The sequence below is a fragment of the Diadema antillarum genome, unplaced genomic scaffold (genome assembly GCF_040938485.1).
Source record: "Diadema antillarum isolate AM-2024a unplaced genomic scaffold, OU_Dant_1.0 scf00000170, whole genome shotgun sequence".
Classification (NCBI taxonomy): domain Eukaryota; kingdom Metazoa; phylum Echinodermata; class Echinoidea; order Diadematoida; family Diadematidae; genus Diadema; species Diadema antillarum.
Window position 1 is genome coordinate 3,050,527 of NW_027271059.1, and position 72,089 is coordinate 3,122,615.

Genomic DNA, 72,089 nt, shown 5'->3' on the forward strand with positions numbered 1-72,089 from the left:
CTCGCTCCAGCCGTATTCGTTTACGCGCGATTTATTCTTTAACTCGCTTTCATGCTACAGCAACCAGCACAGCATCGAGCGCTTGGAGAAAATCGCGTTAATCACATAAAACAACCCCTGCGACAAGACGGTGAATTTCTTGCTTTCAATAAGTGAGGAAAATAGAGGGAGAAAGAGAACTGGTGAATTTAAGATCGCGACAGTTTCGTATTGTATTGTCTATTTGGTGTACCCATCTGCGGCAATCTTAGAAGTCGCAATGGGAAACGGGGCCTCTTACAGCAAAGCTCGTACCATCTACCTCGACATAGACGGCAACATCGAGAAGGTAAGAAGGAAAAGGATACAAGCTGTGTGACTCTCAGACTAATTAAATGATTTGAATTTACTAGCAGTCACTCTCCATCTGCTCATTCACAAGGAAAATTAATTGTAGCCAAATAAGTTACATGATATTTTCATTGGCAAGCATTTGACGGGAAAGATCTACACAACGAAAACATTTTACCTGTATTCTGTGTGAGTACCCAATGATTGCAAAGTTTACCAACACTGCATATAACTTATGATTTTGAAATTGTGTATGAGAATGTTCTAATCGTTTATTGGTTGTAAGTGATTGGTTCATGTCGTTACCGATATAAATGTCTTATGAGCACTAATTACAACAGTATATTGCTCAAGACTGTCATGATTTTGCACCAGAAGGGAAAAACTCCTGCTTATTTCTAATCAGATATAGAGTTTGGATAAATTCGATATTTCAATGCGACGCATACAACGTGTGGTGAAAGCATACCGGAAGATATTTGGAAATTGGCAAGATTACTTTATGTCTTTTTGTCAAGATCTTTTTGATGACTTGACTATTTGTAATGTCAAGATTTTTTTTTTATGTGTTTTTTGTGCGATAGATGTAAAAAAAAAAAATGCAAATAATAATGCATTATCTTCCACATGATAAAAGGGCATGGTATGTAAGAGCAATACAATTATCTAAAGAAATGGAGTACAATTTCCACGGCAGGATAATCGCTCTCTACCACTTTAAACCTACGCACTTTCATAAGTTCTTCGTCTACAAAACAGGTGCATGCGTCTTCTTCTACTGCTGCAAACATCAAATGTGACCGTGCATCACAAAACCAACAAAAATTCGCACACACTATTGTGTGTAAGGACTGAAAATAGGTGAAATTGGTCAACCTAGCCGATGTTGACTTTTTTATATTTTCTGAAAGAGCAAGTCTTCTACATTATGCGTAATTTTGGGATCATGAAACGGGCAGAAAAGTGTGTGTTTTTTTTTAGCCGTTTATCTCGAACATTTTTTTGGTAGAATAGTGTGATTAGGGGTGTCTTTAGAGTCCCCTTTCCATTTCTTATAAACCTTGTACATGTACACACTTTTCACTTTCAACTCTAATAACTTTTGATGGGATGATGCTACTCATTAGAAAGTTGGCATTAATCATGGACAGAATGTGTTAATATAAGGTATGCTCAATTTCAATTTAATCCGATAATCCCTTCATCGTTGATGCTCCGGCGGTCTACATCCTGTTTTTTGTCCCATTCATCGCACAGCCAGCAGGGTTTGGTAACGATTAAGCGCTTGATTAGACACTGTACTTCAGAGCCTCTTTTCTCATTTCACACTTTTCCTGAGTTTGTGCTTTCTTTCCAATATTAAGATAGGTTAGGAGAGTCCATTTGATTTGAGTTATACATCATTTTAAAGCGCAAGGTTAGCTCTTTCAGAAAATCCTCTTAACGAAAATTTCATGTCTGGCGACTTTTTGTTTGTTTTGTGATGCAGGGTCAGAAATAAAAGCATAAAAAACACTACTTACTGTATCGAACTAAAGTTCTCTTGACAACTGGCATTGTGGACAAGACAATGCATCAAAATATGATAATGTTATTTCACGACTTCTAGTTATAAACATTTTCGTTGCATTTTGCTAACTTACACTTGAACACTTGACTGTAACGTTGAACATGGAGTATCTTTGTGGTTCATTACAATACATTAATCCGTAAGATTTACAGTGAATATCATTGATTGACCAAAAAAAAAAAGTTATATGTCATGTAGAATATGTAGGTCCCCGATCATTAGGGTTTTTTTTTTTTTTGTAGTGAAATGCATTTTCTCTATATTGGGTTTTTTTTTTTCACTCAGGATTGTGTTTTTATACAAGATAGTTATGTTAATGTAAATATCTCTGTTTGGGTCACTGTATGTTCGGAGCTGAAAGAATCCCGAGAATGCTGCACTACATAAGAGTTATGTTGTAAAAAATTAAGTGCGGGGTTGTGTTAAATTACATTTGTGTTTAGTTACACTTTTTTATCCTTAAAGTCTTTGTAGCAGTAAAGTCCATTATAATCATGGGATCATAGATATAACCATCTTGATAGTACAACTGTTTCTAATGCCCCTCGCACTCTCTTTCCAATCGTCGCTAATTAAGTCATAGGATTCGCTATTGATGATAGTATAATTTATCATCAAACCATCCCATTACAATGCCTTTTAAAGAAATTTGGTTTGGTATTTTCAGAATATTTTTGATTTGTTCATTGTATCATTTTAAGTAATATCGACAGATTCATTAAACAAATCAACAAAGGACTCAAAGTGTCTAGAATTAACAAGATATCGTAATAGGAAGTGAAGAAGATGAAGCTGGTGCCTGGTGCTATTAGGTTATTATTTGATGTTTCCATTATATTCTACAGAATAATATCGAGAAAATTCATTATATATATTTATTTCATAAATTTGCAAATTCTCATTAAAAAAAACAAAGAACAAAGTGAGAATAAAACATTATATTAGGGAACAGTAAACATGTACAAAAACAAAAGCACACAATACAGAGAAAGAGAAATAAAAATGAAAAAGGAAATTGTAAGACAGAAAATGGAGGAGCCAGTAGAGGCCGTTGGTCTTTCTACGGCTGGACTCCCCTTTGAGATCTTAAGTATATTATAAGATACGCTGAAAAAGAGGGAATGAAAAGAGTGAATAAAAAGAGGGGAAAATGACATAGATAGCCAAGCCATCCAATAAGGAGGTATTGAATACAAACTGGATCTTGACTTTTAGGATTCTGTTTAATCTACTTATGCATTCATGCGACACAAGACGTTAATGCTTGCATACGGTCTCTTATAGTGTTCTCTGCTTCTTTTTCCTCCTCCTCCTCCTCCTCCTCTTCCTTCTTCTTCCCCTCCTCCTTCTTCTTTTTCTTCTTCTTCTCATCCTTCTTCTTTTTCTTCTTCGTCTTTACCTGGTCGGAGAGGTTTAGAAGGTTTTATTTTTATCTTTTGTTTTTGTTTTTGCTGTGTAATTTGCCTCAGGCGATATATGATCATACAACAACAAAACGTGGAAAAAAAAACAGCTTCAAATTTCACATCGCCTCTACCTCTGTTATCTTCATGCCGTGCGCGCTTTTTTTTTTTTTTTTTTAGCTGCTTTACAGTTGAACAAGTCTACGTGAGTAGATAAGGTTGCATAGCCACCTTGTATTGAGTGGCATAATGCTTACCCCATGGGCTTCCTTCGGACTGGTAATCAAGACATATCTGCTCCCACAATCCTCTTTTCTCTGTAAAAATAAAAGAACAATAGCCAAACACATACACACATACACATACATACACACACACACACACACACACACACACACACACACACACACACCACATACTCGGACAATTGGAACATATATCACGCATTCAAAGAAGGGCAACTGTAGCCGAAACTCATTAAAGCAACGGTAGGAACGAGAGGTAAATAATGACCTTTTTTTTTTCCATCACGTAACTCATTAACCAGAAGCAGACAAAGATCAAGACGTCAAAACGATTTCCCCTTGCCTCTACTTGTGATTGCAGAGCTCGATTCACAATTTTATTTTTAAAGAAATAAGGACAAAAAGAATATCTGAAAAGTTTAAGCAGTATGAAAAGAGAAATCATAATTCAAACCAAAAAAAATGGATAGCATAATCTTTTTATGCCCTTTCTTCTCATGGGTTTTCACGACAGAGAAAACAGTCTAAATATTACAAAAAGGGCATTCGTCCAAAATCAGAAAACACGTCTTTCAAAGGGAGGGGGATTAGTGGTGAATGTACACGAATACAAACGGAACGAAACCACACGAACGGCATGTGAAGACACACCGAAATCTTCATACTGTTTTTCTCTTCCGTTCAAAGCCACTGGAGGATTCCGAATGGCGGATGTCTCTTTATAGCTCAATTGCCTAGGGGAGGGTATTTTTTTGTGTGAAAGATTATATATTCTAAAAGGGACGCTCGTATGGAAAGGCAAATGAAGCGTGGGTATTCTGTGCCACATCACTGTGAGTTTGTACAGTTCAATATGGCGTTTTCCAATGCCTCGTTCCGTTGTTGTTTCCAATATTGCAAATGCAAGTTTTCTGTTTACAAGGGGAGTTTCACATCTTGATAAGATGGAAGTGTTTGGTGTGTGAGATTGTTGTACATGTAAGCATGACTTTAGTTTTACGAGAGGCGTATTAGCGCCATGTCCTTCAGAGTGAATCTTTTCAATTAAGATTTTGATGAAAGCACTGACGGATAATGATAGATTTTATATCTTATGTCGGTGTATTCTTGTGGTAACACAAGCGTAAAAGGCGTAGAATGATAAAGGCAAATAGACATACATCGACAGAATGCACGCCATAGAAAATAACTTTGCGTTTACAGAATAAGTTATAAAATGAAAATGCATAATATTCTGTTTTACTAGCACCAATCTATAATCATGTGTCAATAAAGTAGAATAAAGCGGAAAATGTAAGTATCACATAATAGACGACAGTTTGCCCAGTGAAGTATAGGGGAATAGAGATGTCTGAAATCACCAAATGCCCATTCCGAAGATAGAAGGTTGATAATATATAAAGATTAAAGTGTTTTACAAAATAATGACAGCACCATACATAACAAATGTCTAAGAGTTAAATGGTGGGAATATTAATTGTTTTCAACTAGTGAAGCTTCATTACAGTTTATGTGAATTTAAGGAGGCATTCATTTTGTAATTCCTTAATTTTTACAGTCAGTATAATAACCAGATAATATTGCACTATCAAGAAATATTGGTCTTTCAAGATACCGAGTTTATCATTCTTTATTATCATCAACGCAAGTTTCTACACAATTTCGCAAACAAAGGGTACAAAATACTGTGTGTGTTTGTGTGTGTGTGTGTGTGTGTGGTCGTGTGTTGGAGGGTGTGTCTGTTTGTGTGTTTGCATGTTTATAAAGTGTACTTGATGGCTTTTCAGTAAAATTTTATATCAGAACACGCTTTTTCATTTCACGTGATTGCTATAGAAATATTAGATTTCGAACCCTTTAATTTCTCATTATGTGCTCGTATACTTTGCCTCCCCGTTTCGAGACTCAGTATTCTCAAAATGAATGATTGTCACTACCAAGAGCTAAATTACATTTTTTTTTTATTATCATTCATGTTTTCATATTGAAATCAAAATATGATAATCTAAATGAAATCCACATACTTCTTCAACCACAAGATGAAATTCAAAACGTACAAGTCATGAATAAAACATGCCGATGACAATTCAAGTTGTATAAGAAAACACCCTAAATGTGATATCACCGGATTCTATATTTAATATTTTTTGGTATTGATAATAAACATATCTCAAACAGGGACACTTTGGTATGGCACATATAACTTCCGCTACTTCGATTAGAAATTAAAAGCGTTGTAGACACTATTTAGACATTTTGAACATGAGAAAAAAAAATCACACACGCTGAAATGTATAAAGTAGTTTCGCCGAATGCATCTCTGTGTGTGCGTCTGTCTATATGATCAGTAAACATTACATCAAGCGCATTTTGGCAACAATAGCTGGCAATTACAATCTATAATGGCCATCATTGTTATTGTGGTTTAAGGTTGATCGTCAGTTAATGGTGTGGAATCTGCTATTTTTTTTTCTTATTCTGGTATATAAAGCACAAGTATTGCAAACGTCGATGTCCTAAATGTCGTACATAATCCGATAATGAATGATAAGCCTTACATCACCTGTTGTACCTGCAATAAAAGAAAAAAAAAACGAAAAAATCCATAAAATATTGAAAGTTCTCTTGTGCTTGGTGTGTATGATCTTCGCTTTTGATTCTTCTTTACTTGAGCTTGAAAGTAAACAACCTTTCTGGGATGGTGATATCTGGCATTTATCAGCTGCAATAGGGTTGTTTTTTTATGTGTAATGTACGTTGCTTCTTCAAAAAAATTTGGTATATAACAAGGGAGAAGATAAACATTGTGGGAAATGTAGAGTGGGCATTTTTTTTTTTTGATGTTTTAATTAACGATATGTACATCATTCACGGTTAAGCCTTCGGTGTGGTTCCAGTACCCTGGGTTGCTCTTATCAATATCAAAAAGTCAATGAAACTTTGAGTAGAAATACTGTATGCATGTGTGCATAATATATGTGTGCAGTGTCCGTGTGTGTAGGCGTCCGTGTTTGGGTGTAGGCCTTTACTGTTTGCGTGTGTGTGTGTAGAGGAATGGATAAAAATATGCGCACAAAATTCATTACCTTTTTTTATATATACACTATAACTGCAATCCCAGTCAGGGCAGCTGATGTAAGAGAGTGAATGGCCGCCATTATAATGTAAACAAATGAGGTGCAGCTGACCATTGTTTGATACAATGGAGAAAGATAAGAGGACTGTGACGACATAATGTGACGCTCCGACGTCATTAATGAAGTTAATAATATTACGCAACTTACCGTGTTTGTGTGTGTGTTGTTGTGCTCTTTTTTGTGTGTGAAAAGAATAGGCGTAACAAGAACGTCATTCAAGAATATTTGTAAACATCCTTGCGTAACCAATTACTGTCTCGACGTGCACAATGCACCATGTGATTCGGCGCAGTGTGGTAAAGACAAAACGACTGGCTAGATGTTTGTGTTGCATTTCCCAACATAAACAAGTATCAAAGCAATAAATCTAAGTCATGTGATTTATCTCTGATGATGGTGGTGGTAACGATAACAATAAAGATGAAAATTTTCATTACAGTGTACTTCGGGTGATTGTACGGACATTATGGTCTCCATGCCGAAACCTCTCCTCAATCAGACATGTACTAATATCAAAGTTCGTGCGCCCATTTTGAAGCCCTGATAATCATATTCATTCAATAAGCTGAAATTATTGTTAAGGTCGTTAAGGTTGTTATTGCCTAAGGCCTTTCATCAAAATGATGAATCAGAAACATGTCAATGAGGAAGAAACAATATCAGGTTTTCAGCGGCATATTCGGATCAAAAAAAAAAAATCTACTTGTTACTCTAGGTACAAAAAAGCAGAGTACATTCACGTGACATGGTGTAAGTTCTGCATTCCCTTTTCAATATGTATTTGGGGTATTTCCGCGAGATATGACATAATGATAATAGGAGAAACCATGTTTTAATCATGCAAAATTTCGTGACTTTTACAAAAGGGATATACGACCTTTAAAGGCCTATTCTTCCGGAGTGCGCGGCCATCATCACCCCACCGTCGGCCCAGTCTCCCGTTCCAATGATGCGGACAGATGAAGCGGAACATGCCCGAGGAAAACAAAATTCTGATGCGCGCTCCCCATTATAGGAGTACAGCATTGGATAAGCTCTCTCAGAATCAAGATCACTGTCAATCCTGTTCCGGCAGCAACTCCCGCTCGATGTTTTAATCGCGGTTATAAAGAAGAATTTTCGCCTCATTTAAACGCTGATCTGTATGGAAAGTATGATTTGGATCGCGTTTCGGATCCAAACATTATTCCTTTCGTCGGAACGAGCCTACTCTAGGTCCATTTGATTTGTAATCTCGACTTCTGATTGGGTTCTTCGTGTATATAAAATCAGCAAAATTTTCTTCGTTCAAAAAAAAAAGAAAGAAATGAACAAAAATACGTTGTCATACCAAACGTCATATCGGTTGCTTTATTATTAAATGTGAACGACTTCTGAGAGAATCTCTTTGCTATCTGATGACATGAGTACATCGTTTCGTTGAAATGCTGTTGATGGCGTGAATATTGTACGAAAAAAAGAAATTATGTTTTGCTTCAGCTTTTTAAAGTTTCTTTCCGTTTTAACATCACACAAGTTGCTTCCTTCTGCAGTTGCTGTGAACATCATAATAATTATAGTTGTGGCCATGCGTGTTTTGCATGCTTTTTTTTTTCTCTCTCTCTTTCAGTTCAACCATATTCGTTAGTTTGATTATGATCATGACAACGGTTATTCGGAGTCTGATTCCCTGCTTCCACTACTCATTTGTCCTTCACATTAATCAATCATCGCTCAATCGGATGTTCAAGGTTGCTGGGATGCGCCCATCTCAGGGATGTGCTCAATAAAACAGAGTACCTGACAACAGTAATGTGGTTTAACTCTTATAGTACGGTTTGCAGATTATTTGTGACTGTGCATCACAAAACGAACAAAAAGTCGCACCCCTTGATTTTACGTGAGGACTCAAAAAAGGTGAAATGGGTCAACCGTGTCAATCTTGACTTTTTCATATTTTCTGAAAGAGCTATCCTTCTTCTACATTATTGTTTAGTTTGAGATCATAACATGTGTGGGAAAGTGTGTTTTCAGCAGTTTTTCTAGAACTCTTTTTTTTTTGGGGGGGGGGGAATAGAATGATCAGGTGTGTCTCAGAGTCCCCTTTTCATTTCTTGAAATCCTTTAAACACTCTTCACTTTCAATTCTAATAACTTTTGAAAGAATACCTCTACGGTTTTGAAAGTTTGCATTAACCATGGACAGAATGTGTTAATAATAAAACATGCTCAATTTCAGCTTAATCTGATAATCCCTTCATTGCTGTTGTTCCTGTGGTTAACATCCTGTTTTTTGTCCCATTCATCGCACAGCCAGCACGGCACGGTAAAGATGAAGCGCTTGAATAGACACTGTACTTCAAAGCCTTTTTTCTCAGTTCACATTTTTCCAGAGCGTGTGCTTTCTTTCTGGTATTTATATTTAGAGTCCATTTGAATTCAGTTATACGTCGTTTTAAAGCTTAGAGTCTACTCTTTAAGAATCTGCCCTCAACTAAAAATCCATGTTTGGCGACTTTGTGTTGGTTTTGTGATGCAGGGTCACATTTGTGTACAATATCAAAAGTTTTCGGAGGTTTTGGACTCGAAACTATTTGTGAAAGCTACAGCAAAGCAAGATTTCACAAATCGTTGGTTTGCTTTTATAATGTCTTTTTTTTCTGGAACATTTGTCTTGGTTTCTTTATCGTTTTGTTTCTTTTTGCATTCTTTTTAGTGGTTGTTGTTATAGGCTCGAAATTTGCAACGAGTTTTCTTTCCTTTAGTTTAACATCATTCTTTGCCCATCTTCTCCAAAGAATCATTTCGGATGTAGCAAAGATACTCGAGGTCATTTGATTTAGAAAACAACAAAAGAAACCAAACACGAAACATGAGATAGGCTAACAGGAAAATTAGCCGAAACCAAGGAGACAACCCTCGGATCTCTCTACGGATGAAAGTGTGTTAAGTGCCGAGAGGAAGAGCTCTCAAGCGTCTGAATAAAGTATATCTAACACAACCAAGTGGAAATACGAGTGATTGGCAGTGTCCATGCTGAGGTCTCGGAAGTAAACCAGAGACCATAGATGTCTTTCTCTTTGTCAATTTGGTGTTCCTTTCTCCCATGTCGTACGAGTCCCTCGAAAGGTAACATCAAGGGAATTCTCTCCGATGAAATAGCTTACTCGCTCACCTGGCGAAAAAAAAAGACAATTTTTGAATTGATAGCATCAAAAGACGTCACGCAGGAATCAGCCTCCGGCTCGCGTGGAATTTCCGGCGTTGCTACCTGCACATCTTGCTTTGTATATACACAAGGGTATTTTATGCTAAGGTAAAGCTCGCCTGGCGGCGCATGGATCACGTGTGGACGCGTAAAAGCTTCTCATTTTAACGTCTATTCCAAAGAATAGAAAAAAAAAGGAAAAAGCGCAGATAATAGAGTAACAAGTATGAGCTGTAACCACGAACGGAGTTAAATGAGTTGTATTTCCTGTATTTTCCTCTCTAGGTCTTTCGACTGTGAACACGTCTTTATTCAGTCAGATGAAAATTAATGCTTTTGTCGCGTGTTGTTTCTTTTTATCATCGAAGGTCTACGCAGAATGTGGCACGTGGCCTTTAATAAAAGTGCAGAATTTGCATGAGCTGACTTCTCTTTCGACGTGTTCTACAACAGCGTGTTCTTTCCTCCCCCTCCCTCCCTCTTTATTTTTTTTTTTAATATGTGCATTAGTATGTTCCAAGCTGCATGTAATTGTTAACCGTCAATTACCGCTAGCGCAAATCCAATTACCAAATATTGATCGATGATAATCGCTCCGAACCGCATTCTGGCACGCAGAAATGATTGCAACAAGGCACAGAAAGAATAAAAACGATTATTAGCAGAATGACAAAGCAGATGATGATTATTGGTGTTGGAATGAGGAGATGGACAAGGTGAAGTGGTTATATATTACCATGGTAGCACAATGGTGGTTTTATCTCTTTAACCCTCACAGCACTGGAGGGTTGCAGTCCCCATCCACCCACTCTCTCCCTCCCCATCCCCTTCTTTTCTGGTTTCTTTTTCTCGACCTCTTGAGGAAACACGCGTTTTTTTTTTCTGAAAGCACACTTGGAAATGAGAAGAGCATTACGAAGGATCATTGCTATGGCAACCGATCCCTTATCTGCTCATATCAGCTGCGCTCTTATTTTTTTTCATTTATTTTTCCCCCTGAATATCTTGATATTCGATCTGTTTATAATATATTAAACATTAGAATGAGTGGTCTCCATTAATCCAGGTTTTTGTCAAGGCAATCTCGCTGTAACGGGCGAGCGAAGCACCATGCAGCGAGAGGGCCTCCGCAAAAAGCTTCCATAAATACTGCACCTAATCCACAATGTCAGTACAGATTGTATAACATAAACGTTATACGATGAGTCTGAAATGGACTATCGGGGTATTTCCTGCTATTCTTTCTTGATCAGTGGTACGTTTACAGAGGCTTCTTGTTTTCTGGCAGTTTCTCTCTCTCTCTCTCTCTCTCTCCCTCTCTCTTTCTCTCCTTCCTCACCTTTTTCTGCAGGTGTATATCTCTCTCTTTCTATCGTTCTTCCGTTCTACTCTTTCTTTCTTTCTCCCTTTTATCCGCCTTTTCTTCCCCCTCCACTTTCTCCCGCTGTGTGTTTGACATTACCCATGTCTGTTTGTTTCCTCCTCTGTACGTACTGAATGCAAGAACAAATGACATCAGTTATGAAGACAGTTGATCCTTGACTTATGACGAAAGGCTAAGGAACATATGAAAAAACAAACAAACATGACTGCCATGTTGAATTTAATATGCACATATCTTCTGACCCTATGTATATACTATGATACCATAAATGTGTGTATTCACGTGTACAATGTGCATGTGCAATAATTACAATAATTAAAATCAAGTCAAATCAGAGGCAAAAGTAACATACTAAACAGGATTAAATCTATTTCAAATAATGTTGTTATTCTCTTTTTCCACCTTAACTGTGAGTTTTATCGTAATCTGAACTGTAACCCTAAGTTTTCTAATCTCCTGACGGTTCTTCCTATGTGTGTATGATGTTATTTCTCATTATCCTATTTTCTTTGTTTCTTTACAGATTGTATTCAGTCCCCACTGTGGGTCACGTGACATACACGATCTTTTAACGTCAGCAGCCGGTAAAAGCAGGTGGGAAATTTGAACTATCATCTGTTCGCGTTAAATATCTAAACTTTTTGGCTGTTTGATGTTCGTTTGGTGATGTCATTTATTATCTAAATCCATACGACTCGTGTCATTTTCATTCATTTTTTCACGACGTACGCAGAGAAATTATATTCTATGAAATTTCAAATAAAGAATAAATAAGGACACAAATGAGATATTTATCAATACCCCTAAAGCGTAAATACAAAATTCACTATTTTAATGTTTGCGACACAGTTAATGTTGGTATACCTCAATGATAGGAGCAACATGAAGACAGGCTTGCTTCTTTACAGGTTTCATTAAGTTGTGTCTTGAAATTAAGCATCTTGAAAAGAGAAGGAACGACCAAAATGAAATATTACATTTCTTATAGTTTTGACACAACTCTTTTTAAATATCAGATGATCAATCAGATGTTAAACAATTATACCGATGCAAGAAAATAGGTACAATAGGCTCTATACGTCATAATGATAATTAATGTATGAATTTCAAATACATACCTTAACTCATATTTAGCTATTTTGATGTATATTTTTGAGTGTGTGTTTGTAATGGTTGATGTATCTGTGCATGTGTGTGTGATTAATTAATGTACTTTGATAATATCAAAAGGTATAAGAAAATCCAACAGCTTATGTTATGTGACAGAACCTTCGACACACTTCGTAAAAAATTCTGTCAACAACACCGCCATTGTTACAAAAACAAGTAAATAGATAAATCACTGGAGTATTGAACGAATGAATAATTGATGAAAGAGTTATTTTTCAAATATATAAGATGAGACGTAATACTATTGTAATAAATAACACATATTGATGTAATGTTGTCAGACTTTTTTTTTTGTGTGTGTGAACAGATCAAGGGAACGGTTCGCTTTTTAGCAGCCCCTCAATTTTCATTTTTCATCACGTCCTTTATGAAACAAGATGTATTATATGTTACAAGGACATGACATCATTTTGACGTTTGTATTACTTATGTAATTGTTTGGAAATGAAAATAAAACATGAATGAATGAATGGACAGTTGTGATGAAATATCAACATTGCTACATCCTTCAAACAAGCACACAAACAAACAGACAGACAGGATAGTTTTGTTCTGGCCGTATTAAGAGGCGAAGAGAGAAGACGAAAATGACTCATAATAACGTATTTTTACTTGCGAATATTTGACAGGCCTCCGTCAATTTGTTTTGCATTCTATTCTTAGAAATTGTTTGTTGCTGTTTTCGTCTATTTTGATAGGGGGATGCCAGAGGTATTTGACTGGCTATAATTCACTCTCGTATGTAACAAAGATTTGAGGTAGACTTTGAAGATATGCAAAGTCGCTATAGTATAGTTATAACAGATTGAACGTCAAGATATTAATTACTAATTCTTACTCCCTGGTAAATATAAAAAAAGAAAAATATATGACTGTTGCAATATTTCGGAAAGATAAAGTTTATAGATGATAAATGATACTCGCCGGATCCAAGCACGGTCATGATATATCGCAATAAGGTTTCCAATAGTTGTCGGGGAAACATAATTTGAAGCTTCCAGATGAAGAGTTTATTTGCAAAAACCGATAAGTCCATTTTTGACGATTTTGAAGTACGATTTCTGTCATAACGTACAAAATAATACCTTTTAAATGATATATTGGTCACTTCATATAAAGGTATATTTTCTAAGTTATGGTCAAAAGAAGCAAAAAATTTCTAATTATTCTCTTTATTTTTCTTGACCTTTAATCGCATATATCTCCATTTGGTAAATATGGACTTATCGGGTTTTGCAAACAAACTCTTCAGATTTCCATCGTACTTGTTTTCAGTTGTTGTTGTTACTCAATTTATCTTCTTTTGAAAAAAAAAGACTTTTTCTATTGAACAAACTAAATGGTTGTAATCGTGTGTCTAAATCAAACTATGCATGGATGGCATAACTTGAAAATCTTGTTTCATAGAAACAAGTACATAGCAGTCTTTCTTTCTTCTTCTTTTTGTTTTGTCCCTGCTCTTGAAAAAGCGTATTTTTAAGTCGACTGATCACGTATAGCATACAAATGTAATAAAATTCCTGTATCCTTGGTGTATGGTATAGACATTCTAAGAGACAAGAGCAGAATCTCATTCAAAATCCTCCTACTTTATATAAACAAAGTGAGCTAAAACAGGACTTCAAATAACATCGCCGAGTGTCCCATGAGATCTATTCAACGTGCATTTTCCTATCAACGTCAGTGACTAATGAATGAGCTATGTCTTAAAGCAATGCATTCTTCTTCTTTTTTTTATCTTCTCCAAAAGGTATGGAAATGGAAACGCATTCGTCATGTGAAATGATAATCCACCTAAGCTTAGAGCTTATTGTACAATCCCAACGCAATTTGAAAACGTATAAATACTGAAAAAAAAAGAAACGTGTATCCAAATTGCACTTTCCCTTCCAAATATACATTATAAACAATAAGGCTGTACATACGTATTTTGACTCCAAAGCTGACATATACAAGAAAGAAATCTCAAAGCATTTTTATCCACTGTAAAAGGCTACTTTCGAAAATAAATTATCATTGAAATAATATCCAGCTTTTCTGCGTCGTCTATATATCATTCTCATTGCTAATATCTTCTTTCCCATCTTCAAATGAATAAATCATCTTCCATTCCCCTGTGACTCACGTTGCCTTATACAGTAAGATCTAATTGTTCAACGACGTTCATTTTACTACTGGCCTCCACCTCAGTCTGTTTGCCATTTTTTTTTAATGATACTTTTCATTTAACTCTTTATGTGCCACGTTCGCACGTCCGGCTCAGTCGACGGCGTGCCAACTTCGCATATTCTGCTCAACAAACAAAGCCGCCAAAACCGATCGATAAAACCCTAATCACTGCTAATCCCGCGGCACAATGAAAACGTTTTTCGTGCTTTTGTTCCTCTCATATACGGCTTGCATTCTATGTGGAGATTGACTATCAAGCGGTGTTCCCTACTAGATTTGCTCGTACATTCGAAGTTTAGTCATGCCTTTACAGTAATGTAGCAACTGGTCATTCGAAAGAGAAATTGGAAATAGATTTATAAGTTTATATCGAAACAAAGTTGGGTATTCCTCTTTAACTTTGCCTACTATTGTGCCCACCTTACTAGAAATTTGTAGACGTCATACAAATTAGACAAACAGAATTCTTTCTCAAAGTATGACTACCTTCGTGTCTCGGAATAACGTGGCACACAGGGGGTTTTCACCATGGCACATAAAGAGTTAAAAAGTATTTTGTATCACGGCACATGTCTCCACTGGGTATTTAGCTGAGAGCACAACAGTGACATGACGTCACGCCCATCAAAATAATCCAACAACAATGATACTAATTCCACAACTGCTGGATTTCTCTCTATTATTTTGCAGATAATGAATAATGCTCCCACCTGTATACTAGCTTAGATAAAAAAGGAAATCACCCAGTTCATTCTAACTGTTATGTGGGGTGCAAATACAATTTGTGGAGTGCAATCAGGGAAACATATCAGTGCTTACATAAAACTTACTGCTTTGCGCTTTCGAAGAGTATTGTTATCATTATCATTTTTTGGCCGTACAATTGCGATATACAGTAGAATGTCACCTAACATACATACAGGGTACATATGCATTAAATATGATGGAGTGATAAATGAGCCAGGGCTCACAAAAGTAAAATTCTTTACTATTACCCGGGGGCATGTAAGCCCTCATATGTCACCCCATATCATATAATAAAGATCAATGTAATGTCAAATTTGATTTATCGTAATTAAAAAAAAATAAAATAAAAGATAAGACATCGTTTAATTACATCAATCGTGCCATGATATTTACTATAAACATAATAATAAGTATTAAAAAATCAATAAGAATAAATAGGTAAAAGCTTTGAGAAGCTGTCAGAATCTGATCATATATGGTATACACTACATGGAGTCCCCGATACATAACAGTCTCGACGACTTCAAAAAGACTACGTCTGTCTTGAATAAATTCATATTGAGAGTCAGAAGCAAGGACGAATGGTTCGCTGCGGATGAGAATCATCGTGCTACAAATTAAATTGGGAATATGTGGAATTCTCTCTCTCCATTTAATCACGTGTTTTGCTTATGAAATAAACACGTGATCTCTGCCGCTATTGGCAGTTGATGGGATAGCGGAAGAAAATTAAGGACCGGTTTTAGGAAATAACAAAATTCCTGTTCAATTCCAATATGGTTTGGTCTTAATGAATCTTTTCTTTTTGTTCTTGTTCCTGGCGACATTGTGTGTGGAACAGCTGGTTATTGTCATCCTTTTTTCTCTTTCTTATTCTCGACGGAATTGAAGTTTAGAGTCTTGTTGCGGCTGTGAAGCCATGTTGAGCTACGTTACCCTTAAGGTATGGTGCTATGTAGCGAGGGAGTGGTTTCCACAGTCTCTTCTAAAGAAAACCTCAGCTGATTGGTTACGGATTATGTTTGTTTCCCGCCTTCAAGCCAACGCAATCTGATACAATTTACGCTTCTCTTTTACGTGCAATCAGTATACCAGTAGACGATATCGCGCCTTACATCATTCCCTTAGATTTCGCAACAATATGATGTTAGATATTTCGTTGTCGTTCTTCTGGGGAGGAGTATCAGATTTATTTTATTTATCTGCTAGGACACGCTAGATTTAAGGGTGTTATATTTTGTGAAGCGTTTGTTCTTGGACAACTCAAGTTGTCTCTCCTTTTGAATATCACCCGAAGGGCTTTCGAATATGGGTGGCTGGATGAAAGACAATCCATGTCTCTCTTTTTTAATAATGCTCGAACAAGAAAGAGGAGTGGTGGAGCCCCCAGAATTGAAGAGTTCCATAGCAAAATAAACTAAGCGCCATTTTTAAACATTTCAAAGTATGTTCATCGTCAGATAGAGCAACATAAAGCATTTCCCACGGTTACAAAATAACAAGGAATATTCTAGATGTTATGATTAAGAATGTCTCATTTTTTCTTATCATTTTCTTTGTGTTTAGCAGCTTTGGTCACACAAATCGCAACTTAACAAGAATGGAGTTAGGTCGTTTTGTGATAAAACTCGTCGATTGGCTCCAAGCATATCAAAAGGATGTCTGTTTATGCCTATTTATCCTATCCATCCCACTCCCATTCCTTCGTCTCCTCATCATCATTCCTGTTCTCTCTTCCTCTCTATCACCGAGTATGTCTCCACTACCAAATAGGCCTACTAACAAGTTACGCGGTCATTGCTAGGAAGGGTTATTGGTTTTATACTTCAAATACCTCCCTAAGACATGAAGCTGACCGTGGCAAAACCGATAGAAAATAATGCTAGACTATCTGAAGCTTCCAAATAATAAGCTTTAAAAAAAACACGAAACCAATGTGTTGACATGTAGTCATTACACATTAATTTTCTGGAATATTAAGGGATGTATAGTACTTCATTTTGTTCAATTAACCATGTTCTCTTCAACTGTAGAGCGTTCTTTGGGCACTGATTCATTTAGCTTGAACCTGAAACTTTTCCCACATGCATTTCCACACACTGATATGGGGATTGTTGGTGTACAACTTGTAGTCGCACAGTGCATTCCACTGAGAGACCAAGAAGGAAACTGCACACGGTCACAAGTCCTGTCTTCTAGCAGACTACGATTGCATGACTTTTCCGCCGGGAGGATCGCTCAGTCCATTGGCTCAGTCCATTAGCCCATAACTTTTGAGCTGGTTTTCTCGGACGCAGCTTTTTTTTAAGTGTTGATTTCTTGATTTCAACCATTCAAAAAGGAGGGAAGAAATGACTGTTATCTAGCGAAATTCTGTTTTGTTATTCAGGGCTACTGTCACGACCAATGGAAGAGGGCTATGACGTAGCCAGTTAAATTATTACAAAATTACATTTATTATAACTAAATTGTGTACTACACTTGAATGGTTGCCATTGCAACTGAATTATTATCAATATTATTGCCATCAATTTTCGGAAATTAAATTGTCTCATGCGTTTTAAAGAATATAAGTGCTCTTTCCTGTATTAATCGACGACTGAAGTCCAGTCCATTCAGCGATTATAGTTGACCACGTTATGACATCATTGAAGCGGCGTAACCGCGATGGCGACTCGTGCGATGACGGCTCGTGCGATGACGGCTCGTGCGAGGGCAGCTCGTGCGATGACGGCGGCCCAGAAGAAACATTCGACCTTCATGAGGCAGCGTGCATACTGCAGCCCCAGTGTGGGTAGATACTGTGGTGCTGTTCTTATCAATGCTGCGTTGACGGCACCATGGCATTAAAACAAGTTGACCCCTCTTTCTGTGCGATGTGGAGTACGAACTCAATAGTGCGACTCGAAGTGAAGCACGAACTCGGCTCGGAGTAGGTGCAGCACAGAAACTCGGGGTAGGAGTATGAACTCAGGATAAAACCCTTAAGAAATTGGAACAAAATTCCACTACCTGAAAATGTTACACAAATTTTGTACATATAATAACTCCACATTTTCAACCCATGCTTCATACATCTCATATACATTTGCCATAAATTAACCCATAACTAATTCAATTTACCGCTGGATCAGTTATCACTTACCCTGCCACAAATCCCTATTTCAATTATCCGTTCCACATCAACATACATATATCATGAATATCAAATATCTCTATAGAATAACATTTACTGATAAACCTCCTTCGGATTCTATCACAACCATAATTATCTAAAATTAAATTCTGTTATTCTACAATTCCTGACACACATCTATCTCAGCTTCCTCAGATTTTGTGACATTCAGATAATATTCTCAAAGTACAAAATAATGCTGTAACTTTCTCAAGCGCTGACTGCAAAACTGATACAAAACTATTCAACATACCACAATTGTGGGCACACAACTCCTCCCAAAATTAACAGTACTCGAACTCGAGGGCCACAGCCTGTTGGCTCCTCAGAACTCAAACTAAAGGGCCATAGCCTGTTGGCTCCTCAGAACTCAAACTCGAGGGCCATAGCCTGTTGGCTCCTCAGAACTCAAACTCGAGGGCCATAGCCTGTTGGCTCCTCAGAACTCAAACTCGAGGGCCATAGCCTGTTGGCTCCTCAGAACTCAAACTCGAGGGCCATAGCCTGTTGGCTCCTCAGAACTCAAACTCCAGGGCCACAGCCTGTTGGCTCCTCAGAACTCAAACTCGAGGGCCATAGCCTGTTGGCTCCTCAGAACTCAAACTCGAGGGCCATAGCCTGTCGGCTCCTCATAACTCAAACTCGAGGGCAACAGCCTGTTAGTTCCTCAGAACTCAAACTCGAGGGCCATAGCCTGTTGGCTCCTCAGAACTCAAACTCGAGGGCCATAGCCTGTTGGCTCCTCAGAACTCAAACTCGAGGGCCATAGCCTGTTGGCTCCTCAGAACTCAAACTCGAGGGCCATAGCCTGTTGGCTCCTCAGAACTCAAACTCGAGGGCCATAGCCTGTTGGCTCCTCAGAACACAACTTGACTCTTCATTTTTAAATGTAATTTTGTAATAATTTAACTGGCTACGTCATAGCTCTCTTCCATTGGTCGTGACAGTTACCTCAGACATATGCGTGAAATATATCCTCTAAGTATAATGCGATAAAGTAAAATTCATCACGCGGACTTACGTCACCATAACCATGACGCAAATCTCTCGTTTGAAGAGGCTACACCCCAGTAAATAATGCCAGTGCATATCTTGGCAATCAATGACTTAAAGTCAAAGATATAAAACACCTGTTTCTTGACCCTGGCCTAATCTAAGCATCAGTCATCGCCACAGCGCCACAGGAGGGGGGGGGGGGGCACCGCGAGAGGAGGAGATTGTTTTGGTTTTGGCATGGGCCATGTAGCTCCATGGTGCGTGTGTGTGTGTACGTGTGTGTGTGTGAGTGTAGACATTCAGCGTATGCAGACAGAGCATGCCTGTACTGTAGTGACCGGAACTATTGTCATTCCATTTTGCTCTCCCCTTCTCCCTTCCCCATCTCTCCCCCCTCTCCCTCCCTCTCTCCCCCTCGCTCCCCCCCCCCCCTCTCTCTCTCTCTCTCCCTCTCTCTCTCTTTCTCAATGATCCAGTCAGCAGGCTGATTGTAACCAGGGAGGTAGTCTCACCTCCCCGTTGTAACTCACTGCCAAATAGCACATTGTCAGCACCGGCAAACTGGCAATGCTCTCCTTCTTATTCCTGTATTTTCGTTATTTACGGGTCGATTTTTTTCGTTCGAAATGTAAAATGGATGACCATAGAATTTCTCAATAGAATATAAAATTGAAAACTTTAGAAAGGATAGAGAAAATTGAGTTCACTTTGAATGGTCTGCCACAGGCAGATATCCTTATCATGCTCTTACGTAATACGACAGCTGCTTTCTCAAGATCCAGTCAGCAGGCTGATTGTAACCAGGGAGGTAGTCTCACCTCCCCGTTGTAACTCACTGCCAAATAGCACATTGTCAGCACCGGCAAACTAGCAATGCTCTCCTTCTTATTCCTGTATTTTCGTTATTTACGGGTCAATTTTTTTCGTTCGAAATGTAAAATGGATGACCATAGAATTTCTCAATAGAATATAAAATTGAAAACTTTAGAAAGGATAGAGAAAATTGAGTTCACTTTGAATGGTCTGCCACAGGCAGATATCCTTATCATGCTCTTACAATACGACAGCTGCTGGAGTCATCAAACCCTGGCTTGGCCTCCAGGTTTGTCACGCCTGAGCAGAAAGTTTATTTGCAATGGACAAGTCCTTCGACTCCCAACTCCCAAACGACAAATATACGCACCCCACTTTGGGTATGCCCCAGTTGGGGACTCGCCTCAAACGAGGGATTGACGGCATGACTATACAGACATTCGTGTAACATTTAAGCAGGGGAAGGAAAAAATAACTCAGAGTTACAACTATCAGATTACGGATTACCTTAACCATACTAATTTTTTTTTTAACTTCTAGGCAGACGTAATGGCAACCTGTCTTTTTTAAAGCTTCATTCACAATCATCGGACATGCCTTTTTTTCTTCTTTTGACATACTCGAAAATGCAGGAAAATTTATTTGTTTGCACACAGTTTAATTGATTTAGGCTTGTCTTTTAAAATGATTAGACAATAAATAATTGGTTATCATTTCATTTCCTTTCTTTTATTAGGTTTCCACACAAATCATACAGTGGTGTGTTTACAACAGCCATCAATGGAAATCTAAAGTGACACATAAAATTATAAGTTATAAGTGAAAATCAAGTTTTTTCATTATCATTAATGTCATTATTAATATTATCATTATTTTCACACAAACACCCAGACACACAGACACTCACACATACACACACACCACCCCACCCCCTCCCCACACAAACACTGTTTGATTGGTAAGGTACCGGTGAACGTCCCCAATCTGGGACACCAACGTGACAGGTGGTGAGAATAAGGTTTTCGCTCGCCCGAGCCGTGAAAAGCCACCAAACTGGTTTACTTTGTGTTTATCTGGTTGTTATTGATTGTGGCCGTAATAATATCCTTGGTGATCTTGTATCTTTTTCTCTTTCTCTCTCTCTCTCTCTCTCTCTCTCTCTCTCTCTGTATTTTGGTAGATGGTCAACAATAAACCTAAAGGATCAGGAAGGTGCATTGGTATCGATCGCCCCCACAATGCCGATCAATACAGCCAGGTAAGTACAACAGATTTCTTCCCTTTTTATAACCCCAGAGGAGCGAAAGAAATATCTTATAGATTGCGATAAAGGCGGTAAAAATCTCGATTACGTCTGTCGGTCTCCATAGAAACCATGCTTTCTTCAACTAGCCACTAATCATTTCAAATGCTTTGTGAAAGATGTGCCGCTTTACATTGTAATTTATTGTTTGAATGTGTGATGGAACACTGTTAAATACGTCACAATTTAGAGTGATTTTTTTTTTTTTTTAAGATGATGGCTTTAGGATAAAGTACCATGAAATAAAGCAAAATAATGTGTTGTGGTTGGAATAGGCCTTTATGTCTATGTTTATTATGTACAGTATAATTGTTGTACTTTCTTGTGGTAACACAATGATGAGGTAAATACCACGACTTTGTATGGGAAGTTAATTTTATCAAAAACGGTGTGAGATAAATAAAGGACTTACTGTTTTAATTGTGAGAACGGTTTCACGTCCGATCCTTTCATCAGTTCGTCTGATTTGATGGCGGGAAGGCGTCGTTGCCTATCGGCGCAGACGCACTACCGACGTTATTGTTTAACCGACGTTAAGTGTTCAGGATCGGACGTGAAACCACTCTCGGTTAAAACAGTATAATAGTCCAGATGAATTGATTTAATATTGTACCTTTATTGATCGTTACCTTGATGAATCAGATTTTACATCATTTCGTGTTAAAACAACATAAAACAACTATGACAATAATTACTGTCCAGCAGAAGCATTCCTTTTCTTGTGTGTGTGTGTGTGTGTGTGTGTGTGTGTGTGTGAGCGGGGAGTTGGGAAGAAGGGGTGAGGGTGGGGGAATCGATATAACACAATGTGATACATTGGAATTTACTCCGACAAGGACACTATACTGGCAGTTTTGTCGGGCAAATCAGGGAGGTTTTCATTTCACCTCCATGGGCAAATTGAATCTACTCTGTATACTGTAGATATCTGAAAAGCTTTCCATTTTTAGAGGGGAAAAAAAAAATGTCGAACATGAGTGAAACTGCATGTCATTGTCCAGGCTATATTGACGGGTTGGATAAGGCTAGAAAATTCGCCTGAATATGATAAAAAATAAAAATAAAAACGAAGCAGCAGGATCCGTGTCGAGTGCTTTATAAAACGTGGCGCCTGTCACTGTCTTTCAATATTGATTGCGTAAAATGAGATAGCAAGGCTGTGCATGACACCGAAGGCCACATTATGTGGATTATATTTACCTCCCTTGGCGATTGTTGCCGATGATTACAATTCTCTCCTTCTTTTGTTTTAGTTACTTTATTGCACCTATCTGGTTGTAGCAGCTATACGGTGATCGGTGGAGCGTGTTTGGAACAAACAAGTCTTCGTTACGGGTCACCTCACTGACGCACGACGAACGCTTTCACGCAACACTCATTACCTCAATTATCAGCTCCAGTGAAACCCATGGCTTTTCTTCTTATTATTATTGTTTAAATCATGTAGTCTCTTGATTAGATACATAAAACCAAAGAAACAGGGCATGTCGTCACATATGCAATAGCTAGAACCCGAAGCCACGAGAGTAAAAATGAAACATAATGACAAAATGAAAAGTATTTTCATTTCATTTATCAGCGATTCTCCACAACTTGCACAACTAGTAAAAAAGAATAAACAATACACGACAACATGTCAATCATATGCAATACAGAGTGTGGAGGAAGAAGCAAAGGCCATTGACCTCTCAAGGCTTCTCCCTAGTAAACAGTAACAATCATGACACAATACAAAAAGAACAAAACAAATCAAAACAAAACGAAAACTATTGATATAATTAACATCAATGATAAGGGGATATTGCACGTATATGATTTTACAATGTGTTCTTTATGTTTTCCCTTGAATGAAGACATAGAAACACACTGCTTAATATCATTTGGAATACTATTCCACATCTTAGGGCCAATATATCTTATAGTGGATAGTGAAAACTCATACTTAAAATTGGGCAATCTATAATCTTCCGCCTGTCTTGTACGATATCTACTTACTTCATTGTTCTTTACAAAATCACAAAAAAAAAAGAACATGACAACATATTATTTCTAAACAGATACATAAAACAGACAGTTTGGGTCTTATTGATATCAAATATTTTCTCCAAAAAAAAAAAGATTTTCGAACAGTACGATATAATATACTCTCTTTTGCGGTGAAATTGCTTTATCTCGCCTCAGGAGAAGTTCCCATGTCATGCACTGCGAATTTCTGCTACACAAATGATGCGTCTATCAACAACAACAACAACAACAAAAGTTTTGAAAAGCGTCAGCCTTGGCTCTGAGGAAAAGGAAAAGATGCGAGAAAATAAAAGAAAGCATTACAAGAAAAAACACACGTACAGTTGACATGAAACCAGAAGATATTTTTACTTTCTTCAGATTTAATTGTTTTATTTATTTTTTGTTTTGTTTTGTTTTATGAGTGGGGGATGTGGAGAACCTCTTTTTTTTCGGTTTCAACGAGAAAAACTTTAAGGAATCTTTAGGTAGCGTAAATAGACACTGTCAAAATAGACATTTTGATTCCTGAAGTATTTCTATATTAGAGATGATGTTCGTAGTGGCGGAGTGAAAGGCGGAAAATCGAAGGCTACATTAAAGCCATCAACTGACATATTGTAATTCGTGTTTTCCGATGTCGAATTACTGTCTTAGCCTGGGATCAAATTCGACATTTTAGCGAAGCACTCGGTTCTGGGTCAGTCTTACTCACGATATTGACACAAGTCACCTAGTACGTACGTATGGGTCGTATAGGTATTATACACACCTACGCGCACTAACCATACATGTAGGTATTAAAAGAAAGAGAGAGAGAGGGGGGGGGGGAGAAAGAGAGAGAGAGATTGAGAGAAAGAGAGGGAGACAGAGAGTCAAACAGAAAAGTAAAGGTTAAAACCCGTTGAGGACGAGTCCCGAGTAAACTCGGGCTGGTTTCTATTGGAAAACCGTGTTCTAACAAAATTAGTCCGTCCTAAACGGGTTTTAACCTTAAAGGAGAGAGAGGGAGAAAGGAGGTTCTCCATAATTGATTAACAAAGACAATTTAGGACTCTATGAAAAGCCGACACATTACTTATGACGATATTTTTTCCTCTTTCTGTATTCTCTACAGAACACCTTATAAAGTCATCGTAGCACAGAGTTCTTCAGGAGACGGTAGGTCAATGATTTGTGGAAGAAAATGGTATTTTCTTCTCTCTTTCTTCTTTTTCTTTTTTTTTTCTCTCCTCTGTGAATGCTTTGAATTATCTGTCGCAGTTGTCATAAATTCTTCGATATTGCCTTTAAAGCATCTTAATGCTTCTGATATTTGTGTGTTGTTGTCGTAAAAACAAAAAAAAACAAAACAAAAAAAAACCGTATTTTTATTTTTCGTCTTCTTCTTCTTCAGTGCCCGGGTTGTTACATGTGGTCTTGTTTGTTTATTGTTAACTCACATTGTCTGTTTCATGTTCATTTTGTTATTTGTTGAATTCCTGTTCCCTTCCACTGACAAAAATTACAGACGATTAAAACGCGTGTCGTTTGACATCGGTGTATAGCGAAATATGATTTGCAGAAAATCACGATAGGGGCCTTTCTTGATGAAAAACCTGAACGGTTCGTTTGCATAGAGTCTGTACATACGATTCGGGGCCGGATATGTCTTTTAATTGTAACTGTATTGTGCATTTCATTGCTTTTTGTTTTTGTTTTTGTTTTTCTTCTTCTTTGGTATTCGTCTTCAGTGTTTCATAACAGATGGTACAAAATTATTATATGTTTCATTCCAGATTTACATTTCTTCACATCTTATATCATATATGCAGATTTGGATGGACTGTCTCTTGTAATACCCTCATAGTGTGATTAAAGGTAGCAAATTTCTTGATTAAAGTTAACTCATGTGCCAAAATTCCTGTCAAATCGAATTCATACAAGACAAGCACCAAATAAATCATAAATTCATATTGAATTATCGGTGACAAGACTCAGGCAAAAAAGGAGAAAATGACATGTTTTAAAGACGCACTTTGCCTCTTCTTTTAGTCCAGTCTCTAAAACTGCCATCGCATACATTGCCTGACATACTATAAGAATCCGTCAAACATAAATGATTTTTCCAATCTCTTCGCAATCCGCCTGCCGATTTCTTATCTTTAAAATGCTTGATCGTTTAAAGTAGTTTGAATCATTTTTTCTCAACATTTCCTCACGTTCTTTTCCTATAAATTAATATCTATTTACTTCATCTCTTCACTCTAATTTGTTTTTTTACGTTCTCTCTAATCTAGTATATTATCAAACAGCCATATTGTCTGTTGATGTCTCGTTGCTGTTTGTGTCGCCATAAAATTTGCGTCAACCAAATTGACAATCGTGATAGCAGAACAATAGGTTTTTTGCTTTTTTTCCATCACGGGATGGGCACCAAAAAACAAAACAAAAATCATCCTAACACAAAATCTATTTGAGTGTTTTTGATTGTGTTTATTATCATTCTCAAGCCTAACAAAGTGGAAGCGAGAGAGAGAAAAAATGGTTACCATGGCAAACAAATGCATTATTTCTTCCGACCATTCACGATAATCAAGTTAGGCGCTGCACGCCTTTCTATCTATTCTCGATATGGACGAATCAAATCTTTATTCGTCACGCACTGCAGAAACATGCTATATCAAATTATCAGTTTCGATGGGCATTGCGGATTGTCTAAAAGACTTTTTTTTCCATTTGCGTTGCGGTCGGTGGACTGCTATTAAAGGGAAGTGTACAATCAAGTGTGAAAATGTAATGCGCGGAAGGGCGGGAATACGGTGGCCTTGATAGTCCCACATTTACTAGTGATTTTGTGTTTACTAGTGTGTCTCTACCTACTTACCCATACACGGACGCGAGCGCGCGCACACACACACACACACACGATTAGAAATATCCATTATTTTTCATCATTTCCTTCGCCTTTTTTTTTTAATGCATCAAATTGACACGAGTCCAATCAACTCGTTTGGTGATGAAATTGAGTCTTGTCATGTGTGATATAATCATATGCATCACACACGCTTATATTAGGCAGATGGGGAACCACGATGCAGAAAACCACAAAATTATTGATCTTGGATGTGCTAAAATTCTTGGGGTAAAACAGTAGAACAGCCGCTGAAAACATGTATAGCGCAAAGTAAACAGTAGTATATCCAGCTAGGCCTAAATTTACCTTCTACGTCACTACATCTATACCCCTCAAACAAAACATGATGAAGGGAAAAACAAATCTTCCATCGATAAAGTAGAGCAACATGGATACATGAAGCCTTATGATTTACTAGAGGGGTGCGGGGCCACATGATAAAATGCAAGGCACCTGACTGTCCATGATGGATCTTTTTTTTTTTTTAATGTCACTATTGGTAACAGTATAGATATGTGCCAGGAAATGAAAAAGTGCATGCTATTCTCATTTACACACGCATATATTTCACATTTAGGAGTATCAAACAAGAGTACACCCATCAGAAATATTAAACATGGCTGGACCAAGGTCAGTACACATCATTCTAACAGTCTCCTTGATATCCTCTGAACGCCCGTTGTCCTTGAATATAAAATCAATCCAACTGCAAAAGTATGGGTTGAGTTTTATATTCTGATTCTATGAATTCTAAATCAGGTGGTTTAGAGGTCCCTGGAGACGAGAGCGTGGGGACTTGGCATGATGATAATAAAAAAAAAAACAGAAAACAAAACATAGAAACAATATGAAACGCAAGACATAACAAATAGATGACGGAAACATCTGCAAATAAATCTAATACCCCCCGAAAAAGGAAAGAAAAAAGAATGCGAACAAACCAGCATGATGAGACAAAGTATGGAAAATAAAATTTTTCGTTGATTGATTTTGAAAGGTATCAATGACCCAAACACCAAACGTTCTCTGATTTAAGAGCAACCCATGGACGTTCCACTTGGTGTCTCGCCAAAAGCCAAAACCTGGGCGTGGCAGAGTGAATTGAATTTGCATGTAGTCAAATCCCGACACTTCTCGGATAATGCACCAGCCTGCGTATACAGGTGTAGTATATAGCAACATTGAGTGATGGCTCACACGAGACTGAGGCTTTCATGGTCAGGAGTTATCAAAGTGCATTCACCATGCCGTGTACATGTCTATCTTTCAATCTGTTGATATTGAATGGGACTGTCTCCGCCGTAACATATGAAAAACTTTCATGATCTGCAGCAATATACACAATTATTATTAATCAGCTTTGCTTCTCGTGAAAAACACACACCCACTCCATTTTGATTTTCACAGATCAAGTGATGCCCTTGAGTAAACAAAACAAAAAAACAGTCACCAAGTTTATCTTGACATTGCCCTTGTTATCAATAGGTCATCACTAGAAGTGTTCTGTACAACAATACTCTATTTTCAATATTATAAAATGACTATGAATAATCATTACCATCACCATCATGTTAACATTTATCAGAAAACAATAATCAATCAATTAATCAACACTATTGGGCATTCATTGCTAGATTGCAGCTTTATCCAAAAAAAAAATGTTTTTCGGTAAACTCAATGATGAAATATACTGATGATAAGGACTTATATAAGGTTAAATATTTGTCGTATCTTTTTCTTGATTGTTTTTTTTTTAAATATAATCTTACTGTTACGGTGCGGGCATTATATCCCTGTGTGTGTGTGTGTGTGTGTGTGTGAGAGAGAGAGAGAGAGTGTGTGTGTGTGTGTGTGGTTATGGTACTTTCTGAAAGTATTTACATAATAAAGAAAAAAAGTCTGATTTTGCCCATAGGTTTATGGACAGCATTTTGTAGGAAAAAAAAAAAGAAATTTCAGCGAAATGTGCACTTGCGGGAAGTAGCACAGAAAAAACAAAAACAAAAACAATCGTGGAATTTTTAAGGCGTTTATGAAGAACCGACGAAAATTCAAGGATGTAAAGAGTAGAAACGACTCTACTTTTCGGCCATTTTTGCTGACACAAACTTTGAATTATGTCAAGGATCGATTTTTTTTTCCAAAGTGCTATTTACTCTGTTTACAAAAAAAAAATAAAAAAATAATAATATCAATTATAAAATGGGTTCAAGAATGTAGCCAATTGGAAGCGGTGAAATGAGTCACGTGTGCCTCCGTTAATTTCTCACTAACATGCGCGGCCTGACGTCACAATGTTTACACTAGCATTGCGCACTCAATCAGTTGTTACAAGTGCGTCGCGCGCTACTATACGCGCTGTCAATCCTGTAAATAACTTCTAGTTCGGACTACCGGCCGGCCTTTCTTGTGTGCATAAAATGTGTGGCGTACGTATACTCTTATACGCACAGTACTTATTATGTGCGGGATTTCCGTGTGCGACGTGCGTAAATGTTTGGGACGAACATCTTCGGACATCTTGACTCTTTGACTGGTATTGACCAACAAAGGTACGTGAAAAATGCTGTTAGTTTTCGACCCATTTTATAAAACAAATGATGCACAGGATTATTTCGTGGCGTTAGTGGAGATGCAGCTCACTCTCGGGTGTTTACTATGTAGTGCATGTTTCACAATATTATTGTAAATACCTTCGAGTGCGCTACATGTCCACTAACGCACTCTATCCTGTGCATCATTTGTATATAAGTTCAAATGTGACCGTGCATCACAAAACAAACAAAAAGTCGAACAGCTTGATTTTACGTAAGTACTAAAAGGTAAAATGCTTCAACCGAGTCAATCTTAAGTTTTTAATATTTTCTGAAAGATCTATTCTTCTTCTACATTATTCTTCAGTTTGGGATCTTAACATGAATGGGAAAGTGTGTTGTAAACAGTTTTTCTACAACCTTCTTGGGGGGAGAGTAGAATGGTCAGGTACATGTCTCACGGCCGCTTTTCATTTCTTGAAATCCTTTGCACACTCTTAACTTTCAAGTCTAATAACATTTGAAAGGATGAGGCTACTGCTTTGAAAGTTAGCATTAATCATGGGCAGAATGTGTTTATAGAACATGCTAAGATTTAGCTTAATCTGATAATCCTTTCATTGTTGTTACTCCGGTGGTTTACATCCTGTGTTTTCTCCCCTTCGTGGCACAGCTATAGCGTGGCTTGGTAAACACCTGGTGAAGTGTACTTCAGAGCCTCTTTTCTCTGTTCAAGTTTCGCACTTTCCAGAGTGTATGCTTTCTTTCCGATATTTAGATAGGTTAAGACAATCCATTTGAATTGAATTATACAGCATTTTAAAGCTTAGAGTCTGCTCTGTCAGAATCTACCCTCAAATAAAAACCCATGTCTGGCGACTTTTTGTTGGTTTTGTGATGCAAGGTCACATATACACCTGAACTGAACAGCGCTTCACCGCAGTGATGTGTGCAGTAGTTAGGTTACTGATCAAATGATTTTGTCTTCTTTTTAACGTTTCACCACCAACATAGCTCGGGATGAGGTCCTGCACGGAGTTCTCAGTCACGTGTCGGAGCAGGTCACCAAGTGAGTTGAAAATATTGGTGTGTTTTGTCTCTACGGTTTCCATGTGTGCGTGTTTATGACCGTGTGTTATATGTTATATATGTATATATATATATATATATATATATATATATATATATATATAAATGAAGAGCTTTATTGCAAAATGAGCTTAGAGTCATTTTTAAACATTTCAAAATAAGTGCATGTCAGATAGAGCACAATCATACCTTTCTAGCAATATCTCACCAGTGACGTAGCAAGGAATATTATAAAAGTTGTGATTAAAAATATCCTATATTTTCTTATTATGTTCTCTGTTTTTTTTTTAGCAGCGTTTCAATTACAAATAATATCTCACCTTAACAGAAATGAAGTCAGCTCGTTTTGCGATCACACTCTTCATATATATATATATGTATATATATATATATATATATATATATATATGTGACCGTGCACCTCAAAACGAACATAAAGTCGCACACACTGATTTTGCGTGAGGACAAAAAATAAGCAAAATGGGTCCACCTAGCCGAACTCGACTTTTTCGTATATTCTGAAATAGCGAGTCTTCTTTTACATTATGCTAAAATTTGATATAATAAAACGGGCAGGAAAGTGTGTTTTTTTAGCAGTTTATCTCGAACATTTTTGGTAGAATATTGTGATTAGGTGTGTCTTTAGAATCCCTTTTTCATTTCTGAAAAACCTTTTCTACACTCTTCACTTTCAACTCTAATAACTTTTGAAAGGATAGCGCTACTGCTTTGAAAGTTGGCATTAATTATGGACAGAATGTGTTAATGAGGCATGCTTAATTCCAATTTAATGTGATAATCCCTTCATTGTTGTTACTCTGGTGGTTTACTTCCTGTTTTTTGTCCCATTCATCGTACAGCCAGCACGGTTTGGTAAAGATTAAGCGCTTGAATAGACACTGTATTTCAGAGCCTCTTTTCTCAGTTCACACTTTCCCTGAGTTTGTGCTTTCTTTCCAATATTTAGATAGGTTAGAAGAGTCCATTTGGTTTGAGTTATACATCATTTTATAGCTTAAAGTCTGCTCTTTCAGAATATGGTCTTAACTAAAAACTCATGTCTGGCGACTTTTTGTTTGTTTTGAGGTGCAGGGTCACATATATATATATATATATATATATATATATATATATTTATATGTGTGTGTGTGTGTGTGTGTGCACGAATACATACATTCATATAATAGAGAGAAAAAGAGAGTAAATAATGTTCAATAGCCGACGTGCTCGTACAATAATATCAAAAACAGAATGTCATCAAGCTCATACTGTCAAACATTGTCTAGCCAATCAATACTTTTTGATACATGAATAAGCCAGTTCGGAGTTAGCTCATGGGCACATTTCATACGAATGATCTTTCCTTTATTTTTTTAAGTCGGTTAGGGGTACTTCACTCATTTTCAGCGCGACATACTAGTAATGCATAAGCTTTACTTTGCAATCTATGAGATTCATCAATCCTGTTCAAACAAAGAATGAACTTGCGTAGACCAAAGGACCAGAACGATCCGTTAATTAGCATTTTTGAAAGAATCCATGCCATTATTTCGCATTGGATGCATTAGCAATCTCTTTGTATTGAATTTAAGTACCACTTGTGCTGTCAGGCGGATGTGCTGGCAAGCTTACATGAATAATCATTACGTCACAGATGCTTATCCCAGCGAATTTAAAAACCTGCATGGTACGAATGACCTTTATTCTGCTCATGCGCAAAGTGGAACTGCGAACTGGCTTACTATAAGGCTCCTTACCCTTTGTCAAATGAATGAAAATCACTTGACAAACAAAAGGCAAGAGGCCCCAAAAATTTGTTTGTCAAAGAATAGCCTGTTGGAATCGACAGCATGAGCTTGAGCTCTGTTTTTGTTTCTTGTATCCATTATTTCTATCTACATGGGCCTCTAGAGTTACATTTTTGTTTATCTATACTTATCTTTCTATTCCATATGATCGTATATTTATATTCACAATCATTTTGTATTCATATTCATATTCATATCAACATTTCCAGGTACAAGGTCTTGTCTGTGACTTTTTATGATAATTATGTAAACAATGTATGTTTATTTTTAGACCAGCCAATTTGCTGGCGGCACATAGGACACGTATAGATACTAATAATTCAAAGTGAATTATATGCATTTGATAGAAAGTGAACAGACGCCTCGGGTTTTCATACTTTCATAGCCGAGGCTGAGATGGGGGGGGGGGGGGGGGGGGGGAGGGAGGTGGTACGGGTAGTTGAAATGTTGCTGTGAGCCTCAGGCATCTTATCCCCGTATGCTTGCGTCATTGCCTCAACTATCGTCTGTTTGGCATGCGGTCTCCTCCAGTCTAAGCTGATTATTGGCCAATTATAAGAGTGCGGTTTTGCTACGAATTTGAGGCTATTAACGCTATGTTAATATCCTTTCTACTCTTTGAAGTCACATGCCTGTTACTGATAGAGAAAATTCCACGACTTCAAAATGCAGTTGCGCAGTATTAGCCACAAACATCTAGGAGCGTCCAGGGTAATGTTGCATTAAAATATGCATTAATCAAACATGTAGGGCCCCATAATCAGGTATCAGTTAGGTATCAAAATTGGACTTTAGGTTCGACTTTCTGTTGTGTATGTTTGTTGTCAATTTCAGAGCAACAGGGCAGAGGTTGTCTCGTTTTGGCGTTTAGTATAAGAATAAAAAAAAAAATGACCATTTTTCCATATGTGATTCAAAGCAATAGGTAGTATCTAACACACGATCGCAAATAGATGTCCATGACTAGAAATCATTTAAGTGAATGATAGACGTATTCATATACAGAGAGAGCCGCAGTCCGGTGCATATAAATAATTTATTTCTCTCTCCCCCCCCCCCCCCCCCCCTCTCTCTCTCTCTCTCTCTATCTCTTTCTCTCCTTCTCCCTCTCTCTCTTTCCCTCTCCAATCCATTTGAGAGGGGCCCGATGGCGAGGGCTAATTACTAATGTGGCTTATAGGGTTATGAATAAGTGCAGGTTTTATGCGTTATAATTATTCCACAGAGTGTGATTTTTGTAGCATCGATGAAACGTTAGCTGCATTCATATCAAAACAATGAATTCGCAGGACAGGTACCAATGCAAAAAATAAAAAAATGGGCTAGAAAGACGCCTTCATAAAACAGAAGCGTTTAATTGGTTCAGATGGCTCCACACAGTTATACTCGCGTTTCGAATACGATTGCAACTGTAATTGTTGTATGAAGACACAACGATATCCTATTTCCAAACACAAGCAACACGATTGAACACTCAGCTAATTGCCATGGCAACTTCAGCGATGGGAGACCTCTTGAAACAGCACTAAAGAGCACATCATCTTCTGTCTATTATTAGACACGATGCCCCAATATCGATGGAAATACACGACATTACCTAGTCGGAGCTATGATGGCCTTGGCTACAATTTTGACTCGTAATATTTCGCAGATGTGTTTTAATTCGATTTAGGCCAGATTTTATTTAAAACATCACATAAATTTCTACACATCAATAATTACAGGGACTATGTGTAATACAAAATGTATCAATATACAGTAAAAACTGAAAGATAGAAGCAAATGCATACCATTTTAATAGAAGAGTACAAGTGTGCGAGCAGAATACTTGTGCTGTTATTGGATGGCAGATGCCCGCGTAAAAGACGAACTTGAATGATTCTGTTGTTGTGGACAACTCAATTAATTGGAAGTTCAAGTCCAATGATGTAGAATTAGGAGCATACAGAATCACATACAGACATACGCCGATGCTCACGCCAGCCTCGACAATACGTTCTACATCAAGATGATAATATTGCGATAATGGTGTGACCTAGCTGCGGCTCGGCGGCGCATTTTCCTTGGCAGAAAGCGGTAAGGCGGCGGCGGGGGGGGGGGGGGGGGGGGTGGGGGGATTTGACTTTCGCTGAGGCTCCTTCTTTGCAAATCTAACAGTCCCATATCCTCGTAACTATGATACGCATCTATAATCATTTTTCTCTTTCACCGTCGGTTTTTTTTTTTCTCACCCTCAGGGCTTGTCGGATTAATGAGATGAAGGAGGAGATGTTGAATCGACTGAATGCCATGCAGAAACGCATCGATAGTAAGTGACTCGGTACCTGTACCAGACGTATTAGCCGGAATGACACAACCAAACATAAATGAGCATATAATGTTTCTATTCATGTACATTTAATATCTTATCATACCATTTCATCCACATGTTTGCTATTTTTTTTTTTTGTTCTTCCTTTTTGGTTCCTTCATTTCATTGTCTCAGAATTATGCGTATTTCAAAGTGGGACGTATAAATTTTAGGTTGTTAACAGTTTCTCTTACATTTTCTTGTCTAATGTAAAACAAGATTCGGTAACAAAACGTAATGCCGCGTGGGAAGATCAAGTAATTAAACAATGACAAAAAATAGCATTATGCTTGTGTTTTTAGACTGGAAGATTTAGGTCCCTCTCCCACTCGCAGTAGTAATCAACGATTGAATGTGACTTTCTTTTACATGTTTGTTCAATAAGGTGCAGAACGTAAGAAGGCTCCTGAACAACGTAAGAATTATGTGCACGTATCGTTCACTCTGGTTTGGCTTACTCTAGACTCTACTTTCCTTTTGCTATGCTCGCTTTCCTTGAGGCATAGTGCTACACTTTGCTAAATTTTACTTTTCTCGTGTCGAACGTTTGTGTTCCTTTTTACTATGAATAGTTTGCAATGTTGATACATTCCAGGAGAGGAGATTGTAACGAATGCACTGCTATAGTTAACAAAAGTCCTCAATAAAGGTACTTCACTTCATTCACAACAGGAAAACAGAATAATATGAATCGGAGACTAATTTGATCGCAATTCACTTTTAGTCAAGCGTTCAAGTTCTACAAAAGAACTGTTAATAAACATAGCGCGTGATGTTCTGAATAGATACGTTTGAATTTCCAGAGGGTTTTAAACCAGTCATGGTTACAAGAATCGAAATACAGGAAACGGATGAAGGCTAGAATATGATTTCATTTCTGTTTTTCTTTATTCGTGTAATTAGGTAATACAAAAGGTGGCTAGGCGTACGAAATCTTCAAAATTGCAAAGGAAAAAAAAAATGGCGAATACAAGAAAAAGAAGACAAGCTCTTCATTACATCTTCCATTAATGATTCACCAAGAACGCGATAACTGAAAACAAAAACAAAAAACTATACTACCTGCAGAGCACGTTTTTAATGTTCGACTGTTGTTTTGATTTGCTGTTTTATTTTTACCAACAAGCCGTTCTCAATGCTTTTTAGATCAACTAGAAAGCATTTCAAACTATACGTACTTCCACAGTGGCTTATGATTACATTAATGGACAGGAACTACACTAAAGCAAACTTATTTATTTGGCTATTTGTATTATGGCTACATATCATGGATATCCGTTTGCAATCATTACATAAGGATCATGTGTCTTCGGTGTATGTTTTACTTTACTTCCTGTTATATTTTTTTTCTTTTCAATTTGCTTTAAACTTGCATTGCATAGATGAGTTTACCGCTTCTACCCGCTTCCTGTTACACGTATGGTGTATTTGTAATTATTACTAGAACTTAGTGGTGTCTGATATGTATTAGTTGCATTAGTAGAATACGATCCACACGAAGTTACAACGAGGCTTCGATTTGTGGGATAGTCTTACGTTGTTTTTGATGAAAAGAATAAAATCCCACATACCAGATATCATAGTGAAATATTGCATTCAAGAGACAAGTTCACCATCATATTATTATGTGAATTGTGATAATGGTGGGGGGATTGGTAGAACATGTCATTGAACGTTTGAGGTATATCGGACAATCTGTTCAAAATCTATGAATTTTTGAAGTTTCACTGCCGTTTTCTCTCAATGAGAACCTGCTATAACCTTTGACATTGTTATACGCGCATAAATAATCCCACTTACACTTTCCTCACGTAATAAAGGAGCATATACTTTCTTGCCAATTTAAAAAGTCGAAGGGGAGGGGGGGAGGGGAGGGGAGGGGGAATATTTCCCTTAAAATTAGTGAGTGAAAAGTCGAGTTAATGTGTAGGCCCACTTTTAAGAAATGACATTTTGAGAAATTATCTTTATGGATAACTTTCCTTGCATTGCTCGAAGCATCGTGATATAATTTTCTGATTTCCTCAATTTTTCACTGATGTGCTCTACTGATAATGCTACATTTGCTCAATCCACATGTATATGAAGGTAAACTTGTCCTTTGATTAGGCTACATTTAGGCTTAAATTAAAACGTTTTGAAATTAACGTTTTCACATCTTGCCATGGCATCACGTCATGCGGCCTTCAGCTGAGAATCTCGATTCAATAGCCGCGTCTTTGAATGCAAAGTTCTTTATCCTCGTCCACTTTACACAAATGTGGTCTCAGTGATAATAGATTAAAGGAGGCTGTAGCCGTGCCTTCTCTTTTCATCAAAGACAACTTGAATCAGTAACTTCGTGATTTTATTTACTTCCAACGCATGCTCTATTTATCGCTTTCATAATTTCCGTCGAACATAGCATTTCTAGGCAATTACACTATTTTGATTTGATGTTCTTTACACCCACCCCCCCCCCCCCCCCCCCCCCCGCCCGCAGTCTATCAGCGCTTAGAATATTAGGTCACCTTGTGACAATTTGCTCTGTATTTTCCTCTATTCTATTTGAATGCCAGTGTATATCCACTCACGTGTAAACCACCGTGATGCCTTCTTCCACTATAAAGGAGGTTATGTTTTTGCCAGCGCTGCAAGCTGGTTTGATATCTTGTTTGTGTGTTTGATTGTGTGCGATTTTTTATCTTTTTTTTTTCTTTTGATGCTGATGTTGAAACGGATTTGGATCACACTTTCGGGAATGATAAAAAGAAACACGTTAAAGATGGCACGAAGAATACGTGATGAAATTTTGGTAGTGATCGAAATCACTTCGGTCGGACACAATGCAAATTTTAGTATATCACTTATTATGATATTGTTGCCAGTTTGACGAGTGTAAGACGACATCACGTCTAGTTTCCACTGACTTCACAGAGCCATATATTTTGAATGCCAGTGTATATCAGCTCACGTGTGAACCACCGTGATGCCTTCTTCCACTATGAAGGAGGTTATGTTTTTGCCAGCGCTGGTTTGATTTCTTGATTGTCTGCTTGATTCTGTGCAATTTTCATTTTGTTGTTGTTGTTGTTGTTGATTTTGAACGGATTTGGAGGATATTTTCGGGAAAAAAAACACGTTACTGATGGCACGAAGAATACATGATCAAGTTTTGGTAGTGATCGAAATCACCTGGGTCAGACACAATGCAAATTTTAGTACATCACTCATCATGACATTGTTGCCAGTTTGACGAGCGTAAGACGACATCACGTAGTTTCAATTGACTTCACAGACCATCCACCAATATTAATATTTTACTGTCAATGTGAGAAAATAAGATAAATCGTATGTGTTTTTATACCCTTTTATACCCTCATCGTAATCTTATTATACTAAGTTAGTTACATGACAGGCCTACTAGTCACGAATATTAAGATTGTGCACATATCATTTAATGAAGGTATCCCTTGTTAAAAAGAAATAATTGTAGTTTCCCAGCCTGATGTAATCTACGTTCGAAAGGTGAAAAAAAATAATATTGAAACAAGTGATATAGAAACGCTATAAAGACTATTTTTATCTTGTTTTAGAAATCCTTCCCTCCCCTATACATATATATATATATATATATATATATATATATATATATATATATAATTATAATTATAATCTACGCAAAGTTTAGCCAAAGAGAAATTACGTGAATCCTGAAGAGAATGTCGGCCCCCCTCCCCAAAAAGAATAAAAATCCTCTCGATTTTGTTTTATTCTCTATTTTTTGGAACTGCATAATGCAGAAAATATTTTACGCAAGACAGACACGACAGGTATGATTTAATGTTTATTCCGTTTCAATTGTTGATTCAACATGAGACAATTGGCATAAGTAGATTAAAGAGAAAAATTGGTAAAGAAAGTTAAAAAAATACGAAAGTGTAGAAGAATTATGTTTTAAGTTCTAGCAACAATATTGTCAAATCTTTAATGAATACAGACTGGGTGTATTGGAGCAATGAAATCTCCCACCAGCAAATTATCTGTTTTATGTTGGTTTGTTTTTATTTTTTTTTTACTACACGATTATAGACTATAAAATAAAATTCTCGTTTTCAAAAATCGAGGCATGCTTGAATTTAAGTAGAAATCTTTGTAAAGTATTCATGCATGTTTCTGTTACTGCTATACAGTCGAGGGGAACAAGGCCATCGAAATCGAGAAGAACAAGATGGAGATTCGGGCGATCAAGGATGAGCTCCTGGCAGCAAAAACGTACGTTTCAAGCAAAGTTCGTGGGTCCTCTGAGATGATTATTCAGAGGAATACTTGCTTGGAGTAATTCATAGAAAACGTGTGTGTGTGTGTGTGTGTGTGTGTGTGTGTGTGTGTGTATGTGCGTGTGTGTGTGTGTGAACAGGTTGTGTAGGTAATCGAATCTAAGACCAGGCGTCCACTAGGGCGCGGACAAGACGCGGACAAGCCCCGGAATGCAAATTTGGTATTCCGCACTCCTTCGGGAACCTGTCCGCACGTTCCTGAACGTGTCCGCTCACTGTCCTAAACATGTCCGGGCGTTTCCGCGGCTTCGGGAGAGAGAAAAATTTCCGCGTCCAAATTTTGATCGAGACCAAAATTTGGACGCGGAAATGAACTTCCTGACACCTTCGGCGACTTGTCCTGACGATGTCCTGAGGATGTCCCGCTTGTCCGGAACCCTTCCGCTCCTTCCGCACACGCTCCGGAAAGAATCCCGCGGTGTGGGGAAGCTTCGCGAGTGAAAGCGGAAGACATCAGGAATGTTTTAGGACAGCGCGGAGCCGATGCGGATCTATATATGCAAGTGTCCGGAACCGATGCGGAAATTTTGTGATCCAGACACGAAAATGTCGACACTTTCCGCGAGCGTCATGCCAATAAAACGCAAAATGAGCAAGAAGGGAGGCGAGGCCCCCATGCAAATATCCCCATCACAGGCACACCTTTCGTCTAGTGATGAAGAACAGGTAAATCTAAGGAATTTCCGGTCCCAGAAGGCAAAGAAGAAGGTAGTATAGAGACTGTGCCAAAAGCAACCAGAAAGAAGTGAAATCAGCTCCCTAACTTCCTAGTAAGTTTGTGTTGATTTGATCTTTTCAGAAATTATTTTTCATCTGAGTGACTTTCCTGGTTCCTATTACTTACTATGGTACATTTTCCTTTATGTTGTTTTCGTATTTTATCTGCAAACAAACTAGGTTGTTCCATGTGACAGCCCAGCTGAAAAATCACAAAAGTAGGTGGAAGTACACTCAGAAAAAAAAGCATAGAATTTTTGGCTAAATGTTAGTGTATTATATAAACATGAACAAGTTGTTATTCATACGTAAAATGCTTTCTAATGATAGAACATATTAGAACAAAAGACAAATTCATCACACTAAAAAGCCTGAATTCAATTGCAAAGACATACCTGTGGTCTCATTACAATGTAACATCTTTGAAGCCCAGAATAACAATGAAAGCTAAAGATGATGGAGGACAATGAAGAATTTTCTGTCAAATCAAAATTCAAGTGAAATGAGAGAAAAAGCAATACATTTTGAACTCGGAAAAAGTGTTAAATTTCCGTCTTTCTTTTTTTTTTGGTTTTTTTTTTGTTGCTATGTGTATATATTTAAGTACACATTAAGCATCACAAATCATTTCAGAAGTATTCTTTACCTGAATGATTTTCGTAGTTGTTATTACCTAATAATTTTTTCTTCTCTTTTTGTTTTAGTTGCAAATAAACTCGATTATCCAATTTGACAGCCCAGCTGAACCCCCCCCCCCAAAAAAAAAAGTAAATTAAAGTAGGTTAGAAATATTTCCCCATGTTTACACTTCATTGACAATAGGCTAGTAAGCTCTAAGCATGAGAAAAATTCTCGGACTTGAAAATGTTCAAAAGTGATCAAAATAAGAGAGGGTTAGAGATGCACATGGGTAAAAATGAGAGAAAGAAAAACAAAATTAATGATTAGGATCATTTTGGCATGCTCTACAAAAGTATCAGACAAAACATGTATATAGATATGATTCACGATGGATAAGGCACAGGTCTAAAAAAAAACAAGGGGAATAAAGAATATATATATATATATATATATATATATATATATATATATATATCAAGTAAGTAACAAAACTGCAACAAAGTTCATGCTGTATTCACCAACGGCTTATTTCTTGTGAAGAAATAAACCGTTGGTGAATACAGCATGAACTTTGTTGCAGTTTTGTCACTTATCTTTTTATCTTGCCAACACGTGGACTACCTTATCTACATGATATATATATTATACATACATTTCAAAACGTTTGCGAATATCATCCATGAGACTGTAGGCAGAGAAAAAATTGTTCTCCCAGATGAGACAAATTAAAAAGAAAAGAAAATGAGTCGTCAGCCGACATGCAGACAATCCTCTTCTTCGACTTTTTGGTGGTCACATTTGTAAAATAATATTGACCAATCATATCAATATAATATCAGCAGCTACTGCGGAAGCACAACAAGGAGCACCAATGACGGCTAGCAGTCATATGAGGAAAAGTCAAAGTCAGCGCCAAATTTACACCTTTCCATTTTCCTGGTATTGTCCGCAGTTTGTCCGCATGCCTAACTTGTGTTGTCCGGACGGCATCCTGATTGTCCGCGTTCATTCCTGGTGTAATCCTAGATGTTTCCGCGCTGCCCGGCTACGATTAGCATATTCCGAGGTATTTCGTGCTCTTCCGGAGTGATTCCTAGGAATGTCCGCAGTCAGTCCGCGGACAGTCCGCGGACAGTCCGCGGACAGTCCTAGGAATGTCCCAGGACAAGCCGATTCACAAAGTTATTCCGCGTCTATCGCGGACAGGATGCCGAAATAACAAAATTTGCTTCCGCAACCCTTCCGGGGCTTGTCCGCGCCCAAGTGGACGTCCGCCCTAAAGGGAAATAATAATTCCTTGCATGACAAGTTTTGGTCTATTGCATGATGATTGCCAGGGCGCTGGTAATTTTCAATTTCTGACCTGAACAACAGCTCAGCAACACAAAAAGCCGATAAATTGGCACTTGAACTTTGGAAGACATTAATACTCTGTCCTTCATTTTTTTCACCTCTCTTTCTCTCCTTTATATAGCTTCTTCTTATCTTTCTAACTTTTCTTGCGGGTTGCATTTTTTATTCATCTGGTACTGATCAACAGATTGAATCTCGCTGCGCAATCATAAAAAGCCGCTGCGATTATAGAGGGAGTCTAGTTTGTCACTGTTCTTAACATACACATTGTCGCTTTACTGAGATGATTAATTATGCATTTATATGGATGGACAAGTGGGGCAAAAATTGTTGATTTGATGAATTCTCCCGTATAACTTTTCTGATATTTAGAATGGGGCACTCATGTCTCGTACCCAAATACTACTGATGCTGGTCCACATGATGGGTTGTTTGTTCATATTATTCCTAAAAATCTCATATTTGTGTCATAATGGATTTTAAAAAGACTTCTCAATGGGGAGAAGTGCACGACCCCCTGGGAGAAATGGGACATTGGTTGAGGTGAAGTGGAACAAACAGTATCTTTAGGCTAGACACCATACAAGCATATCACATAATAAAGTGTGTGTGTGCGTTTGAATATTTACCCATAAAGAGAGTTTCATCGCAAAACATGGTTATGTTCATTGTAAATCACAGAAATTTATGTTAAAAGCATCCAGAGCTAAAAGAAAATAATAAAAACGTGGGACAGTAATGCTGTCCCAGTTCATCCCAGCACCCCCCCCCAAAAAAAAAAAAATCAATTGAATGGCGGTTATAACATCACTATTAAGCTAATTTTTGCAAAATCTTGTAATGCAAATTATTGGAACTCATAAGGTCTACATACATGTATTGCACGCTAAGTGCCTGATAAAGCCGCACGATGATAGAAAGCATTTCATGTTGAATGCAAAAAAAAAAAGTGTCTGAAAAAAGAAAATACACTTTCCACAGAGCTGTTGCAGAGCAGTTACCATGGGCTTTTATTGTGTTGACATATGCCTAGTAGGCGATAAGACTTGAAATCGCTTTATAGTAGTTCAATTTTTTTTTCCTCTCCCGCGTCCCAGCTCACCCCACTCTCCCCAGGGCCTATTTTAGTATAGAAACTGCCACTGGTATCGGAGACAGTACTTTATTTATGTGTGAAATATGAAGGAAAAAGAAAAATCGTAGAAAACAATATATTAGTGGGAGCTGATACCAAAACATAAATTGTTTGCTAGTCGCGGGATAATTTTATTTGTTATCATTGGTTTTGTCATGATTTATAGTCAATTTTAAGAGTCATGCATACAATTATTGTAATAATGATTATAATATTACCATTTGTATTATCATTATCTATATAATTACTATCATTATCATTATTTTCATCATTACTATTTCTGCTATCATCATCATTCTTATTATTTATATTATCATTATTACTACATACATACATACATACATACTACAATATTGATAATATGGTTAGGAATTATTCACATCATCATCATAATTATAATAAATAATCATTTCCGTAATATTCCTTTCAGCCGACACGCCAACTTTTGCAAGTGCACCATTCCATCGGCCAACAGCAGTGATACGCGGATAGTTGCAAAGAGAGACGTTCCGAAATACCCGAAGGTTTGTCTGATATTGAATGTTTCCCTCTACCCACCTGTGTGTTAAAAAAAGGGGGGGGGAGGGTGGAAAGATTGGGTGTCTGTTTCACGAAAAAAGAAGAAAAAAGACAAAGACAAAAGACAAAAAAAAATCAGCGCAAGCGTAACATCGGGTGCCACTTCTGGGTTTCTTCAGTTTACAAGCCACAACAAAAAAAAAAAAAGGTCTTCAGCGCAAAATCATAGGCCTTTAAATACCTCAACCTACCCATCATATTATTACCAAGCGGAATATCAAAAAGGTAATCAGCAATACTGAATGACTTACAGAGCAGAGCTGCATGCATACCGCAGAAAAAGGACAAAGCATTCTCGTTCGTGTTCTTTTATAGAAATATAATCTTTGTTTTCTGCATGTTACCTGTTGTTCTTTAGCACAACGTTGTTGTTTCGTATGTGAAATTGACATTTTCTCCACACATGGAATGTTTACTTTTGTGTGTGTGTTTGACAAAATAAATGTTGTTTGAAGAGTCTCTTTTTATTTTAGGGATCAGACATGGAGGAAAATTCAACATCAAATCAGATTACATATTGTTCCTTTCCTTCTCTCTTTTTTTCTTGTCATTTTTGTTCTTATCATCATTAAAGTTATCTTTTTCTGTCAAGGATAATCTATATTTTCAAAAGTAATATTGCCATCGCCATTACTACTATTATCAATGTCTTTGTGATGTCATCATCATTTATCCAGTCGTATTATTACTATGAGCAGAGCTATGGTGATCTTCCTAGTTTATTTTTCCCAATGTTTGTTAAAAACATATATGCGTATCCATACTTACTCTATGCAAGACAAAGAGAATCCTATCATTTTATCCCGTACAGATTTACCTCTTAAGACCATTACATCGACGGGCCCTTCTTTCTGGAATGAGTTACATTCTGTTCGGTTGCAATCAAGTTCTCTAAGTTCCTTTAAGCAAAATCTTAAAGCCAGTTTTTCTCAAATCCTACGTTTAATTATTTTTCTATGATGACTTGAAGTACCTATGCATACTCACAATGATGCCTCTCTATGTTGACTTCATTTTGCTTGATCAGTTTGTTACTTTACTTAGCATTAATACCTCAAGTTTAATCATCAACATTATACAATACCTTGCGCACTTCATAAAACGTTATTATATTCTCGACATGTTGCATTCGTCATGTTTCGTCATTTTTACATATTGCACTAAAAACCCAAATTATACCTGTGGAACTTTCATCCTACAAGCTTTGCTTTTTAGTAGGTTCCTCATGTCACACGTCACTATATGTCCTTATACACTGATGCAATATCGTTTCACATTGACTGTTTTGTAAAACACTTCCCTTTCTGAAATCAAATGGAATATACAAATTGTAATCATGTGGAATATGGAACATGAAGTAAAAAAACAACATCATCATACTTATTCCAGTACACACTGTCACGTGAAACCAAGGAGTACCTAAGAAAGCCGACCTTTGACATCTGGCACTGGGAATCGAACGAGGTAAGACCAAACTATTCCTGAAGACCGAACAAAAGGATCCTAAAGTCGCTGACGGGTGAGCCTAGAAAATCGAGTTTGAAGTCAGATCACCAAAATCTGTCAAAACGTTTGGATTTCTGTTTTTAACATCATTTTGTAGTCTAATGTATCTTCTATCATCTGCCGAAATTTCGAAGCTAAATGATCAAAGGAAAGGCCTGACAATAGCATTTTTCTGGGCCATGATTGGCTCGCCTGTCAGCGACTTTAGGATCCTTTTGTTGTAACGGGTCCCAATATTCGGGAAAAAAAATCCTCACAGTGCAAAACCTGAAGTCAGTACAATAATTGAAGAGTTTCATAGCAGAGTATGTCTAAGCACCGTGTTTGTGCATTCTAAAGTAAGCATATTCGTAATTATGACTGACTTTTTCATGTCTATTTGTCTTTTTATATTCTTTTTCAAGCAGTTATAATCTCAACTTAATAAGAACGGGGTTAGCACATTTGCAACAAAACTTAAGGACTGTGTTCAGGAATGATCTCATGAAGAAGATTGATATCGACATCTAAGCTTTGTCTGTGGTGATCATGCTTTCAGTAATGAGTACAGAGATTGTATGGTTCCATGATATTTGCTCCTGCTATATCTACTCCAATTTAGTATCTGCACTCTAAGTCAAGCATAATATTCTACCCATAGACATTCCTTTAACACAACCCCCACCATAATACAAAGTCCTTGGGGAAAATAAGACAGAGAGCAGTGGCAAATATTGCGTCATCGTATTGTTTAGCCTAAGAGTGCTACAGAATGGTCATAATGTAAATATATAATGTTTGTTACTCGAAATTATAATGTCTCTTCCAAGGTAATCCTGACGTTATCGCCCTGGATGTTCTTGGCTTAAACGCACAGTGTAGAGAAAGTTGCCGAGATAGAACTAGTTGGCTACGGGGACTACAACCACTTGACACTTTTTTTTTTTTTTTAATGTAACAAGGCATAAAGGCAGAAAACATTACGCATGTTCCAGTTTTGAAGGGGTGGTGATTGTCTAAGAGAACGCTGTGTCCTAGATTTTTTGCTTTGTTTTGTTTTCGTGCGTGCATGTGTGTGTGTGTGTGTGTGTGTGTGTGTGTGTGTGTTTTAAGAACTTCACGATTCAAAAATGTACAAATTTAAATTTAACATCCACCGCATGCCTTGCTTTAAAAGGTTGCCAGAGAAAATCTACACCCGCCACCAAAACCTCAATAATATGCCATGATATCAGAGAAGGGGTGCCTGCGTCTACTTTTCTTTTATCAGAAGAGTGAAGTTGTTGCTTTTGATGAGTTACCTTCTTTCTCTCTTATCCAATTTATATAGATGCTTTGTCTCCTTGAACACATGTACCACGATCTTGGCCTTGTTGAAGAGTTTCACATGAACCCTATTGTACTGCGTCGGTTCCTGGTGAGTTCTTCACTCTAGGCTTCAGTACCACCACACTCTGTCATGTTTGAACCATTGTCCAGGTTCTAAAGTTATTGCTACTGTTGTACCTCTTTTTTTTTACTTGTATCTCGTGTTTTCTGATCATTAGCCTTAAGATTCCACCTGAAATTAAACATCTTAAGTTTAATATTCAAGAGGATTCCAACAGTTATGATATCTCGGATAATTAATTATATCTTAAGAAAAAACAAAGAATATACAATTTAAGATATGAAGTAATTTAATTTGTCTGGCAATATAAAGAATATTAACTTATTATGACTTAATTCTTTCAGGCCGGGGATTTACTGTCAACATGCGCCACTGATATTTGGGGGAGTGTTACTTTCTCGAAAATTATGTCTTGGTTATTTGGAAGAAATCATAAATAGCTGAATAAACAATTATTTAGATACTCAAATAGTTACTTATTGAAATCAAAGTGGTCGTTATTATTTTTAATACATCTAAGAAGTATCTGTGTGTGCCTTGCTTCGATGCAGTGCTGTGTCCAGGAGAACTACCGGAACAACCCGTTCCACAACTTCCGGCATTGTTTCTGTGTGACCCAGATGATGTACGGCATGATCTACCTGTGTGACCTCAAGTCAAAGTTCAATCTTACAGACCTGGGTATTCTCCTCACAGCGGCCGTGTGTCACGACTTGGACCATCCAGGCTTCAACAACACGTACGTAAAATCATCTTCGAAACACCACTGACCAGTTTCACAATATTTCTATTACACATTGAGGGTGCTGTTCGTTGATTTTCGAAGGTTCGCCCAATATTCCAAGAATGAAATATGATTCGCTATTCTGAAGGTGAGCCTTTTTTTTGTACCGTATTTCATTTTCGGTAAAACAAACATCCGGAATAGCAAGCTGCTTCCCTTTTTTTCTACGTTCTTCAGGTATGGAAATCCACAGGATGTAAGTTAAGTGACAGACGAATAAATGATTTCGTCATACTTTAGTTATTGCTTATTGTGTGTAATGTATTCTCATATAAAGGTCAACCATTATATGAGTTGAAGGAACACGATGCTGCTTAGACGAGAACTTTACAGCATGGTACTATGTAATTGGTTGAACTTGTAGCACGTGACATGCATTGTTTTCGTTATACTGCACGATCCTTCACTATAAAATGATCTTCACTCAAAATCGCTCTCCTTGCAGTAAGAGTTTACCAATTTCCTGCATGATTTCAAAATGTTCTACCATCATAATATCGTTTATCATGACCTTCTGGTGTCACTTGGATTGATTTGATTTTGCTAAGATTGCTGTATAATATGTAGTTAAGTGGATCCTATGTAATTTTCGTACCTATGCTTGAATCAAAGCATACGTTATCACGATAGAATAACATATCTTGACTCAGATATGATACACAAGGAATCTAAGCTTGCTGTGAATGCTGACATTAATCAGACCGAAAGGGCATGGACAGCTCCACTGCTGAATTTCCCAAAGCAATTCTACATACCGTCTATGATATGCAAGACAAATAGATCCAACAAGAAAAGCTTTGTACCTCCCAAATCCAAAAAGCCTCTCTCAGTCACATAATATAGATTGACCGTTGAAGAAGCTATATAAAATGTCAATGCTCTATAACTACTGTATTGATTCATGTACCCGTAAACAACATGTATGTGGCCAAAATGGATAATGTGAATACGTGATATATATCTCACAGGGGTATTTTCTACTATGTTTCTCAAGATTACTCGCATACACCCCCCCCCCCCAAAAAAAAGAAAACCTTCTAGATCAAGATTCTGCCAGTCGTATCATCTACAAATCATTGCAGGGAAGTTTTATGATTAACTAAAAACTTTAAGTGCACCTTGCCTTAGAGTCAACATAACTACATTCGTGTTCAATTTCATATGAATAACAAATATGAAATAGCAGGGGAGAGTGAGAATTATGCTCGGTCTATAGGTAACTGTGCATTTCGTTGATTTCCTTTAAACACATCAGTAATCTAGCAATGACTGACATAGATCATGACGCTATTGCCATGTTGGAACGAAAACAATGTACCACAGTGTTGTCACATTTTGTAGCTCACATTGTCAACTACTTGTAAAAACGCGCGAATTTAACAGTGTAATAATTATTCGTCCCTGTGATGTGGCTTTTCATGGGGTATTCTCATAGTAACGTTTTGTTTCACACTGTAAAATGACGATTAACAATGTGTTCATACTATGTCAACGCTTCTTTTTAACAGTGTGCAGACATTACACACTGTGTTTCACATTATATTTCACATTGTTGGACATTGTCGTCCTTCCAACAGGGTGGCAGAATCTTGGTTTTGAATATTTCAGCAATGTTAGTGTATAGATATGAATTAAAATTTCTACCATCATGTTGCTTCCATTGTGATGATAATGGTAATTATGATTATAACGATGATGATAATGGTATTAAATAAAAGTAATAATGATAATAATGATAATAATGAAACCGATGATAATAACAATAGTAATAATAATGATATTATTATTATTATTATTATTATGTTTATGTTTATGTTTATGTTTATGTTTATGTTTGTGTTTATAAAATGGCGCTGTACACCAATTCCATCTCCAATAGATACCAGATCAATGCCCGGACGGACCTGGCCATTCGCTACAATGACATCTCTCCCCTTGAGAACCATCACTGTGCCGTGGCCTTTAAGATCCTCAGCAATCCGGAGTGTAACATCTTTCGGAGTCTGCCAGAGGACGAGTTCAAAGCCGTTAGACAGGTAGACGCGGATGACCCCTTGTCTAGATCCTGACCTTTCACAAAGATACACTTGATTTAAAAAGTGAAACATTCTTTTCAGAAGGACTCAAGATCCACCTTCCACCATTTGTTAAGTGCTTGCATTATCATATCAAAATGTTCTACAAAGAAAATTGCCTAGCTGACGTGATTTGCCACGACAACGCGTTACTTTGACAATGCCGAGATCGGTTTTTTTTTTTTTCTGTGTCATAAAAGGTTCACATAAGCGTGTTTTGGGTTTTTGTCCCATGTCAACTGCAAGCTTCATTGGTACATACAAATGCATTATACAAAATAACATTAAATCCTTGAAATCGATTGTAGGCCTATATGCTTAACGTGTTTCCATATCCGGAAATTAGTCTCGGGGACGCGTTTAGTTTTTTGCTATTCAACTCAATTCAATTCATTTCAATTCAGATTTTCCTTCAAATATCAGCCAGGTTCTTTCAAGCGATATTACAAGTCAATGATAGGCGGAGTTTGTTCGCAAAAACCGATAGGTCCAATTTTGAAGATTTTGAAATACGGTCTTTGTCAATAAGTACAAAATAATACCTTTTGAGATGATATATTGGTCACTACACATAAAGGTACATTTTTGAATTTATGGTCAAAAGAAGCAAAAATTTTCTTACTATTCTCTTTATTTTGTTTGACCTTTAATCGCAAATATCTCCATTTGGCAAATATGGACTTATCGGTTTTTGTGAACTAACTCTTCATATATAAGATATGTGGAGATTGCACTGTTCTTATGTCAAACAAGCAAAAAAAAAATGGAATAAGGAGTAAGGAGTCCACAGAAGAACACACTCAGAGGCACAAAACGATAGAGGAAACAAATATTTATGATGTGTAGGCACAAACAACAACAACAACAAAACATCAGAAAGGGGCAATGAGAGAGAGAAGAAAAGACACGGTCAACGTTTGCAGCGCGCAATTATGCATAAGATTTGAATACATTACCAAACTGGCCAATCATATCTCTCTCTCCATTTTTTTTTCTCTCCAAGGGCATCATTATGTTGATCATGGCAACCGACATGGCTCGCCATTCGGACATCTTGGATCAATTCAAGACACAGGTTGAAGAGGGATTCGACTTCAACAACATGGATCACATCAATTACGTATGTTTGACCCCGACTTTCCAAAGATACATATCTCCCTTTAAGTGCGCCACTTTTTTTCTTGTCGTTGTTATAGTTGCCGCTAATGCTATTGTGTCAATGAAACATCCAATATCTGGGAAATGTGATGGAGATGCTTTCCTCTGGATTGGGGCATGTTGCCATGACAACCGCTCAATGTCTTCCAGATCGGTGAAGATAAGCAGGCTTCTTTATTCCGCCTGATTGACGTAGTGTACTTTTGCAATCGAGTAAATTTTCTTTGTGAGAGTCTTTAAGTACTCTTTGCTGCAGCTGCTGGAAAGCTGTTACCGGTTAGAATATCATGGACTTGATTGTAGACAAACATCTAAAGAGACCTTTCGGGTATTATCATTCCATTGTCTTCCTTTGTACATTAGTATGTAGAATTTACTTCTTACGGAGGTGATATCCTTGTTCAGGCAAAATGTTTTTTAACAGCATCATGAAGAGCTTCGTTAAATGAAACAGTTTGACACATGTACATGTACAAAAAATACGTGCTTTGACAAAAGAGTTATAAAAGAGCAAAATCCCAGTAAAACTGAAAATGGCAATCTCATAATAAATTTCGCTCTTTCATGCTTCTACTGCTTATATGAGTTTTTGAGTTGCCGTCTTGTCTTTGTTTATCTTTCAACTTTTCGGTTCAAACTATATGTATATGTGTCCATGTTTTGAATTAAGCTTCCTTTATCACTTCACTTTGACATGAATTATTTTCATTGGTTTATTTGATCATTATTTCCTCGTGATCGTCGAGATACAATATTTGATATTGTATGTTTTGTTCAGCCGAGGACATATAAATGAGTGTTGGGTTTCTTTTATTTCTTCAAGTTTCCATACAGTTTACAACATCTACGCAACCTCTTTTTGATAAAAAAATTATTTCAATTGGCCTATTATGGTTCGTTACTTTGTTTCTTTTGTTCTATCGTAAGTATACTTTCCATTTCATGGGTCTTCAATGTTTTCTTGCACCTTAATATTTTGACTCTGTGCCTTGGAGCTACTCAGACGGGATTAACAAGTCACAAAGTGTTTTGTTGTACCTTCAATGAAAAAAAAAAAAACTGTGCACATGCCAGTAGGCCATCTGGATAGTTTGATTGAAATCGAGCGAACTAAAATCTTGTCAATTTCGGACCTTTGTAATAAAACCTGCCAAAAAATAAAGAAATTGATAAGAAACTGGTGATATATTTGTCTGATATTGTTATGCAATTAGTAAGGTATCATTTGGGAAGACTTAATTTGCGGTATGTGATGATGGTCGTATTCTAAAGTAATGATTAAGAATGTTTTCCAATCAAACTCTCTTCTCTGTTTTAGCTCCGTATGGTTCTCATCAAATGTTGTGATATCTCGAACGAGGTGCGGCCATCTGACGTGTCAGAGCCATGGGTGGACTGTCTCCTAGAGGAATACTTCATCCAGGTAATGAAGCTCATTTTTGCTAGGAAAAATAAAATGTAAATGCTTACATATAGATAAAAGTAATTGCAAACAGACACACAGACACACAAGCATGTGAGTTTTATCGCAAAACGACCTAACTCCATTCTTGATGATTTGAGATATTTGAGATTAAAGTGACCAAAAAAAAAAAGAGAGAGAGAAAATGATAAGGAAATACAGGATATTTATCATTATAACTTCTAGAATATTTCGCTATGTCAACAGTGAGGTATTACTGGAAAGGTTTGATTTTGTTCTATCTGATGATGTAATTACTTTGAGGTGTTTAATTACGGCGCTTAACTCATTTTTGCAGTAAAACTCATTTTTGCAGTAAAAGTTATATTAAATCGAATCCAGGGGAAGATACAACTATCATTTTAGCAAAATGATAGTTTTGATAACATGAGGGTTATAATTATCTTCAACATACAGCGCAGACAAAAGTTAAGTGGAATATTATATTTCACATATTCCTCAGAGAAACACGGTAAATATCCATGTAATAACTGTTGACCTTAAGAGTCATGAATAAATCTCAACAATGCATACTTTTATGTGTGTATGTGTATAACCCTGTTGTTATGTCACGATCTTGGCCTATTATTATCTTTCCCTTATTCTGTTTTGTTGCTGTGATTGATTTTGTTCTGTCACTCTGTATCAGATTGTTTTGTTTTTGTCTATGAAGAGACGTCTCAAATGAAGAACAACTAATTAAACAACAACAATAGTAATTATAGCGGAAGGAGTAGTAATAAAGATGATGATGGCAATGATGGGGATGATGCTAATGATAATAATAATTATGATAATAATAATAATAATAATAATATTAACAATAATAATAGTAATAGTCATGATAATAATAATGATAATGATGATAATAATAATAACAGTAATAAAGACAATGATATTGAATATACAAATAGAAAATGTTTTGAGTAATTGGTTTCTCTATCCAAACGTCAGACCAAATTCTTGACTTTTGCAATGTTTTCGTTTGACTCTTATGACTTATCACACTTAATTGTTTCTACCAGATACCATAATTATGTTGACGTTTTTAGTTATCATCTGGTTATTCTGACGAATAGATGTCCAATTCAATAGACCGTGTCCTGCTGTAGACTATAAATCACAAGTTTACTATTTTTTCCGATGTTTGTCTTTTTGTATGGAACAGAGTGATCGGGAAAAGATGGAAGGTCTGCCCGTGGCTGCCTTCATGGATCGAGACAAGGTGACCAAGCCCACGGCCCAAGTAGGCTTCATCAAGTATGTCCTCATCCCGATGTTCGAGGTGGTATCCAAGGTAAGAGAAAAGAAGACGTCTCATTAATATATACGATAGTCCTACGCCTAACTCTACTTACAATGTGTAGGTCTTCACAGATTTAGAAATAGAACAAAGGAGTATCATTATGTGCCTAGCATGCTGCCATACGCAGAAACTTTACCATATAAGCATCCGTCATACATGTCAATTAGATCAAAATTGAATGTGAATGCGGATTCGAAGGACCCGTTTAATCTGTTTTGATACTGTTTCATGCATGTTTTCCGTTCGTACATCACGACACAAATTTGAATCTTATTAACGGCTGGCAGCTCACCAGAGATTTCAGTAAGCAATCAATAAAACACAGCAATTAACTATCACGGACACGACGACAGAATATATAAATAGCGATGAGAAGACGCGGATATTTCAACAAACACACGCAGAGACACAAATGTTATTTTTCCACAAATAGGCAGCCATTGCAGAAAAGAGCAAAATGGTTCGCAGTAGAAAAACTTTTACGGTAGTCGGGTTTTCGTGCCGTGATACCAGTACATGTAGGCCTACCAAAATATCCGTCAAGTCATTATTACAGTCTTACAGGCACACGTGTCCACGCACGTCATGGCTCCGAATCGTGTCGTAATCACTAATATTAGTATGATTCCAATAGTTACTTTAGTTTCTCGTTTGTTCTCCGCGAATCAATATGCAAAAACAAACAAAGAAACAAACAAAATATTCCTAAACCGCATTATTCAGTCTTTAAGGCTTATTTTCTCAATTTGAAAAGTGGTATTGCCTTGTTTACAAGACATACTACGTTGTGTGAAAAATAGAGAGTTGTGTTCCAAATCACGAAGTGTTCATCATATCTCATACTAATATGCGAGAGTCTGAATAAATGTAAATGTCAAAAGTCAAAAGCATGCGATTATATTGTCATTTCGACAGCTTTTCCCTCAACTGGATGATTCCATGGTTGAACCTCTGAGGAACGCCCTCTATCGGTATGAAGAGCAGAAGCTGAATGAAGACCAGCTGAAAGAGAAACTCCGAGAGGTGAGGCCTTACGTCACTGGACAACATTTCTGAAATCAACTTAAATTCAATGCATGTCCTTACTCTTCTAAAAAACATGCTGCATAAGAGCATTACAGATGCCAGGTAAAGTTTGTTTCGGTGTGTGTTTGTTTATAAATGTTGATCAAATTTTCGAAACAATGATGATAATTAGGTAGGCCTACATATCTACAGCTCGGACTCTATTGCATTGCTATAGGAAATTCCAGTCTATTTTATTTCTCCTTAAATTATGATATAGGCCTATACAAAACACCTTGGAATGTAAAACATAAACTTAATGTGTTGTAGGGAGAAAATTGATATGTTTGTTTTTTTTTTTTATTGTGAACAGGGTTATGTTCAGAGTCCATTTTTTTTTTTGCTTTACCTATCGATTTTGAAATAGCTGAGATATCCACAAACAAAGTAAAAGAAAGCCATCCTAATGAAAGGTGGGTCCCACCTTTTATTAAGATCGCTTTGTTTTCAATATTTCAATCATTTCAAAAGCATGTTTTTATCAAATAAATTTTGAAATCCTCTTTAGAATGTTATGCCTTCTGATATAATTTCATCAAATGTTTCTTGTAACTGAAAAAAATAATCATTGTCATTATCATCATCGTCATCATATTGCAACCATAAAGCCCCATCTCAACCTTTCTGTACTATCCCTCTAAAGAATGCTCCACTCGACACCAACGTCACATCATACATTTTGGCATTTATCATTCATATCTGAGTTTCCAGGGACCTGTCAGACATTTTGATTGTGTCGTTGCTTTGCTTAACAGTCAAATGGTTGACGTTTGATTGTCTTGAGATATGAAAAACAAAAAAGTCTCTATAGAAACATCTCTTTACTTTTTGTTATACCTGAAAATCGGGAGCGCTCAAAAACTTGTGAAGAAACTATTTCATGATCTTTGAGATGTCAGATTGTTTGCGTGAGTTAAATTTATGCATAGAATATAATATAATCTAGAATCTTTAATAGAAACACAAGTAGGCAAAAATGTATGGAATGAATGGAACTGAAAGTTTTGTCTGTGCATTGATTCCCTTCCTCATGATACTGAATCAGGGTTTTTTTTTTTTTTGGACATACAATTTTTTAAAAAGGAAAATGTTCATCATTCTGCAGGTTAGATGAAATGAAATTGGATGAACGATTAGATGAAACAACCTTATCATTTTCGAATTAACGAACCTTTGTGTCAACAGACCTCCTTTTATCATTTTTGGATTAACGAGCCTTCAAGTTACCAAACTTTATTTCATATTGGGAATTTCGAACCCTAGGAATAATGAATTTTTGAAATTACAAACAGTTGAAAAATAGGTCTACAATTACATTCCAAACAGTAACATCACTGATTTTTGCTTCTGTGTTTTATTTTGTTTCCCATGCAGAGTGCAAGAATCATGGCAGAGGAAGAGGGAGTGTGAGATACAACAAATCCAAGTCACTGTGTTTGTTCTTGGCTTGTTTTACCCGGCAAGACTTTTCTTGTCCTCACTTTTACATTCTGAATGACTGTATATCCGTTACCACAACACTCTGATAAAAGCACGAATGATATTATACAAGAAAGCAACAGGAACAAAAAGAATGTCAACTAGGATGATCTTGCAGAAACACTCATATAAAAGAAAAGAATGTGCTCCTGAAGAAAATAAAGGCTTCTTTTATTTTTCTTTTCGTGGGGATCATTGCGGTGTCTTGAATTGATGAATTATGTTCAATTTTCGGATCTTTGATTCCATTCTAAACAGGGATATAGCGCCACACAATTCTGTCCATCATAACCCTTATCTCACGCAGGCGTGAAGAGATCATAAAATCACAAGTATGACAAGCGAATACTGCAAAGTATTTTTTTGTCCTAGTGCCAGCTTTCAATTTTGGTTCAAGAAATTGTGGTTAGATAACTACTCTTTTTTCAATTATTTTCAATAGCTGTTTTTTTTTTTCAAGAGGAAGAACCTAATACACCTGCACAATCACTAGCAGGCACACAACCGTACTTTTTCTAGGGGGTGAATTCTTCATAAAACGTATTGTCTTACGCTCGTGAGTGGTAGCGTCTGCTTATCAAACGTTGTGCCTAAAACAAAAAACTAGAGGGATCGCTACATTTTCGTATACTTACAATTTTTCTGTAAACTCATCCTTTATTTTGAAAATGATGAAATCTATATATTTGTGTTCCATTTCTCTAATACATTTGTATGTTTCTGCTGGAAATGAAAAAATGAATGAATGAATGAATGAATGAATGAATGAATGAATGAATGGATGGATGAAATGAATTACTTTACATCAGAACAAAATATTCAAGAACAAAACATATTATGCCTGCTTGATAAATGCAGGGTCGCAAGAGCGTGCTTATTAATTCGGTATGCAACACGATGATATGTATCAAAAGCTTGGGCAGCGAGGAATGCTCTTTGTGGAAGGTCAAGTTTTGAAGGTGTCGATTCCTGTCGATTATTGCCGATGTCTGTCGATTTCTGTCGATTTCTTGTCGATAGAGGACAGAGACAAAGACACAAAAAAAAACCACATGTCCTTTGTACAGACCGCATCGGTGGGAACACATCAATCACTTGTGTAGAATTTACAAAAGTATAAAAGCACTGCCAGAATGTCATATTTGTATGAAACAGATGTGAAAAGTTTATATCAGTTGTATTATACCATGTAGCATTCTTCTAATAAGTAAATTACGGTGTGTGTGTTGCCTATATATATATTTGAAGAGTTTGTTTGCAGAAACCGATGTCCATATTTGCCAAATGGAGATATTTGCGATTAAAGGTCAAGAAAAAAAGAGAGAATAATAAGAAAATTTTTGCTTCTTTTGACCATAACTTCAAAAATGTACCTTTATATGTAGTGACCAATATATCATTCAAAAGGTATTATTTTGTACTTTATGACAGAGACCATACTTCAACAAATCTTCAATCTTCAAAAATGGACTTATCGGTTTTTGTGAACAAACTCTTCATTTAAAAAACATTATTGTGTTAACGAGTATGTTATCTAGGATTCATGAAAGCAATGGACCAGGTGTGGCCTCATGAAATTGGTAAGCGATTGAAATACATGAATACGCAGACTTAATTTAGATTTCTGCAGAATGTAAAGCGTGCTACATACAAGGATGTAAATTTATTGAATGCACGATTTGCTTGACAGAGACAAAGGTTTACTTGTATATTTTGTTACACGATTTCACATCATGCGACTTTGGCAGCACGCTTTTTTTCATGTCGTAATTATACGTCACTGTTTAATGTCAAGCCGTGCACTTACGTACCATAAACATATCTTGATGTTGTTTTTGTTTGGATTGCCATCATGTTCAAGTAATTAATATGTTAACAATTTTATATAGTATTTTCTTTTTTCTTCGCTATACATTGCAGGAAGAAAGAAAAAATATGTAAGTGTTTTGTACAGTTTGTTAGATTGATCTTCAATGCATGAATTCCGATGGAGTTCTTGATAAATCAAAATACATTTAATATTGGCTTATTTTCTTTTTTTTTCAATTTGATTTCCTCTAACGCACTTAACGAACACTGCACTTCAACAGACAACATCGACTCTATCATTCTAACAATAAGATTGTGGAATCAGATATATGCAGGATGCTGATTACTTGACGGCGAAGGTGGCCGATAGTTAACATCATTTACTTGGTAGAGTCGTTGATATTGTTTATGATACCAATAAATGGTATTTAAAAACTCAGTAGGGCCCTTGATTTATCATGGTGAAATTTATTTAGTCTTGACATAAATCCTTTATTTGTTCTTATTTTTATTATTTTTTCATTTTTGACTTCTGTGATTCATCACGTTTGCCACAAGGTAAAAATATCCATCCACATATCTATCACAGCATTCGCAAAAATGTGAAAACTGAATCAAACAAAAATGTTTTGATTATTTTGTTAGATAGAATGTTGTTACGCGGTGATTGACAATTAAGCGGTGTTTCCTACTGAATTTGTAAGTTCTAAGTTTCTGTTTTCTGTGCAAAATAGTGTCATGCCTCTTCAATAATAGCTACTGATCATTTGAAAGAAACACAATCATATTATATTTGTCCTTCAACTTCCATCAAAGGAAAGCTGACGTGTTTTTTTTTTCTACAATTTCGCTCGATACACGTCCAGGGTAACACAAATTAATAAAAGTTTAAGTATGCATTAATTTGAAAAACAGAATGTTTTCCCAATAGTGGGGTGGCTTAGTGACAAATATACTGATAATCGTGACACGCCGGACAAAAGTGTCATTTTTTCCTCAGACATTTGTATATATATGAGGATCAAAATTAGGGGGTGCTCCAAGAAATCCGCTAACAGAAAAAATGAGAAAATGCCCTTAATTTGTACATAACAATAATGTCTGAATTCAAAGACTACACACAGGGCATTCGCCAGGTTTCTGTACAATGCAATGCAATGTACATGGTTGCTAGTCTTAAAATTCAGACCCATAATACGACATATTATGTGCATGTTTACAGTAATACACCATTTTTACTGGTTTTCCTATGGTAACAGGTGGTTAGTCTGTGCTGCGGACCTGAGGGAGGTGTGTTGGAATAGTCCAGTTTTCTTAAGCACCTTTTCATTAAATAATTTCATATAATTTCTGGTAAAGGATTTTTTTAGTACTGTCTACCTCCTGTAGAGAAATGGCAAAGAGTGACATGTGACTCTGGCTCAGATACTTTAAATCTTTGGCAATGACTGAGCCAGGTGTAGGACTATGTCACAGTTCATTTTTTCTCCCAGAACTACTAGTTTACCAGTAGAAGAGCTGCATATTCCATTGAGAACTTAAGGTTTTGGGTATTGCCTTACATATTTCCTAACAAATTTAACCCGTTTCCTCCAAAATTGTGTGAATTCCATAGGTTTAGCGCAGGGATTACCTGGTTCCCGTAAGCAATTTTTATAGTCCGCACCTCCCCTCTTTATATGTTTCTTATTTCTTATGGGGGTATTTAAATGTTTAAAAAGGTTAAAAGTCTGTTTTCATAGATGAAGTTGAATTTAGACAATTTGAATATTTTTAAATATATATTGATATTTGTAATTTCACTCATAAAGACTTAAAGCGGTTTGAATATTTTTGGTCTGATAGCTATGTATAGACATGTTATTAAAAAGTAAAAGCAATGTTTGATTGGTTCACATTATCCAAAGAGGGTGGGATGTAGTTGGCTGGTGAACAAAGTCTATGGGGAAGTTTAAAAAGTTGATAGAAATGAAACAAAATCGGCATAGAGCAGAATCTAAATCACAATATAATATGACAAAATTCCCGACCCAAAGGCGGTTGATTCTATGATGCTTTATGTCAAAATACATTCCACCCAAAATACATGTGATTGATAGGAGGAAAAAGTATAGTACATTAAAAACAATATAGTTCAACGAACCCCATTAGTCCAGCAGCATAATGAAATGATTGTTAAGTTTTATCGCCTTGTCAATTGAAGATGATGTTACATAAGGACAATTATCAAAGTCAGCTAGATCTACTAGTATATCAAGAAACCAAAAAGAAGGGGTGGGGTGGGGTGGGGAGAGAAGAATGAAGTAAGTTATTAGTATCTGTAGTTTTGGTTTTCAGTATATTCATTTTAATTTCCTTAATTTCCGTTTTGTGTACTAGTAATCTGCCAGGAACAAACACAAGAAAAACTTAAAGGTCCTATATATACACACTTTTGGGAGAGTGACTTGAAAAAAATGTTCAGGATATCACATTTTATGCATAATATGTGTAGGTCTGGGGACATTTCATGAAGCATTTTGTCCGACAAGTTGTCGGACAAATTTGCTCTCTGCCAATCAGATGCAAGGATTTCTGTAGTTTGAAATAGTTTGTCAGAAAAATATCTGACCAAACTGCTTCATGAAATGCCCCCCTGTTGTATCACAAGACATCCTACCATATACAGTTTTTACAATCAAAGCAAACATATAAAGAGATATCAGTATTTTTCTCATTAAAGCATAAATGCGGACGGTTTAGTCTGGAAACATGTTATCATAGAAATATTGTTCACATTTTGTGTTATTAACAATACTTAACATTGATTATACAGATTCATTTTTTACAGAGGTTCTTTCTATCCGTAACTCACACTTAAGAATAATTTTCAAGCACTAATTTTGGGTTTTTGCCTTTAATTATCCACAAAAAGGAGGACTCAATGCATAAAAGGTGTATGCTTTATTTTTGGAAAATGTTGAGGAGATCAGGAAAATAATATATATAAATGTAGATTTTGGACCTGAAGGAGCAGTTGAAGCATTTTTAAGAAACAATGCCTTGTGGCATCGTTCTTATCATCAAAAATTAATAATGACAAACTCAAATGAAAATTGGAGGGGGGAAGAAAAGATGAACATAATGACATGAGACAGCTTGGTAAAGATTAAAAGCTAAAATAGACAATGCAGTCTCTTTTCTCAGTTCATACTTATCCAGAGTGTGTGCTTTCTTTCCAGTACCGGTATTATTATTTAGATAGGTTAGGGGAATCCCTTTGGATTGTGTGATACATCATTTTAAAGCTTACAGTCTGCTCTTTCAGAATCTGTCCTTAAAGGACAAGTCCACCTTCATGCGCACGTGGATTCAGTGAATACAACAATATTAGTAGGACACATCACAGAAAGCTTGGAAAAAATCGTACAATCCGTTCAAAAGTTATGATCTTTTAAGGTATCTGCACAGTCGCGGCTGGATGAAAAGACTACCACAGTGTGTGATGTCACATGTGCACATTCTAAGGAAAATGAAATGAGAATTTCACAAAACCATACTTTTTGAATAAAGTTCACATAGTTTCTTTGACTTGCTACTGACGTACGTCAAGGGTAATATTATTCCCCCTGCCTTCTGAAAGAGAAGTCGAGTATCCTTTTGTAAGCGAAAATAATTTATGTTGAATTTTCTTTATTCATTCTTTATATCGTTGTACACATGTGACATTACAAGGTATAGTAGTCTTCTCATCCAGCCTCGACTGCATGAGCAGAAACTTCAAAAATTCATAACTTTAGAACAGATTGTCCAATTTTCCTCAAACTCTCACTGATGTGTTCTACTATTGTTGCTGCATTCACTCAACCCACATGCTATATAGGTGACAAATCTTTGTCTGGCGACTTTTTTGTTGATCAATTATACCAACCCTGATGGAAATCTCTTCAAATTCATAAGTTCTGAAGTCTCCTTTAAGTTTAACCAAAATCTATATATGTAGTTGCCATGGCAACATACCACTTAACACTAATGAAAAGTATTTCAAACCTCTATACATCCCATTGATCAGTTGTACCTATTCAAATGGAATCTCTTCCAAACTGGAAAATAGCCTCCTGTAACTAACTTCAATTAAAAACCCTAGTTTTGGGTTGCCATGGCAACGCACAAATCAACAATTATATTTGACCCCTGGTTTATACTCTTGGTACCTTCTATACAACGTTCATATCAAATTTTGTGAAAATTGAATCTTCCTACCTGGAGAAATAAACAAAAACATGATTTTTAGAAAAAGTTCATTGACCTTTGACCTTTGGAAAATTCACCCCAAATTCAATCAAAATATCTTACTTGTTCTCAATATTCTTCCTGCCAAGTTTTATCCAGATTGGATATTCCTGACCTCAGAAATAGCCAACAAACCTATTTCACAAATAAAGGTCATTGACCTTTGACCTCTGACCTCCTTCCCAGCATCAATTTTCTTGGAGCACCCTATTTTTTGAGAAGGTACATCATGAAGTACCTTTGGTGAAAAAATCATGCTTTTGTCCGCCGTGTCACGATAATTTCACTAAGCCACCCCACTACAAAGCATGACTACGTTATACTCTCCCAAAACAAAGGTTGTTTACGAACGCTATAGCACATAAACTATCAGTGAAAAATACTGGTGGATTGAAAAGAGGTATGAAAAAAGTATATAAAGATGAAAGAAAACACGAACAAACAGCAACAAAAAAGTCGAAAGACAAATAAAGAAACAAAGCAAAAGATATCTGTAACAATGCAGTATTAAAGTTTGAGCTTGGTGAATACCTACACAGAGTATTTAGAGATTTTTTTTTTTTAATCGTTCCCTTGGTGTTGAAAGAAATTACTGCTTAGATTCGGTCGCCCTCTGTTGCCTTTAATTCACGATTTACAATGTATTCTTGAGCGATCTTTCATCATCCCTGTGAAATTAACATTTCATATTGTCTATTCTAAAGCCATGTTCTGTATTGGTTATCCTAACCTTGACTAACTTCGCATTTTTTTGACACAAAATGTGTAAGGAAGATATATATATATATATATATATATATATATATATATATATATATATATTATTGTTATAATTATCGTTATTATAAATACATTTGATATCCTTTCCTTTTTTTACATTTCTTTTCGTCTAACTGAAGAACGTGCTAGTGTTAATGGAATGATTGTCTCTATTCTCAAATCCGAATCATTTGTTGCATAGAATCAAATTAAGTGCTTTGTTTGGTGCTGTTACCAAATTCCTGTAATTTGTATACGGGTAGACTGGAAATTTTAGCGGTTGTGTTTTGTTGTATAACGTTTGATCATTTGCACGCGTGACTCGAATTACGGAGTAATAAAATTTGAGTAACAAAATTTCTGTCTTGCTTGTGCTTTGTGCATGCGTTGGTTATGACTTGGATTTTGATTTGCTGTGGGAGTATATCCGTTAGTATTGATCTGTGTTTTTATTTTTTGTTTCATAGCAGTGGACTCGAACCGCTAACCCTAATTGTCGCAAGTCCGTGGTCACATCCTATTAATCATAGCAGCCCCTCTAATTGTGACCTTGACTATCATAGTTAGTAGTCCTTTACAGCTCACACTTATCTGAGCTAGTCATCTACTCTGAATGTCTGAAACACGATCACCGACTGTTATCAAGACAGAGTATGTTTCTCCAATTGCTTGTTTTGAGCGATGCTCGTGCACTTGGGAGAAGAACGTGTTTTAGTGAGATTGTTGTTGTTGTTGCTGTTGCTGCTGCGGTTGTTGTTATCTAATATTATACCTTCTGATAACCTTTTTATATGAAAACAGTCTTCTTCTGCTACAAAAAAAAAATGTCAAGTGTAACATCACAATTGCAATAAATGATATTTTAAAAATCTTTCAGAATCTTGCGGACGAGAAGTTCTATCCTTTGATCACCATCATTGTCACCGGAATTCTATTCCTCACACTTCATCTAGAATACCACTAAACTTCTGTAAATAACAATTCCCACAAACCTTGTTTTATGTGTTAGATACCGATAGAATAAAGATTTCTGAATTAAATTTCAAATAGAAACAGAAAATTTCGAAAGAAGGATGAAAATAAACAGTATATGGATTTTTATTATCTATCATGGAAAATACAAATAATTCAATATTTTTTCTTAGTTAATCATTGTTACCATAAATGCATTCCCATCCCCACATAACGATGTTTAAGAGAAAATGCGATCTCCTGTGTGTCTTGTATGTTTGTATAGTTAGCAAGCAGATACTTACATCACTATAATCACTACATTCCGACTTACTTGATTATGACCTGGAAAGACGGTGGAGTGCATTGTGTTTGTTTGTTTCTTTGTCTGTTTGTTTTGCTATGTGTGCGTGTGTAAGTGTTTGTGTGTGCTATTTGCATATCACTGCAAGAACATGGATCCCAAACCAATGATAAACAATTTCTAATAAGATAACTATGCTAGGGGCTATAATTATTACATTATATAAACTCAGACGGATTTGCCTACTAAAACCAAATTAATTAGCAGATAGTGACCAGATATTATGAATCTTATTATAGTGTCATTTTGAAGTCTTTTTTTCCGCAGTTAAGAAAAACGAAGGAAAGAAAAAGATATTTCTTTACATTACATAAACTACGATCAGTTTGTGATAACAATTTTTAGGAGAATATTGCAAAATCGGACCATTAGCTACGTCGAGGTGATTAGTCAACTAGACGTCTCCCAATCAGTAGGCCTATCCACCGTGCATGAGAGTAAAGTGTCTTACTCATAGTAAACAGACTTTGCCGTGTCGTATCATGAAGTTGTTTTCAGAAAGTGGCTTCGCTGAAAATCTTCCATGGCTTCCATGACGTAGACGTTTCCATGGCAACTCGCATCTGACGGTAATGAAAGGTCCTGCAACCAATCAGTGTTTTCCAGCTACACAGCAGAGCACAACTAGCTCTGGAAGTTTGAATCAGAGTCAGTTTTTGAGAACAAAACATCGAGATCACAGAGAAATTTTGCTCTACTTAAAGGCACATAAATCAGTTGCGGAGATTTAGGCTGATAAACCGGAAAGCATTCTCAGGTTGTTTTGTAAACTCTCCCCGTAAGATGGGAAACGGCGCTCTTAAAAGATCTCGGACAGTCTACCTTGAGGTGGATGGATCAGTCGTAAAGGTAAATAATATGTCTGCGATTTCTTCAGAGCAGAATATTGTACTCAAAAACTTTTAACTAATGCATTGTCATAATACTTTCTTTTCAGCAATTTCCTGGTCTTATAACGCTGTGGTAAGACGAGACACTCTTGAATATAAGTGTCGATAAGTCTAGTGTGTTGCTAAAAGTTCATTGTAGATCCATTAATTTTTGGCGCTTTCCTGTAGTTTATTTCAGTTCATCTCAATGTTTACTCAAAGGTTAATTCATATTCATTGTCTTTGAGCAGATCATTGGAAGACCAAAAGAAAACATAAATATGTCTAAGAATGTTTGACATTGAGGTTTCAATTTTCTCGAATTTGTTCCACTCTAGCAAGAAGGGAGACAAAATGCAGGAAATTCAAACCTCAACTTTCACCCTTCTGCTTAATATTACCTTGCATAAGGGTTTACATTCTATGAAAACGCTTAAAACGTTTCCACATAAGCTGAGATGATTAAGTTAAAAAGGAGACTAATTGGGAATTGTTTGTCTAGCCAACTGAGAATATGAATGGATTACACCATGCTTGTTTTTTTTTTCTTAAGCAGTATACTTTGTAATGTTGCTATATCATGTGTGTAGTTTTTGTTCATGGTAAGAGAAATGGAGAGCTTGCTTAAGTGAATACAAAGTAGTGGAATGCATCAAACAAGGAAACAAGTATTGGCAAAGGTTTCGAACAGTCACGACAATAAAAGACGTTGCAAGATGTCAGTTTACACAAGGACACCATGAAGGATTGTATACCTGTCTTATTATACCATGCATGAATAATCCTCTTCATGAGTACATCTGTATTATTGTTTTTCTTAGAATTCAAGTTATTGATTTACAGTCATAGCTCTACACACAAACGGTAGAGAGTGATACAAGATGTCGAGGAAGACTGTGAAGCTTTACGGGTTCTCTTTCAAATCGCATGAAGGAAAGCCTTCATTTACCCTTTTTTATATGTTTCACTTCTCCCTCTGGTTCTTTGTTTGTTTGTTTGTTTCTCTTATATTACATCTCCTTCGTTCCTTCTCTTCTTTTTGGATCAGGTGGTGTTCAGTCCACATTGTGGGTCACGTGATATTCATGACCTCTTGACTGCAGCAGTCGGTGTCAGCAGGTAAAATGAATCCCATGTTGAATGTTTCAGACTTGAATGACCTGCCTAAATGATAGTATGGATACTTTCAGAAACTTATGCCACGCCACTACACGCCTGCGTCAATCTTGTTCGATCATTGTGGTCGTTATAGTGAACTGTGAGCATGGTATAAGTTGCAATATTAGAAAATAAGACATTTTGGATTCTTTTTGTCTCAGATGGTCTGATATCGTCCTCAAGAATCAACAGGGCGCCCTCGTATCCATCGCGCCAACCATGCCAAGCAATACACGAAGGTATGTTTCACGAAATAATTGAGAAACGCAGATTACTATTTATGCACACTTTACATCATGCATAAAACGTAAATATATTGATGAATCCATGTCACTTGATATTTATTACGACACCGTATTTTCTGTCAAAGCCATCAGAGTTGTATTTCATCTTCATTAGATGTTTCGATCCTTATCGGTTTGTTCAGTGAAAGTCGATAGAACAAGATGATGCTTTCAATCATAAAATGTGCTGGAAATGTAAAATTCAATACTCAAGTGGAAAAGTAATGGACCCCACTCTCCTCCAATTCTTTATGGGAGTCATTTATTATTTGTAAACGAAGTAGAAACACAATTAAACAAAAATGATCGAGACACTTTATTTAAAAAAATCATTTGATAGCCTAAATATTCTTGGTCTTCTTTGGCACATTGATATTGATGTGTGAAACAGGGAAGATCAGATCGCAAAATGGTAATAAAGATTTTTTTGTTGTTTCCTGTATCATTTCAACATTCAGGACGCCTTACAAAGTTGTCGTCTCTCAAGTTAGATCAGGAGAAGGTGAGACAGAGAAATGTATTGTAATATGTGACTGTGCACCTCAAAACGAACATAAAGTCGCACACACTGATTTTGCGTGAGGACTGAAAATAAGTGAAATGGGTCAACCTAGCCGAATTTGACTTGTTAATATTTTCTAAAAGAGCGGGTCTTCTTTTACATTATGCTAAAATTTGGTATCGTAAAACGGGCAGGAAAGTGTGTTTTAAAGCAGTTTATCTCGAACATTTTTGGTAGAATAGTGTGATTAGGTGTGTCTTTAGAATCCCTTTTTCATTTCTGAAAAACCTTGTCCACACTCTTCGCTTTCAACTCTAATAACTTTTGAAAGAATAGTGCTACTGCTTTGAAAGTTGGCACTAATTATGGACAGAATGTGTTAATGAGGCATGCTTAATGTCAGTTTAATCTGATAATCCCTTCATTGTTGTTACTCTGGTGGTTTACTTCCTGTTTTTTGTCCCATTCATCGCACAGCCAGCACGGTTTGGTAAAGATTAAGCGCTTGAATAGACACTGTACTTCAGAGCCTCTTTTCTCAGTTCACACTTTTCCTTAGTTTGTGCTTTCTTTTCAATATTTAGATAGGTTAGGAGAGTCCATTTGATTTAAGTTATACATCATTTTAAAGCTTAAGGTCTGCTCTTTCAGAATATGGTCTTAACTAAAAATTGATGTCTGGCGACTTTTTGTTTGTTTTGAGGTGCAGAGTCACATATGTATCCCTTGGAAACTGGATCAATACAAAAAGGCATAAGTTATGGGACATTTTGAAATGTACTTTGCTAACTAAACGGGTAAACTTTCCACAAAAAAGTGTACATTTATGTCAATACTTTGTTTGAACTGCTTTCATTATAAATATCTTACTTCTGATGATAAGCGATATTCTAGCCGCTAAATCACAATGTATACTTATAGAGTCATTGTACTGATATACACTTGCTGATTCTGATTGATTCATTGATATCAAAATTATGTCCAGTTATTGACCCCTTTTTGTTCAACAAAATGGGCAAATTCGGCTTAATCTGTTGGGTTTTTTTATATTATAGAACTGTTACTGTTCCTAATGGGGATTTCCGTGTTACATGCTCTTAATTTTAGAGCTACATTTAAGCTGAGTACTGAATGGTATTTAGCATTACATATTTCCTTTTTCAATGATTCACGTTTTACAAGCCTAGGTTTCCAGAGGACCACTCTTTACCATTATTACTTTACTATTATCCTTGCAAAAAATTACATTGCTGTAATCAAGTGTATACATATATAGATTTTCGATATACTCAACGATCCACGCATTATTATTTTGGGGGGTGAAAGTATTAAAGGAAATACGATTTGTGCAAAATATGCTATTTCTTTGTTTCCCTCTTGTGTTAGATGAAAAAAAATGTGAATTGAATTGATATCGACAAAGCAGTTTGTGTTTTGAAGGCATCTTTTAAATTAAAAATACCCCCCCCCCCGATTGCATTGGATTGAAGTTATAATAGAACTATGCCACAGTAATGTGTTCGTTATCTGTATAAGGAATACTCATTGATACTCATTGATAACATACAGTTACACCAATCAATGCTCAGTATTCGAAAATGAGTAGAAAAAAATAGAATGTAAAAAAAAAATTAAGGTAGAAATAATAAAGTACATAAAATGACCAACATACCACTTATAGAATTATAGTACTGCGATGTTACTGTCACTTCTGTAGAATGCATTAAACACAATTTGTTAGCTTGTATTTTTAAGGAGTTTCGTGATTTTTGTAGTCTCTCGGTCTGTGTTTTATACATGTATTTAGTGCGAGATGAGGTTCTTCAAGGAGTACTGAGCCATGTGTCCGAAAAAGTTACAAGGTTAGTAACTCCGGAAACATCCGACGTAAATTTTTACTCATATACAAGCGTGGACCTTGAAAATGATTTTAAAAAAGAAATATTGAGTTATAGATGCTATAGATGGCATTCCGGTTTTGTGTGGTAAACAATCCGAATGCACATCTTTCATTCAAAGAAAAATCTGTTTTTACCATAATATTGTAGAGTGTCTCAGAAGTTAAGTTATAGCATGTTATCAATATGATCATGCCAATAGCCACGTGATTTGGGACTAATGAATGAATGAATGAATGAATGAGCTAGCACACAAAATCGCACTGAAGGACAACAGTGCACACTAATTTGCACCTTGCGGACTGGTTATGTTTTACCTCAGTTTTTGAAATAACAGCTTGTATGTTTTCACCGAAAATTTGATTCACACCGTCTTTTCATTTTCACATGGACTTCTGTGATTCCGATTTATGACATAATCATCAGTTTTCACTTTTCCCTTCACTCCCAGGGCCTTCCGCATTTTCGAGATGAAAGACGAAATGCTTAGTCGGTTGACCGCAATGCAGAAGAAAATCGAAAGTAGGAATATTTACTTTAGCTAATGTCAATATTTGTGTTTATGCATATTGTTTGCTTTAAGGAAAATTTGTTGATGTTAATCCTTGCAAAAGTTGTGAAAAATAGCCGTTACACGAGAGTTGTGAATAGATAAGCTATACCTCAACAATTAACGCAAAAAAGCATATCATGTTTAGAGTAGTCTTTAGGATAACCATAAGATCTGGGAAATTTATCAATGTATCATGACAACTTGACAACGAAAAAGAAATATCTTTGTGCATGGTATATGATAACAGGGAGAAGTATGGCATACAGAAATATCTTTCTTCTCAATTTAGTAAACCACCACAGGACTTATCTCTTTTGAATAGAATCATGACAGTTGGAATGCAATGCATTATGTTTACTGTCATATCTAGTGTTAGAATATCGAGTTACACCAAATCAGACGATCTAGTTTTATCTTCCACAGTAAATTATTATGACATTGTTATAAGATGATCGGATGTCATATTCTAGACTGAAAGACATATATATGTCTTCCCTCTGTTTCAGTGGACCGAAAGAAGGCGATTGAAATAGAAAAATGCAAGATGGATATAAGAGAAATCAAGGATGAACTCATAGCTGCCAAAAAGTAAGTTACCAGAACAGCTGTAGATCACTGACCGTTATTATGTCATCTTTTTTTTCAAAAGAAAGTGTCTCTACATGATAAACCAGACAAAAGACGAATACACTGAGCAGTCTTAGTTTTGTTTTTATATAAATTTGCATGTGAGCGGATTTTTCCACATTTTTTTTTCAACATAACTGTCATTATCATAGGAACTGGTGTGTTGGTATGTGTAAAGAAGGAAAAAATCTAACCTAATGTGTAATTGCACTTTCACATCATTCGAAAAGAATTTAATCTACTTCCTACACTGTAAAAACATCGGTGTTAGATTTAACACCACGGGTGTTAAATCTAACACCGATCAAACTTCAATAAAGGACCACACCCACAGGTGTTAAAAATGCACTGTGATGGTGTTGAAAAGTGTTCACCTGACACTTCGTGGTGTTAATTTGACACTGTACCTGGTGTTATTTTGACACTGTACTGGTGTTAATTCAAAAATGACACCACATGGTGTTGATTTGATATTTGTTGGTGTTAATATCAATGGTTTAACACCCGTCCAGCTTCAATAAGAGACCACACCAGCTGGTGTTACTTTGGTGTAAATGTATTTTCACATTTTTTTCAAAAATCTAGTATTTTAATGTAAAATTCTTGATCGTCTTGTTTGAATTAAAAATCAACAAGAAGTGCAGTTACTAAGAAACTCTTCGAAAAACAGTTTAAAATTTGGAAATGACACCCGGAGGTGTTAATTTAACACCATAAATGAGCACCGAAAATTGAACACCAGCTCGGTGTTCACTATTTAACACCGGACTTTTTGCAGTGTATGAAGATGTTGACTTGTTCGGATCAACTCCAGCTCTTTTTTTATGGAATTGCTGTGATTATGCAATAATCACGGAGTATTGATAGGCTGAAGAAAGTTCAAAGTTCACAAAGCAGTTGAAGATAAAGTTCTGCCATATCTTCCAGACACAAAATTTCTTTCAATAACATATATTCAAATAATACAATTCTATATAATTTGTATTTACATATCTTCGCTTCATCATCTATCATAATTAATAGCCATCACGCCAACTTCTGCAAATGCACCATTCCACCTGCGATGGGAACCGAAACACGTATTGTTCCGAAGCGGGACTTCCCCAAATACCCCAAGGTAAGATTACATGGAATCATAGAAATAATAATAAGCTGAGGGAAACACAAAATAAACAGTTTACTAAAATGGTGTTTACGATTTGGATGTATGCAATCACACTTAGATATGAGGAAGACAGACAAAATAAGAAATAAAATCTGCAGGGCTTTTAACAAATATTTATAAATGATACTTGCATAGGAAAAATGAATATAGAAAATAGTAAAATTCAAACCAGAAAGACTAAACGGAGATTTGTCCAGCATCAAATAAGTAACATTCTTATCATGTTTATGGACAGAAACTTTCTCAAATGCCAAGACATAGAACGTTCGTATGCTCACATTGACGAATGTAGCTATGTCTATTATCATAACATCCAGCTATATTTAGGTATTGAAGAAGAAGAGGTGTAAATGAGCAATACGTTTACTTTTAAAGTTATAAGTGAAAGCAGAATAGCAAACTAATTTTCTATAGCTGTAATATAATCGTTTACTTTCACTAACTCGTTATTACTGTCTTTTTGATGCTGTTGTTGTTGTTTGTTTGTTTTATATTGTGCAGTATATTCTGTCCTACGAGACAAAAGAATACCTTAAGAAACCAACTTTTGACATCTGGCACTGGGAGTCGAATGAGGTATGAATTGCCATATTTAGCAACTTATATTTGCTCTAAGAATACACCGAAACGAAATCTGATCCCAAAACAATGCTAATACCATTGTTGCTGCATTTTTCTTCCTCCTCTCCTTTTTTTTCTGGTTTTATATGTGACCATGCACCTCAAAACGAACATAAAGTCGCACACACTGATTTTGCGTGAGGACTGAAAATAAGTGAAATGGGTCAACCTAACCGAACTTGACTTTTTCATATTTTCTGAAAGAGTGGGTCTTCTTTCACATTATGCTAAAATTTGGTATCATAAAACGGGCAGGAAAGTGTGTTTTTTAGCAGTTTATCTCGAACATTTTTGGTAAAATAGTGTGATTAGGTGTGTCTTTAGAATCCCTTTTTCATTTCTGAGAAACCTTGTCTACACTCTTCACTTTCAACTCTAATAACTTTTGAAAGGATAGTGCTACTGCTTTGAAAGTTGGCATTAATAATGGACGGAATGTGTTAATGAGGCATGCTCAATTTCAGTTTAAGATGATAATCTCTTCATTGTTGTTACTCTGGTGGTTTACTTCCTTTTTTTGTCCCATTCATCGCACAGCCAGCTCGGTTTGGTAAAGATTAAGCTCTTGAATAGACGCTGTACTTCAGAGCCTCTTTTCTCAGTTCACACTTTTCCCGAGTTCGTGCTTTCTTTCCAATATTTAGATAGGTTAGGAGAGTCCACTTGATTTGAGTTATACATCATTTTAAAGCTTAAAGACTGCTCTTTCAGAATATGGCCTTAACTAAAAATTCATGTCTGGCGACTTTTTGTTTGTTTTGAGGTGCAGGGTCACATATAGCATTATCTGTTACCTTTTATAATCCGTGTACTTTATACTCTGATACCTTTTTATTCTGTGTATATAATTTAATGAATATAAAACACAAATCAAATCGATTAGCCAGTAAGACCCATTGACTAATGAATGTGTTCTTTTATATACTTTTGGAATATATTAAAAGTTATTGCCTTTTTTTTTACATTAATAGGAATAACATTAAAGTGAAAGCTCCCTCCATAAGAAATCATTCGCTTAC

The 72,089-nt window shown here is 36.4% G+C and overlaps 1 protein-coding gene across 1 annotated transcript; it reads left to right on the top strand.

Moving 5' to 3' along the window:
- Nucleotides 1–259: 259 nt before the first annotated feature.
- Nucleotides 260–55,169, top strand: LOC139722738 (high affinity cGMP-specific 3',5'-cyclic phosphodiesterase 9A-like). Its single transcript, XM_071634022.1, has 17 exons — nt 260–328; nt 11,780–11,850; nt 21,507–21,584; nt 24,751–24,794; nt 30,078–30,132; nt 34,198–34,268; nt 38,483–38,564; nt 42,886–42,979; nt 44,424–44,498; nt 45,850–45,936; nt 46,461–46,648; nt 48,573–48,729; nt 49,772–49,888; nt 51,245–51,349; nt 52,557–52,685; nt 53,610–53,717; nt 55,134–55,169. The coding sequence occupies exons 1-17, from the start codon at nt 260–262 to the stop codon at nt 55,167–55,169; spliced, it is 1,566 nt and encodes a 521-aa protein (XP_071490123.1).
- The last annotated feature ends 16,920 nt before the right edge of the window (nt 55,170–72,089 follow it).

Excerpts from the sequence above, each read along its gene's own strand:
- LOC139722738 (XM_071634022.1), top strand. The coding sequence starts at position 260 with ATGGGAAACGGGGCCTCTTACAGCAAAGCTCGTACCATCTACCTCGAC. Across the intron at positions 30,133-34,197 it reads GTGTCGGAGCAGGTCACCAA|GGCTTGTCGGATTAATGAGA; the intron begins GTGAGTTGAAAA and ends TCTCACCCTCAG. Across the intron at positions 46,649-48,572 it reads CATCCAGGCTTCAACAACAC|ATACCAGATCAATGCCCGGA; the intron begins GTACGTAAAATC and ends CATCTCCAATAG.